General features: G+C 42.7%; 1 protein-coding gene across 1 annotated transcript; it reads right to left on the bottom strand.

Annotated features, from left to right (window-relative positions):
- Positions 1-31,725: 31,725 nt before the first annotated feature.
- wnt9a (wingless-type MMTV integration site family, member 9A) lies at positions 31,726-57,547 on the bottom strand. Its single transcript, XM_029705255.1, has 4 exons — positions 57,320-57,547; positions 38,774-39,033; positions 38,204-38,466; positions 31,726-35,881 (listed from the first exon to the last, which is right to left on the bottom strand). The coding sequence occupies exons 1-4, from the start codon at positions 57,520-57,522 to the stop codon at positions 35,393-35,395; spliced, it is 1,215 nt and encodes a 404-aa protein (XP_029561115.1). The 5' UTR covers positions 57,523-57,547; the 3' UTR covers positions 31,726-35,392.
- Positions 57,548-72,089: the final 14,542 nt, after the last annotated feature.

Below are 72,089 nucleotides of genomic sequence, written 5' to 3'. Positions count from 1 at the left end.
GTCGCCTCTTCACTGTTGACATTGAGACTGGTGTTTAGTGGGTACTATTTAATGAAGATGCCAGTTGAGGACTTGTGAGGCATCTGTTTCTCAAACTAGACACTCTAATGTACTTGTCCTCTTGCTCAGTTGTGCACCGGGGCCTCCCACTCCTCTTTCTATTCTGGTTAGAGCCAGTTTGTTCTGTTCAGAGCCAGTTTGCGCTGTTCTGTGAAGGGAGTAGTACACAGCGTTGAACGATATCTTCAGTTTCTTGGCAATTTCTTGCACACCATGTCTACACTGTATTTCTGATCAATTTGATGTTATTTTAATGGACAAAAAAATAGCTTTTCTTTCAAAAACAAGGACATTTCTAAGGGACCCCAAACTTTTGAACGGTAGTGTACATATGAACAGAAAGCTGAAGTCTCTACCTATCCATAGATGTAAATATATCCCCTGTATGATTCCCAGGTCATCCACTAGATAGCAGTAGGTGATCACATGATGTCTCTTTGCCACTTGGATCCAGTTGCGTCTGGTTTGGATAGTGAGTCACTGTGCCAAAGTGGGAGAACGGATTTTCAAACCTGACCTGATCTTAAAACGACCCTAGCAATCCAGTCTTTCAAGTTATCAAGTTTGTTTTTTTGAAATAAAACTAAATAAACAATCCAACAATTACTGTACTATAGAGGGATCTCTCTTTGGGGATGTTTCATTGCTTATTGTGTTTTCTAAAACCGAATTTGACAGATTGACCTGTATTGTATTGTTAGGATATTTTTTTATTGGAATCAATTAAGAAATATTTAATTTCTTTACAGATGTCTATAGTCTAAGCAAATAACCTCACAGTTCCGGGTATATACAGTATTCGCCTGATTATAACCAGGTAAAGTATTTGTTCCACTCCAAAGGAAGCGGACTGTAAAACACACAGACCGTTGTGCAGTGACCCTTCATACAGTAGCCTATTCTCTCTAACTCTTTCCTTTGCCCTGAAGTTGGACTGGGTCATTAATTTTACTAGTTCCTTATGGCTTAATACATCCTTTGATGTTTTCCAACACACTGCACTTAACAGTCCCCTTGTACTTCTGGTCACTTGTGTGTGTTGAAGTGACAAAAAAATAACCCATGTACCGTGCAGTTATCCATACACCATGCAGAGAAAAGTTATAAAAGCAAAGTGTCCGAAGCTCTTGGCCCTCTGCCATCATATACTGCTGAGATAAGGTCCCCGTTTGATGATGTCATCGGAAAGAGGCCAGCTCTGGGAGGTCAGTGTACTCTTGACCCGGGCAACACATGCAAGCACACCTACTGAATATAATGGGTCAATTGACATAGGTTCAGGTCTGTGGAATGAAAAATATTCCTTCCTTGTTCCTTTCATTCAGTCCTTTCACATATGACAGCACCCGGAATGTATCATATACCTCACTGGTTCCAAATATTTTCTAATAAATAACCTGATAAAAATCATATTGATAACATTGCATGAAATCTCATTGAATAATATCACATCATGATTCAAGGGGAATCTCCTAGCTTGATACATGGGTACAATAAATCTCTGTTGCAGCAATACTCAGTTTGTCATGAAATACACTATATATACAAAAGTATGTGGACACCCCTTCAAATTAGTGGATTTGGCTATTTCAACCACAACTGTTGCTGACAGATGCATAAAATCGAGCACACACCTACAGTGGGGGAAAAAAGTATTTGATCCCCTGCTGATTTTGTATGTTTGCTCACTGACAAAGAAAGGATCAGTCTATAATTTTAATGGTAGGTTTATTTAAACAGTGAGAGACAGAATAACAACAAAAATATCCAGAAAAACGCATGTCAGAAATGTTATAAATTGATTTGCATTTTAATGAGGGAAATAAGTATTTGACCCCCTCTCAATCAGAAATATTTCTGGCTCCCAGGTGTCTTTTATACAGGTAACGAGCTGAGATTAGGAGCACACTGTTAAAGGGAGTGCTCCTAACCGCAGTTTGTTACCTGTAAAAAAGACACCTGTCCACAGAAGCAATCAATCAATCAGATTCCAAACTCTCCACCATGGCCAAGACCAAAGAGCTCTCCAAGGATGTCAGGGACAAGATTGTAGACCTACACAAGGCTGGAATGGGCTACAAGACCATCGCCAAGCAGCTTGATGAGAAGGTGACAACATTTGGTGCGATTATTCGCAAATGGAAGAAACACAAAAGAACTGTCAATATCCCTCGGCCTGGGGCTCCATGCAAGATCTCACCTCATGGAGTTGCAATGATCGTGAAAACGGTGAGGAATCAACCCAGAACTACACGGGAGGATCTTGTCAATGATCTCAAGGGAGCTGGGACCATAGTCACCAATAAAACAAAGTTGGTAACACACTACGCCATGAAGGACTGAAATCCTGCAGCGCCCGCAAGGTCCCCCTGCTCAAGAATACATATACATGCCCGTCTGAAGTTTTCCAATGAACATCGGAATGACTCAGAGGACAACTGGTGAAAGTGTTGTGGTCAGATGAGACCAAAATGGAGCTCTTTGACATCAACTCAACTCGCCGTGTTTGGAGGAGGAGGAATGCTGCCTATGACCCCAAGAACACCATCTCCACCGTCAAACATGGAGGTGGAAACATTATGCTTTGGGGGTGTTTTTCTGCTAAGGGGACAGGACAACTTCACCGCATCATTTGACGGGGCCATGTACTGTCAAATCTTGGGTGAGAACCTCCTTCCCTCAGCCAGGGCATTGATAATGGGTCGTGGATGGGTATTCCAGCATGACAATGACCCAAAACACACAGCCAAGGCAACAAAGGAGTGGCTCAAGAAGAAGCACATTAAGGTCCTGGAGTGGCCTAGCCAGTCTCCAGACCTTAATCCCATAGAAAATCTGTGGAGGGAGCTGAAGGTTCGAGTTGCCAAACGTCAGCCTCGAAACCTTAATGACTTGGAGAAGATCTGCAAAGAGGAGTGGGACAAAATCCCTCCTGAGATGTGTGCAAACCTGGTGGCCAACTACAAGAATCGTCTGACCTCTGTGATTGCCAACAAGGGTTTTGCCACCAAGTACTAAGTCATGTTTTGCATAAGGGTCAAATACTTATTTCCCTCATTAAAATGCAAATCCTTTTATAACATATTAGACATGCTTTTTTCTGGATTTTTTTGTTGTTATTCTGTCTCTCACTGTTCAAATAAACCTACCATTAAAATTATAGACTGATCATTTCTTTGTCAGTGGGCAAACGTACAAAATCAGCAGGGGATCAAATACCACTGTATGCAATCTCCATTGACAAACAAGCTCAGTGACTTTCAATGTGGGACCGTCATAGGATGCCACCTTTCCAACAAGTCAATTCGTCCAATTTCTGCCCTGCTGGAGCTGTCATGGTCAACTGTAAGTGGAAATGACTAGTAGTAATAACAACTCAGCCGCGAAGTGGTAGGCCACACAAGCTCACAGAATGAGAACTTGTTCTCAACTAGCCTACCTGGTTAAATAAAGGTGAAATAAAAAAATAAAACAAAATAAAATAGGCTGATAAACTGTCTTGTTTCTTATTGACCAACTGACAGAGGTGCTCTAGTTCCTTATCGCTTACAGGTAAGAGGCCTTCAAACCATTCACCCAGCATCCCAAAGGGATCCTAAAAAAAACAAACCACAGTGTTTGACCTTTTCAAGAGACTCTTGTACCAACAGGCTCCCCTTGCAACTCATATCAGCTTCCATTGAAGTCCAAACAAAGGCTCAGTAATAGAATCCAAATAAAATACAAGCTCTGAGTAGGAGCCCTGCCGCTAGAGCCAAGGTACCAAGACATTGTGGGACGTGTGAATGCTGCAATGATGCAGAATCAGCCATCCAGAATTAACATTTTGTCATCAGACAGAGCCAATACAATATATCAATTCAATTGGTGTTCTCATTCTTCATCCTCGCACAGTATTTATACATAGAAGCCACAGTACACTGAGAGAGAAGCAAAGTTGTCCTTTTTGGATATTATAATTGATCACTTCTCAGATATTCTCAGTTGTATCCTAGTTGTGTTTTTAAACTCTCTGCCTTGGCGACAGTGTCACGAGTATGGCGATTTCTTTTGAAATTGGGTCTGGTATTTTTGGAGATCGTCATATTAGACTAGAGAGGGACGCTTTCTTTCTTTCTTAGGAAGTTCGGAAAGTCTGGGAAGATCTGTAATAATTGATTTGAGGAGCCAAGGAGCCAAAGGTTTCTGGCTGAGCGTGAGTCTACTGGTCTATTGGGTGAATGAGAGATCCAGCACCAGGTTCTTGTGGCGAGACATTGGAGATGTTGCGATGAAGGGCTAGGCTAAGCTCTTCGGGTGAAGGGCAGCGATCCCTGTGGTTGGGCTCCGAAGGAACAATTACTGGAAGAGTTAAAAAGGGTTCATGATGAGCATTAGGCTAGAAGTTGAAACAGAGATGTTTGTTTTTCCAAAATACTGTAGTCTGTTTTAGATGTTGAGACATTTTTGTGAATCTCAATCAAAAGGTGGGATGCAGAAAGAGAAAGAATGCCTGTGGTTGAATCTTTGATCCGTTGTTTCAAGGTGCAGACCCAAACCAAAACATCCAAAATAAGGGAAACAATTCAATTATGAAATGATCCTAAAGGGTTTTGTTTCCGGCCAAAAATTAAACAAGAGCAACGTTTTGGGGAAGGCATGATAATAGGGTTGTCAAAACATAATCCTGGAAATATTTCACCATCGCTGATTTTTTTTTACAAAGAAGATGAAATATGCGGTAAATTAATGGGTGAGAGTGTTTACTTAAATTGTGGTGTCATCTATCAACCCCCCCCCCCCCCCCCCCCCCCCCCCATCAACCCTATGTCCAGACATCTTCCACATGTGTAGTGGAACACAGCATTCAAATGAATTGGTTTCTGTGATTCCATCTCCAACGTTAGTAGGGCTGTTATCCCAGTAATCCCTGCACTGAATCTTCTATCTCGGGCAAAATTCTTAGCACAAACCAGCCTGAAGAGCCAATGACGAGCTGGTCACACAAGTATTATGTTTTATGTTTCCCCATTACTGTCTACTGTTTCACATCGAGGTTAGGACCATCAAGCAAACTGCAGCTTACAAAAGAATGGGCCCATTGATTCCCTGAGGAATAATTTTAGTGAAGGGAGAATTTAGCACAGGCCAGTTAAGAGAGAACTAGCTTCTTCTCCAGTTCTGTGATCCATGAATGGGGCGCCTCAGTCTTAGTCAGAGGGGAGAAAGGGGACCCTAGACTGGCACAGATTCATTCCCGTCACCTCAGTGTGTGGGAGTGATGAGGTCATGTTTAAAACGATGTTTGTTTGTTTCATTCCAGAGCATAACATGGATATGTCGGCTGCCTCCTACCTGGAATTCGGTACAACATAATTAATCAGTGTCTGTTTTCAGATATGCCAACGTAAGATAAGCAATACCTATGAGATAAATACAGTAGTTGTTCATTTCAAAAAGTTATTGGGTTGTTCCACCTCAAAAGGCACAAGAACGAGGACTTCAACACCCACCATTTCAGTTCTGAAATCGTTTCTGTTGTTAGATTAGCATTCCTGCAACATTATTTTGTTGAAATTTAATGTAATCTCTGAGAAATTAACCTAATTGATTGCACACAAATTAGCCATTTTAATTTATAGGATTCATATAATATAGAAGAAATATAGTTCCTAACATTCCATTTGGACCAAACCTTTTTCTAACAAGGAGTTAGACTTGAGGAATCCAAAGAAATGGGGAAAAGCCACCCAGGGATCCACCACATCCCACGTCAATCCCACCCCAACAATGAGTATACACTGAGTATACCAAACAGTAGGAACAACTTCCTAATATTGAGTTGCACCCCCCCCTCAGAACAGCCTCAATTCGTCGGGGCATGGACTCTACAAGGTGCTGAAAGCCACAGGAATGCTGGCCCATGTTGACTCCAATGCTTCCCACAGTTGTGTCAAGCTGGCTGGATGTCCTTTGGGTGGTGGACCATTCTTGATACATACGAGAAACTGTTGAACGTGAAAAACCCAGCAGTGTTGCAGTTCTTGACACAAACCGATGTGCCTACTACCACAATCCATGTCTCAGTTGTCTCCAGGCTTAAAAATCCTTCTCTAACCTGTCACCTTCCCTTTGTATTGTTTCTTCATCATTTTTTCTCAGTGAATTTGATGGTTTTTTCCCCCCAATTCAGAGAAATTAGTTGTTGAAGCTGTTGGTTTTATGTCCCATTGTACATCCTAATATTACCAGGTTCTGACCATTAGACTGTAATGTTCCCGCTATTAGGTGACCCCCCCCCCCCTATTTTTAAAGGGATATTTCACCTAAATTACTAAATTACATTACCGTTCAAAAGTTTGATTTTTTGTTTTTGAAAGAAAAGCAATTTTTTGGTCCATTAAAATAACATAAAATTGATCGGAAATACAGTGTAGACATTGTTAATGTTGTAAATGACTATTGTAGCTGGAAACGGCAAATTATTTTATAGAATATCTACAAACAGTAGGCGTATAAAGGCTAATTGATCATTGAAAATTATTTTGCAATTATATTAGCACAGCTGAAAACTGTTGTTCTGATTAAAGAAGCAATACAACTGGCCTTCTTTAGACTAGTTGAGTATCTGGAGCATCAGCATTTGTGGGTTCAATTACTGGCTTCAAAATGGCCAGAAACAAAGAACTTTCTTCTGAAACTCTTCTAGTTGCGCCATTTTTCTTTGCAAATGCACAACATCAAAATCATAAGTGCACTTCTAAATCTATACATTGCATGACCTTTATATGCAATATGCATACTTTTAAAAAACAGTGACATATCATAGGCTTACCATTTAAACAGCTGCAGATTAGTGGCTGTAATACAGTACAAGGTTGTTAGCAGTCAGATAGGTCATGTTCATTGGAGTACGCACTCAGCACTCTAAAACAACACTGTAACACTCCTGTCGTCCATCACCTGGTCGTGAGCTGTGCAGCACGTTGTACTGTGGTGAACTGTCGACACCTGACTAGAGGAAATATGTGCTCTCTGTGTGCTCAGCCTCTTAGTCAGCCAGTAGAAATATCGTACTACGTTTTTGAAATCCCCCCTTCACTTGAAACATCTTGGATTTCAGAGATCTTTTCAGGTAGAATTTTTTCTCCATCTAATGGTGATGAAAGTAAGACCAATGTAACCTGTTACCAGGTAAATATGCCTTCAGAAAGTACCAGGTAAATACTGAAACTGTATGTTGAATATCTAGACATATTAAAGTACAGGCCTACTCTACTGTATTCAGAGTTCATAGAGTGCATAGATCCAGAATGAAAAAAAAGCCAGTCCTCCAACAGTCTTTGTTACATCGCGGCATCACTTCATTCCACATAAAAACAAACTTGACAAAATGGCTGCACCAGGCCTCATTTGTCAGCCAGATCATTTGACTAGTTTTGTGTGGAGTTGACCCAAATCATGACCTGCTGTCATTGTGATCAGAGAATGCAAGGTGCACCCAGCTAACTCCCCTGGCCCCGGTCCTAGCCGGTTACAGCCAGAAGAATGGAGTGCACAGAGAGAGAAGGCACTGACAGCTGTGGAATAGTGATGAGTAAAATGAATACATGGGAACACACAGCGAGGGAGACAGTTGCTCAACCTGTCGACAGAGTCTTCATAATTCAATAAGTCAAGGTGGAGGACCATTCCTGTGTCACTGCAGCACATCCATAAATACATGTATATGTCAGGCTTGTGAGGGGGTTTTTCATGGTATTCTCGCCTGTCTCTCTCAACAGGTCTGCTAACGTAATTGAAAACATTGTGAAGGAAAACAAGAACCACTGACACAAGGAATGTCTCTTTGTCCTGGTCTGCTATGTGTGTGTTTGCTCTCCTGTTTTAACACGTCGCCAGAATCTCCCAATCCGTCTACGGGTCAACTCGTTTGACAATGCACCCCTTGTTCCTAACAGTCTCTCCAAATGAAATTATCTATCACTATGTGTGTGTTTGATACAGATGATGACAATGTTTGAATGTTTTGCATCGCTATGGAAAATACTCTTTGGTGGCATGATTTAACAATATATATTTGTAAGACATGGCAATGACTGCTTGGTTTTTTCCTCAGTCAATTTGTCTTTTTGACATGTTGTTTAGTCCAACATAGTTTAGTTAACCTTGATTACAGTCTGGCAAAATTGTCTAATACCTTACCATTCAGATCTTAATCTTCTTATCCAAGTAAACGTGTGATAATAAAGATAAAGTACATTGACTAAATCGGTAACAATCATGTTCAACTCCATTGCATTGATCAGGTAGCGGAGATGAGGAGGAGTATCCATGGAGTTGGTTTTATAGTGAAACAAACCTACCGCAGACCACCGTTCCAATTTCCTCTTCAGACTGATCTTCAAATTCCCTCTTTTTGTCAAAGAAAAGCAGCATTTCAACTTTCCCACCATCTCTTCTCAATATCTCCCCCCCAGTCCTCATTGTGACTTAAGTCTCACTTGGAACCAGGCCAGTGTGTTAACTCCTGCAAAATCAATGGATTAACGAATTTCACCCCCCTGATCTTAAAGGGCCAACCTCAGCCAACAAATGACCAAATTCACACAAAATGGAGCTCCGCCCCCTCGCTCCATGTCCTTCTAGAATAGATCCCCCTCCTTTATGAGAGGTTCCCATTGAAATCCAGCAAGCCACACTTGTTGAGTTCTTGGTGACAGATATTTAAGTGCCTCTTGGTTAAACAAGACCCCCCTATCCACTGGGATTCAATTTGGTTGGCAAACACTGGCCTTCCCGACAAAACCAGCCAGTGTGGGAATTCGCACTAAGGCAAACTATCTAGCATTTCTGGTTGGGATTACAGCAGTAGCTAGTGCTATAGGGTTGTAGTGCATTCCTCAAACTCACTCACATATCTATCACGTTTCATTATGTCATTTACTATTGGCATGTCTTAAGGTGTTAAAATACAATGGAAAAGAAAAGAAAAAACTATTGGGGATGGACCTTTATTTGCACAACAACATAATTAACTATAACACTGCTGGTTGCCAATGAATAAGACAACATTTAATTCAGTAAATTGAAAGTGTGTTTGAATTGGCATCATGGACTTTGACATTGACTCAAATGAGTACAAATGTGACAGTGCTCCGTGAGGTTCTCTATTAATGTAGCTCACTAAGTAGACTGTTTGAATTGCACAGCTGGTGAGACAGAGGGTGTCTGCCCACTGCCTTTCATCCCAGTCACTAAATCCCTGTTCTGCTGCAGCTCTACAAGGGAAAAGGTTTCCTTTATACAGCAGTAGTGTTTAATATTGTTTACTACTGTTGATAGACTACCAGAAAGATTCTGAGAGTCATCGAGAGAGTGAGACAGATAGCGAGGGTGAGAGAGAGGGAGGAAGAGAAAAAGAAAGAGAGAGAGAATGTGAGAGGCAGAGGGAGAGAGAAAGCAAGTAAGAGGCACTGCACACTCACAGGTTGAGCAGAGAATATTTGTGTTAGAATATCTGATTTTACGGGCTACTGCAATCCCTACCTTACTTAAGCTAGTGCTGGTTATGACCCATGAGGTCAGCGTTTCTGTTGACTCTGAGCCATAGTGTCTGGTACTGTGTGTGTGTGGACTCCTTGAACCATGTGCAGCTGTGCAAGGCTCTGAGCTGGAGGGCCTCGGGTGCTCACAGCACACACCATGCTGTCACACTGTTTGTCATTCCACATGTCAGTCAATTCAAGCTCTGCCCAGCCAACATGAACACATTTCGGTAAGAGGTGGAAAGCCAGAGTTCTTCCTGTTAACGTCACTGTTTCCCATGTTTTAAAGCTTTCCCATGCTTCCCATCAGGACCTTGTAAGTTGTTCCGCTTTGTAGAAATCAATGACTTCCCAATAGTTACTTTTCAGTGAGAACATGTATTCGATGTTTAATCGGCTGCAAAGGGAACTTGCTATTATGGTCATTTGGACTGTATCAGAATCAACACATTCATCTGGGTGATTTCTCTGCCTACATGGGCTGATATTTCTCTACCACCAGGGTTGTCCATGGATGGGCTTTAGTGTGCCCATGCCCAGCCTCATGGTGTGTTGTGCCCAATCCTGCCCATCCCATCTCATCCCATGGTGGCATCACCCATCCCATCTCCCATCACACATTCCCGGGGTGGGCCAGAGGCGCCTGGTCTAGCCACAGTGCCATGTGGCCTAATCACGTAAGCACAAAGCCTAATCCTTGGGACAGCTGGATAATCTTTACTGGACAAAGTTTATCAGGATCTGCTATGGACTGCAGACTTCAGCCTCACCGTCCCCATCGCCATCCATCTCAACACCCTGATTGATCAGACTTTCCAACAGGCTACAGGCAGGGCATACACCTCTATATAGAAACAACCTAATAATGGTCCCATAGTCAATGATCTTGCAGAGAGACAATTCCATGTTTACTAATTGGCTAAATTCTAAAGTGGGTATAGAATTTCACCAATGTTTTTAATTTGATTTTGTGTAGATGTTTGCGGTAAATTGTGTCATACAGTATTAATGTTTACCATGTTGAACCTTACCATGCCCTTTGTTGTTCTTACATACAGCCGGTTGAGTTATTACATACAACCGAAACTAACTTTTGGATATCAGAGCGGCAGTAACTCACCAGCATTACGAACAGGAATATGACTTTCCCGAGTTGGATTCTTTGTTCGCACCCCCCAGGGCAATTTAATTTATCCCAGAGGCTGTTCCAACACACCACCGGTGGAGAAGAGGTATTCGGAGTGGACTTCTAGTCCGACTTAGCATGCAGGCACACCACCCACCGCTTCAGAGTATATTATTTGTTAATGTTCAGTCTCTGGACAATAAAGTAGATGAGCTCAGGGCGAGGATTTCCTTCCAGAGAGTCATCAGGGACTATAACATACTCTGTTTCACAGAATCATGGCTCTCTCTGGATATAATGTACCCATCCATACAGCTAGCTGGGTTCTCAGTACACCGCACAGACAGGAGTAAAGAACTCTCCGGGAAGAAGAAGGGCAGTGGTGTATGTTTCATGATTAACCACTCGTGGTGTGATTGTGATAACGTACAGAAACACAAGTCCTTTTGTTCACCTGACCTAGAATACCTCAGAATCATATGCTGACCGTATTACCTCCCAAGATATTTATCCTTCAGTGATAGTCACAGCCGTGTATATTCCCCCACAAGCCGAATCCACGACGGCCCTCAAGGAACTACACTGGACTTTATGCAAACTGGAAACCTGTCACGTCCTGACCATATTAAGATGTTATTTTCTATGGTAGAGTAGGTCAGGGCGTGACAGGTTTTTTGTGTGTTTTTCTATGTTTTGTATATCTATATTTAGGTTCTAGTTTTCTATTTCTATGTTGTTTTGGGGGGGATGATCTCCAATTAGAGGCAGCTGGTCCTCGTTGACTCTAATTGGAGATCATACTTAAGTAGGGTTTTTTCCACCTGTGTTTGTGGGTAGTTGTCTTCTGTTTAGTTTATGTACCTGACAGAACTGTGCGCTATCGTTTTCTCTTTGTTATTTTTTCTTTAGTGTTCTGAGTTAAAATAAATATTCATCATGAACAATCAACATGCTGCGCTTTGGTCCCCTCTCTGCGACAGCCGTTACAAAACCACATATCCTAAGGCCGCATTTATTGTAGCTGGGGATTTTAACAAAGCAAATTTGAGGAAAACGCTACCGAAGTTCTATCAACACATTGACTGTAGCACTTGCGCTGGGAAAACACTCGACCACTGCTATTTTCTCTTCCGGGGATACCTACAAGGCCCTACCTGCCCAGAACATGATTCCATTTTGCTCCTCCCTTCCCATAGGCAGAAACTCAAACATGAAGTACCCATGCTAAGATCTATTCAAAGCTGGTTTGACCAATCGGAATCCATGCTTCAAGATTGTTTTAATCACGTGGCCTGGGATATGTTATGGGTAGGCTTGGATAATAACATTGGTGTATACATGGTCAGGAAGTGTATAGGGGATGTTGTTCCCACTGTGACCATTAAAACCTACCCAAACCATAATCCGTGGATAGATGGCAGCATTCGTGCTAAACTGAAAGCGCATTTAACCATGGCAAGGTGACTGGGAGTATGGTCGAATATAAACAGTGTTGTTATTCCCTCTGTAAGGCAATCAAACAGGCAAAACATCAGTACAGAGACAAAGTGGTATCGCAATTCAATGGCTCAGACAAGAGACGTATGTGGCAGGGCCGACAGACAATCACAGATTACAAAGGGAAAACCAGCCACGTTGTGGACACCGACGTCTTGCTCCCAGACAAGCTAAACACCTTCTTTCACCCACTTTGAGGAAAAAGTGGCATCAACGTGGCCCGCTCCCAAGGACTGTGAGCTCTCGTTCTAGCCAACGTGAGTAAGACATTTAAGTGTGTTAACCCTCGCAAGGCTGCCAGCCCAAATGGCATCCCTAGAGCATGCGCAGACCAGCTGGCTGGAGTGGTTCCAGACATATTCAATCTCTCCCTAGCCCAGTCTGCTGTCCCCTCTTGCTTCAAGATGTCCATAATTTCCTGTTTCCAAAAAAGAAAAGGTAACTATAGCCCCGTAGCACTCACTTCTGTCATCATGAAGTGCTTTGAGAGGCTAGTTAAGGATCACCTCTACCTTACCTGACACCCTAGACCCACTTCAATTTGCTTACTGCACCAATAGATCCACAGACGATGCAATCGTCATGCACACTGTCCTATCCCATCTGGACAAGAGGAATACCTATGTAAGAATGCTGTTAATTGACAATAGCTCAGCCTTCAACACCATAGTACCCTCCAAGCTCATCATCAAGCTCAGGGCCCTGGTTCTGAATTCTGCCCTGTGCAACTGGGTCCAGGACTTCCTGACAGGCCGCCCCCAGGTGGTGAAGGTAGGAAACAACACCTCCACTTCACTGATCCTCAAAACAGAGGCCCCACAAGGGTGCGTACTTCTCCTGTACTCCCTGCACAATTGAGAGCATCCTGTCGGGCTGTATCACCGCCAGCTTCGGCAACTGCACCGCCCGCAACCGCAGGGCTCTCCAGAGGCTGGTGGGTCTGCCCAACAGATCACAGGGGGCACACTGCCTGCCCTCCAGGACACCTACAGCACCTGATCTTCATGGACATCAACCACCCGAGCCACGGCCTGTTCACCCCGCTATCATCCAGAAGGCGAGGTCAATACAAGTGCATCAATTCTGGGGACGAGAGACTGAAAAATAGCTTCTATCTCAAGGACATCAGACTGTTAAATAGCCATCACAAGCCGGATACCACCCGGTTACTCAACCTTGCATCTTAGAGGCTGCTGCCCTATATAAACTCAGCAAAAAAAGAAACGTTCCTTTTTCAGGACCCTGTCTCTCAAAGACAGTTTGGAAAAATCCAAATAACTTCACAGATCTTCATTGTAAAGGGTTTATGCTTGTTCAATGAACCATAAACAATTAATGAACATGGCAGACCACGTGTAAGAACAGGATCGGTACATCCGAACATCACACCTGCGGGACAGGTACAGGATGGCAACAACAACTGCCCGAGTTACACAACGAACGCCCAATCCCTCTATCAGTGCTCAGACTGTCCGCATTAGGCTGAGAGAGGCTGGACTGAGGGCTTGTTGGCCTGTTGTAAGGCAAGTCCTAACCAGACATCACCGGCAACAACGTCGCCTATGGGCACAAACCCACCGTCGCTGGACCAGACAGGACTGGCAAAAAAGTGCTCTCCATTGACGAGTCGCGGTTTTGTTGGATTTGCGTTTATCGTCGAAGGAATGACCGTTACATCGAGGCCTGTACTCTGGACAGGGATCGATTTGGAGGTGGAGGATCCATCATGGTCTGGGGCGGTGTGTCACAGCATCATCGGACTGAGCTTGTTGTCATTGCAGGCAATCTCAATGCTGTGCGTTACAGGGAAGACATCCTCCTCCCTCATGTGGTGCCCTTCCTGCAGGCTCATCCTGACATGACTCTCCAGCATGACAATGCCACCAGCCATACTGCTCGTTCTGTGCGTGATTTCCTGCAAGACAGGAATGTCAGTGTTCTGCCATGGCCTGCGAAGAGCCCGGATCTCAATCCCATTGAGCACGTCTGGGACCTGTTGGATCAGTGGCTGAGGACTAGGGCCATTCCCCCCAGAAATGTCTGGGAACTTGCAGGTGCCTTGGTGGAAGAGTGGGGTAACATCTCACTGCAACAACTGGCAAATCTGGTGCAGTCGATGACTAGGAAATGCACTGCAGTACTTAATGCAGCTGGTGGCCACACCAGATACTGACTGTTACTTTTGATTTTGACCCCCCCTTTGTTCAGGGACACATTATTCAATTTCTGTTAGTCACATGTCTGTGGAACTTTTTCAGTTTATGTCTCAGTTGTTGAATCTTGTTATGTTCATACAAATATTTACACATGTTACGTTTGCTGAAAATAAACGCAGTTGACAGTGAAAGGACGTTTCTTTTTTTGCTCAGTTTAAATAGACATGGATTCACTGGTCACTTTAATAATGTTTACATACTGCTTTATTCATTTAATATGTATGTACTGTATTCTATTCTACTGTATTTTAGTCAATGCCACTCCGACATTGCTCAACCTAATTTTTATATATTTCTTAATTCCATTATTTTATTTTAGATTTGTGTGTATTGTTGTGAATTGTTAGATATTACTATACTGTTAGAGCTAGGAACACAAGCATTTCGCTACACCCGCAATAACATCTGCTAAATATGTGTGTGACCAATAACATTTGATTTGATTTGATGTACCTAGTTTGTTGAAGCCTGCCATTTCATTTAAAGTAGACTACCTGTGGATTTTGTGAGAAAGCACAGCCTCTCCTCTCGTCCAACTGGTCAATATTTCATGCCTCCCTGATGCAAATAACATGTGGAAGTCCCCCCCACCGGTTTTGTTATAGTCCTTGTTTTTCAATACTTAGCCCAGATACTTCTACACTGTAGGTCCATTCACGTCCTCTGAAGAGGTCATTGTACAACTATTGAGTGATGAAGTCAATAGGAAGTGTGTATCCCATATGTCCTTCAACTTTCACATATGATATGCGTTTCTTTCCTGGTTGGATATCTATGGGGATGAATCGTTTTTATTCGGACTCGTCTCTGCTAGAGCATTTAGAGCATCCAACCCCTCAGAGAACATGATGAATAATGGAGAAATAGAAGGAATTTCCTCTCAGAATAAAATGTTGCTAACCCTGCATCTCTCCTGGCAAGTGCACCAATTCCCCCGATGCAATCACGAGAGCATCAGCTCTGCCAAGCGTAAAAGGCTTCTACACAGATCTATGTTTATCCAATCCCCCTAGAAACCCTGCTATGGGATCTCCAGGGCTTTTCTCACTCCCTAAGTATGTAAGCCAATGAAAGAAACACATTCTCCATTATTATTTATAGATGTATTTATTTTGAGGATATTTTTCCTGAAGGAACATTTTCAAAAGAAAGTGAAAAACAGCCCCAGACCATTATTCCTCCTCCACCAAACTTTACAGTTGGCACTATGCATTGGGTTGGGGTAGGTAGCGCTCCCCTGGCATCCGCCAAACCCAGATTGGTCCGTTGGACTGCCAGATGGTGAAGCATTATTCATCACTCCAGAGAGTGTTTCCACTGCTCCAGAGTCCAATGGCGGCGAGCTTTACACCACTCCAGCCGACCTTTGGCATTGCACATGGTAATCTTAGTCTTGTATGCGGCTGCTTGGCCATGGAAACCCATTTCATGAAGCTCCCAATGAACAGTTCTTGTGCTGACGTTGCTTCCAGAGGCAGTTTGGAACTCGGTAGGGAATGTTGCAACCGATGACAGAAGATTTTTATGTGCCGCGCACTTCAGCACTCTGCGGTCCTGTTCTGTGAGCTCTTGCGGCCTGCTACTTCTCAGCTGAGCCATTTTTGCTCCTAGACGTTTCCACTTCACAATAACAGCACTTACAGTTGACCGGGCAGCTCTAGCAGGGCAGAAATTTGATGAACTGACTTGTTGGAAAGGTTGCATGCTATGACTGTGCCACGTTGAAAGCCACTGAGCTCTTCAGTAAGGCCATTTTACTGCCAATGCTTCTCTATGGACATTGCATGGCTGTGTGCTCGGTTTTATACACCTGTCAGAAACGGGTGTGGCTGAAATAAAAACGCCACACCATGGGGCTGGGCGTGGGCACGCCACACCATGGGGCCGGGCGTGGCCACGCCACACCATGGGGCCGGGCGTGGCCACGCCACACCATGGGGCTGGTTTCCACATACTTTTGTAAACAGTGCAATTTGAAAGTATTCAGACCCCACATTTTGTTACGTTATAGCCTTATTCTGAAATGTATTAAATCGTTTTTTTCGTCATCAATTTACACACAATCCCCCATAATGACAAAGCAAAATCATTTTTTTTATTGTTTGCAAATGTATCTAAATTCCAAAAATAAAATATCATATTTACATAAGTATTGAGACCATTTACTTAGTACTTTGTTGAAGCACCATTGGCAGCGATTATAGCCTTGAGTCTTCTTGGGTATGAAGCTATAAACTTGGCACACCTGTATTTTTTTTCCCCTCCCATTCTTCTCTGCAGATCCTTTCAAGCTCTGTCAGGTTGGATGGAGAGCTTCGCTGCACAGCTATTTTCAGGTCTCCTTGCTTTGGCTGGGCCACTCAGGAACATTCGGAGACTTGTCCCAAAGCCATTCCTGCATTGTCTTGGTTGTGTGCTTAGGGTTGTTGTCCTGTTGTAAGGTGAACCTTCACCCCAGTCTGAGGACCTGAGCGTTCTGGAGCAGGTTTTCATCTCTCTGTACTTTGCTCCGTTCATCTTTGCCTCAAGCCTGACTAGTCTCCCAGCCCCTGCTGCTGAAATACAACCCCACAGTAAGATGCTGCCAACACCATGCTTCACCATAGGGATGGTGCCAGGTTTCCTCTAGACGGGACGCTTGGCATTAAGGCCAAAGAGTTTAATCTTGGGTTCATCAGACCAGAGAATCTTGTTTCTCATGGTCTGAGACGCTTTAGGTGCCTTTTGGCAAACTCCAAGTGGGCTGTCATGTGCCTTTAACTGAGGAGTGGCTTCTGTCTGGCCACTCTTTCATAAAAGCCTGATTGGTTGAGTGGCACAGAGATGGTTGTCCTCTGGAAGGTTCTCCCATCTCCACAGAGGAACTCTGGAGCTCTGTCAGAGTGACCATTGGCTTCTTGGTCATCTCCCTGACCAAGGCCCTTCTCCTGAGATTGCTCAGTTTGGCCAGGCAGCCAGCTCTAGGAAGAGTCTTGGTGGTTCCAAACTTCTTCCATTTAAGAATGATGGAGGCCACTGTGTTCCTGAGGACCTTCAATGCTGCAGACATTTTTTGGTACACTTTGCGAGATCTGTCCCTTGACACAATCCTGTATGGACAATTCCTTTGACTTCATGGCTTGGATTTTGCTCTGACATGCACTGTCAACTGTGGGACCTTATATAGACAGGTGTGTGCCTTTGCAAATCATGCGCAATCAAATGAATTCACCACAGGTGGACTCCATTCAATGATAATCAATGGAATCAGGATGCACCTGAGCTCAATATCAAGTCTCATAGCAAAGGGTCTGAATACTTATGTAAATAAGGTATTTCTATTTTTAGTTTTTTATACATTTGCAAACATTTCTAAAAAACTGTTTTCGCTTTGTCATTATTGCGTGTAGATTGCGTATTGTGTGTAGATTGATGAGGACAATTTGTAATTTCAATCAATTTTAGAATAAGGCTGCACCGTAACAAAATTAGGAAAAAGTCAAGGGGTCTGAAAACTTTCCGAATGCACTGTATATAGTATATGACTAGTAAGGCTAAAATCCACCCATTATTAATCATACATATGTGTTTACTAACTATTGATTCTCATTCTCATTCTCATGGTGTCAAATGCATTGAGTGACATAAGTCAGTAGTAACTCCAAATTGTTGATCGTTCACCACTTTGCTAAGACACCTAACTGACTCGAAGATTCCACTACTATCACATAGCAGACCAGCATTTGAGCTAAAACAAAGTGATCCTTGTCTTCACAGCAAATACCTTAGCACAACTCACAACCAGATGCGAACAGGTGTAGGATATTACTTTGAGCCAGCAACAGGAAATGTAAATTATTATGTGAATTATAATGAATGGACATTTTCTTGTGGAGGATGATACATTTCTCATTAGGGCAAATCTAGTCCTGCGTTGCCATACCTCCAAAATCTCATCGTTGTCACGACTCCCTTGGGGACCTGGAGAATTTTGTATTGCAGAAACGGTTTGAATGGTCCTCCTGGCTCCCAGCAGCAGGATTTTGATTGGATTTCAAGAACCTTCCCCCCACACGCCCGTAGAAGCGATGCTGTGTGTTATATGCATCACTGTTTTCTGTCCGGGTAGTTGTTGACTATGCTAGTTGTGGCCGACAGTCTGCAATTTATATGTTATAAAGCGCTCTTGAGACAAACACTTTTTTCATTGTCTCCATTCGTCCACATAGCTGCTGGTTGCGCTTTGCTACCCCCAAAAATATTGTGAAGATTGCCCATTATTTTCTTTTTGTAAGGACCCAAACAATGGAGGCAGTGGCAGAACCTATTCAAGTAAGTAAATACATTTTTAAAATGTAAAAACAATCATGTATTATTAGCTAGCTTGCTAGCTAGCTGGCTACATTAGGCCACATTGTAGGCTAACTCAACTGAGCTGCTAGCTAGATATCTAGCTAACTTTACACACTGTTTAGCTAAGTGAATTAAATGTCATCAGCTAGCTAATGTTCTATTAGCTAGCTATCTTGATGTAATCATTTTAAATTAAAAACACAGTCTCCAAATGCATTTGTAGATAACAGCCATGGAAGGGGGTGAAATTGCAGCTCCAGCTGTCAGTAAAGGGAGCATGTAGGCTACTGGATAGGGCAAGTCATTTTGTGGGAGGACATTATGAAAAGATTATCCAGTTCCTGTCCCTACAGGGGAGAACTTTTTGAGTATAATGAAGCCGTTTTCTTTGTGATGTTTTCTGTCCTCTGATAATCAAAGCTGTGAAAGCCTGTTTGCAGATGAAGAGAGAGGCCCCAAGAGCCTAAGGGATTATCCTATATGTCATGGGTTATATGGGTAGGCCCATATGGGTGCTTGACTGCAGTTGTTAGGTCAGCTAGCTAATGTTAATTGTATCTGTGTAGTGATATTATTCATATCTCAGAGCCATTTGCTTTGCTAGTTATAGCCTAATGTTAGCTAGTTAGCAGATTCATGCAGGGTAGTAACGTCATGAGTTGGGATTATGGTTCATTATTTACCTAGCTAGCTACATTTCTTAACAAAAGACTCCACTATGTAAGTAACCATTTCAATAGAATGTCACTGCGACAACTGTTGATAGACACCCCTCTTCCCCAGACTTCCCATTTTAGGGAAGCCTGGTTCCCGACGAGGATAGGTCAAATCAATCTGACATTTTAAAGTGGAAATGTACTTTTAAACCTTGAATACCCTACAAAATCGCATGTCCTGCTTTGCAGGAAAATTCCCACCAACAAAAGAGTGATCAAATTAAGATCCTACATCTGTATTTTTCCTCCACCTGGTGCATTTTATTTTGCTCCTGTTTTGAGAGATGCTGAGCTCACATGTTTTTCCAGGCAAGAGGAACAAGTGGGAACCTTGACAGGTACTTAACAACAATCAAAAACAGTTGTAAACAGGGGACGTTATTGGGCAGGGTGCAGGAAGTGAGCGAGCTAAGGCACATACAGTACTGCCGAGCCTACAGACCACTCCTATCACACTTTCCAGACAGGAACCAACTTTTTCCCATAGAGCTAAAAAAGACGAATAAAAAAATCTAAATTCATAAATCTGTGCGTTCCATAGACCTGTATGAGCTAAGGTGTTTTTACAGGGTAGGGCATTGCCCGTTTCGTCCTGAGCTTGTCCTTGGACAACAAACCTTTTGCCTTGATACTGTTTGAATGGTTGAAGCATTTGGATGAAAGGTCTGAAATCGTATGCACTGTTGAGCTTTTGTGTAACTGGTGTTTGATAAAACTCTCTCTGCATCTCTCATGTAATTGTTACATTTCTGTCACTGGCCAGTCTTGACAGTCCCTTCTAGGTTGCATTCTAGTTCACCAAGCAGCAGTAACTCACTTAGTAGTAGCTAAGTGGTAGCTACTTCTCTGGCCTGCACCTCCTGGGCCTCAACACTGCATTCAATTACAAAGGAATTAACTACACCACAATCAACACTCCTTAGCAAAACCTCTACGAATACAGTGCCTTCAGAAAGTATTCATACCCTTTGACTTATTCAACATTGTGTGGTGTTACAGCCTGAATACAAAATGGATTAAATATATTTCCTTCTCACCCATCTTTCTCACCCATTTCTTTCTCACACAATACCCCATAATTATTATTTTTGTTTTGCAAATTTAATCTGAATAATCCTTCCACATTTTTGCAAGTAGCAAAAGGTTTAGTGTGCAAAAAAGATTCACAGCTCCCTGAAACAACTGCTGGTTGACTCACAGGTGGTAACTGAGAGAACCCCTAGAGCTAAAAGTCTGATGGCACCAGCGCCCATATCGGCTATATCAACCATATCGGTGGACATACCGGTATGTCAGATTAGCTCAATTAGCTCAATCGCCAATTTCACAGCCTCTGAGTATTACAGAAACACAATATTTTGAATGAATAACAGACAAATGGCTTTGGATGAAATTGATAAAAATATCTGTTCAAAATATGAAAAACATACAAAAACGTCTAATCATTCTCAATTTGGGGTCATAAATTACCCCTGTTGGCACTTTTAGGGTTAAAGATTTTATGTCATTTTGTTATCTCATAGCCTTATTCACTAAGCTTGACCGCCTCAAACCTATCCTATTGTGTGCCTCAGCAGACCAGAAGGATGAGAATGAGAGAGATTGGTGGGGGGGGGGGGTATTTGAGGCGTGTATTAGATAATTTTTTACTCTTTTTTAGTTGGTCTGTGCTCTAGCTGCACCCACTTCCTCTATGGTAACAGCTGTCAAAACCTTGCTGGATTACAGCACACCACAGAGCTACGGCTCATATTAGAGCCTGGCACTGGGCAGGAAGTAAGGAGGGGTCTGGGCCATGCAGGGAATATTCAGGACACGCTGTTCCTCAGGGCAAGGCGAGTAGGACCCTGGGGAGTTATATCTAAGACCAGGACCCTGTAACTGTAGTGTCTGGTTGATTCAACTACACGTGTTGAGGATACCACAGGGCTTTTCCAGTGATGTTTTAGGTATTAGAACAGATACACTCCCTGTAATTGGGTTTTGTTTTTCACAATCTGATGGGAGGTTATTTTTCACAGACTCAGATTCAGGGACTCAAGTCTCTATCTTTTAGATGAAGTCAGGGCTTCCAGGCTTGGGCGCATAGAGCAATGAGAAGCTTCGCCTCATGAAGGTTGTTGAGAAACAAAATTCTTTACACATCTGGTAGGGGAATTGGGCTTGTTGAAATAATAGGAGTTCAACAAGGAGATTGTATCAGTTTTGGCAAACGTGTCCTGTTCTCTGTAAACCAAAACAGACTGAAATGTTTGTAGTGATATCTCATATTAATGAGTTACAAAATAATTGTGCTTGACTTTCTGGTAAACGGACACCATGACAGATTGAAATGTATACTGTACGATGACAGAAGACAATCATAGGGCTTTATAATCAATTTAAAATGCTACCCTTGGGCATCGGAGGAAGACATTTGAAATGTCATAGCAAATAGTGGGTGAGTCTCCATGCTGTATATGGTAATCCAACAGGAGTCGGTATCAGATTCTAATAAACACTTAACTCGGCATGACTTAACTCAGTTCGCAGACATGACCTTCCTTGTGTGTGACATCACTCCACAACACCGGATGTACAGCTCTTTTCCAACTGAAAGTGTCTCTAATGTTCATGTGTACTTTAATTTGATGACAAAGGTGGGTACCTCTCCCTCTCTGTAGCTTCACTACTCTCAGCACCTCATCTTTATTATTTTGCACAAGGGTTTACCCCCTTTGTATGAAAATGCATTGAAAGTAAAGCAGCAGCGTTGCTTTATTCACCGCAAACAGTGATCAGTGATCAGATACACCTACTGTATTTCGGTACCACTACATCACTGATTGATCCCCGTTTAACATGCATCTTTAACCTCATCCTAGAATGTTCTGAAATACCCAAGTTGTGGAAGTCAGCATTTGTCCTACCTCTTTAGAAAGGAGGTGATCCTACTCTACTGAATAACTATCGGCCCATATGTCTATTCTGGCAAAGGTATTGGAGTCCCTAGTCATAAGCAGCTTAAGGTCTACCTCCAGGAAAACAATATTTTGAGTGGTATGTCAAATCAAATCAAATCAAATGTCACATACACATGGTTAGCAGATGTTAATGCTAGTGTAGCGAAATGCTTGTGACTCTAGTTCCGGCCGTGCAGTAATATCTAACAAGTAATCTAACAATTTCACAACTACCTTATACACACAAGTGTAAACCGAATGAATAAGAATATGTACATATAAATATATGGATGAGCGATGGCTGTGCGGCATAGGCAAGATGCTGTAGATGGTATAGAGTACAGTATACATATAAGATTAGTAATGTAGGGTATGTAAACATTATATAAAGTGGCATTGTTTAAAGTGACTAGTGATACATTTATTACATCCAATTTTTTATTATTAAGTGGCTAGAGATTTGAGTCAGTATGTTGGCAGCAGCCACTCAATGTTAGTGATGGCTGTTTAACAGTCTGATGGCCTTGAGATAGAAGCTGTTTTTCAGTCTCTCGGTCCCAGCTTTGATGCACCTGTACTGACCTCGCCTTCTGAATGGTAGCAGGGTGAACAGGCAGTGGCTCGGGTGGTTGTTATCCCTGATGATATTTTTGGCCTTCCTGTGACATCGGGTGGTGTAGGTGTCCTGGAGGGCAGGTAGTTTGCCCCCGGTGCAAACTTGGTGATTGAGTTGGAGGCGTGCATGGCCACGCAGTCATGTGTGAACAGGGGGTACAGGAGAGGGCTGAGAATGCACCCTTGTGGGGCCCCAGTGTTGAGGATCAGCAGGGTGGAGATGTTGTTTCCTACCCTCACCGCCTGGGGGTGGCCCGTCAGAAAGTCCAGGACCCAGTTGCACAGGGCAGGGTCAAGACCCAGGGTCTCGAGCTTAATGATGAGTTTGGAGGGTACTATGGTGTTAAATGCTGAGCTGTAGTCGATGAACAGCATTCTTACATAGGTATTCCTCTTGTCCAGATGGGTCAGGGCAGTGTGCAGTGTGATTGCGATTGCGTTGTCTGTGGACCAATTGGGGCGGTAAGCAAATTGGAGTGGGTCTAGGGTATCAGGTAGGGTGGAAGTGATATGATCCTTGACTAGTCTCTCAAAGCACTTCACGATGACAGAAGTGAGTGCTGTGGGGCGATAGTCGTTTAGCTCAGTTACCTTAGCTTTCTTGGGAAGCATGTGGGAACAGCATGTGAACAGCATCTTGAAGCATGTGGAAACAGCAGACTGGGATAGGGATTGTTTGAATATGTCCGTAAACACACCAGCCAGCTGGTCTGCGCATGCTCTGAGGATGCGGCTAGGGATGCCGTCTGGGCCGGCAGCCTTGTGAGGGTTAACACGTTTAAATGTTTTACTCACGTTGGCTGCAGTGAAGGAGAGCCCGCAGATTTTGGTAGCGGGCCGTGTTAGTGCCACTGTTTTGTCCTCAAAGTGAGCAAAGAAGTTGTTTAGTTTGTCTGGGAGCAAGATGTCGGTATCCGCGACGGGGCTGGGTTTCTTTTTGTAATCCATGATTGACTGTAGACCCTGCCACATACGTCTCGTGTCTGAGCCGTTGAATTGCGACTCTACTTTGTCTCTATACTGACACTTAGCTTGTTTGATTGCCTTGCGGAGGGAATAGCTACACTGTTTGTATTCGGTCATGTTTCCAGTCACCTTGCCATGACTAAAAGCAGTGGTTCGCACTTTAAATTTTGTGCGAATGCTGCCATCAATCCACGGTTTCTGGTTGGGGAAGATTTTAATAGTCACCGTGGGTACAACATCACCGATGCATTTGCTAATAAAGTCGCTCACCAAATCAGCGCATACATCAATGTTGTTGTCTGAGGCTATCTGGAACATATCCCAGTCCACGTGATCGAAGCAATCTTAAAGTGTGGAATCAGTTGGTCGGACCAGCATTGAACAGACCTGAGCACGGGCATTTCCTGTTTTAGTTTCTGTCTATAGGCTGGGAGCAACAAAATGGAGTCATCGTCAGATTTGCCGAAAGGAGGGCGAGAGAGGGCTTTGTATACATCGCGGAAGTTAGAGTAACAATGATCCAGAATTTTAACAGCCCGGGTCACGCATTCGATATGCTGATAACATTTAGGGAGCTTTGTTTTCAGATTAGCTTTGTTAAAATCCCCAGCTACAATAAATGCAGCCTCAGGATATGTGGTTTCCAGTTTACATAGAGTCCAATGAAGTTCTTTCAGGGCCGTCGAGGTGTCTGCTTGGGGTGGGGGGATATACACGGCTGTGATTATAATCAAAGAGAATTCTCTTGGTAGATAATGCGGTCGGCATTTGATTGTAAGGAGTTTTAGGTCAGGTGAACAAAAGGACTTGAGTTCCTGTATGTTGTTATGATCACACCACGACTTGTTAATCATAAGGCATACACCCCCTTCTTCTTCTTACCAGAGAGATGTTTGTTTCTGTCAGTGCGACGCATGAAGAAACCGGGTGGCTGTACCGACTCTGATAACGTATCCTGAGTGAGCCATGTTTCCATGAAACAGAGAATGTTACAATCTCAGATGTCTCTCTGGAAGGCAACCCTTGCTCGAATATCGTCTACCTTGTTGTCAAAAGACTGGACATTGGCGAGTAGTATACTCAAGAGCGGTGAGCGATGTGCCCGTCTACGGAGCCTGACCAGAAGACCGCTCTGTCTGCCCCTTCTGCGGCGCTGTTGTTTTGGGTCGCCTACTGGGATCGAATCCATTGTCCTGGGTGGTTATGAAGAAACTGGGTGGCTGTACCGACTCTGATAACGTATCCTGAGTGAGCCATGTTTCCATGAAACAGAGAATGTTACAATCTCAGATGTCTCTCTGGAAGGCAACCCTTGCTCGAATATCATCTACCTTGTTGTCAAAAGACTGGACATTGGCGAGTAGTATACTCAAGAGCGGTGAGCGATGTGCCCGTCTACGGAGCCTGACCAGAAGACCGCTCTGTCTGCACCTTCTGCTGCGCTGTTGTTTTGGGTCGCCTACTGGGATCGAATCCATTGTCCTGGGGGGTTATCCAAACAAAGTATCTGCTTCGGGAAAGTTATATTCCTGGTCGTAATGTTGGTAAGTTGATGTTGCTCTTATATCCAATAGTTCTTCCCGGCTGTATGTAATAAGACTTAAGATTTCCTAGGGTAACAGTGTGAGAAATAATACATTAAAAAAACAAAATACTGCATAGTTTCCTGAGAACGCAAAGCGAGGCGACCATCTCTGTCGGGGCCATGTTGAAATCCATGGCGCCGACATAGATGTAATCAGGTTTGAAGGTTATGAATGATACCCACTGGGCAAAAACTGCTTGAATAAATGTTGTTTCCAAGTCATTTCAACCAAAACAATGTTATGTGATGAAGTTGAATCAACGTGAAAAACTACACTGAACAAAAAATATAAACTCAAAATATAAAGTGGTGGTCCAATGTTTCATGAGCTGAAATAAAAGATCCCAGAAATGTTCCATACTCACAAAAACATTTATTTCAAATGTTGTGCATAAATTTGTTTACATCCCTGTTAGTGTGCATTTTATCCTTTGTCAAGATAATCAATCCACCTGAGAAATGTGGTATTTCAAGAAGCTGAATAAACAGCATGATCATTACACAGGTTCACCTTATGCTAGGGACAATAAAAGGCCACTCTAAAATGTGCAGTTTTGTCACACAACACAATGCCACAGATGTCTGTTTTGAGGTTTGAAACGGCGTGCAATTGAATGTCTACCAGAGCTGTTGCCCGAGAATTGAATGTTAATTTCTCTACCATAAGCCACTTCCAATGAGAATTTGGCAGTACGTCCAACCGGCCTCACAACCGCAGACCATGTGTAACCACTAGAGGTCGACCGATTAATCGGAATGACCGATTAATTAGGGACGGTATTTTTGGCCACCGATTTGCCTATTTTTTTTCTTTAAATGTTGTACTTTTTTTATATATATAATATTTTTTAACTAGGCAAGTCAGTTAAGAACACATTCTTATTTTCAATGGCGGCCTAGGAACGGTGGGTTAACTGCCTTGTTCAGGGGCAGAACGACAGATTTTTACCATGTCAGCTTGGGGATTCAATCTTGCAACCTTACGGTTAACTAGTCCAACGCTCTAACCACCTGCTTTACATTGCATTCCACGAGGAGCCTGCCTGTTACGCGAATGCAGTAAGAAGCCAAGGTAAGTTGCTAGCTGGCATTAAACTTATCCTATAAAAAACAATCAATCAATCATAATCACTAGTTAACTACACATGGTTGATGATATTACTAGTTCATCTAGCCTGTCCTGCGTTGCATATAATCGATGCGGTGCACATTCACGAAAAAGGACTGTCGTTGCTCCAACGTGTACCTAACCATAAACATCAATGTCTTTCTTAAAATCAATACACAAGTATATATTTTTCAACCTGCATATATAGTTATTATTGCCTGCAAACATGAATTTCTTTTAACTAGGGAAAATGTGTCACCTCTGCAACAGAGTCAGGGTATATGCAGCAGTTTGGGCCGCCTGGCTCGTTGCAAACTGTGTGAATACTATTTCTTCCTAACAAAGACAGCCAACTTCGCCAAACGGGGGATGATTTAACAAAAGCGCACGACTGTACCTAACCATAAACATCAATGCCTTTCTTAAAATCCATACACAGAAGTATATATTTTTAAACCTGCATATTTAGCTAAAAGATATCCAGGTTAGCAGGCAATATTAACCAGGTGAAATTGTGTCAGTTCTCTTACGTTCATTGCACGCAGAGTCAGGGTATATGCAACAGTTTGGGCCGCCTAGCTCGTTGCGAACTAATTTGCCAGAATTGTACGTAATTATGACATAACATTGAAGGTTGTGCAATGTAACAGGGATATTTAGACTTAGGGATGCCACCCGTTAGATAAAATACGAAACGGTTCCGTATTTCACAAAAAAAAGAAACGTTTTGTTTTCGAGATGATAGTTTCTGGATTCGACCATATTAATGACCTAAGGCTCGTATTTCTGTGTGTTTATTATATTATAATTAAGTCTATGATTTGATATCTGATAGAGCAGTCTGACTGAGCGGTGGTAGGCACCAGCAGGCTCGTAAGCATTCATTCAAACAGCACTTTTGTGCGTTTTGCCAGCAGCCCTTCGCAATTCTTAAAGCATCGCACTGTTTATGACTTCACGCCTATCAACTCCCAAGATTAGGCTGGTGTAACCGATGTGAAATGGCTAGCTAGTTAGCCGGGTGTGCGCTAATAGCGTTTCAAACGTCACTCGCTCTGAGACTTGGAGTAGTTGTTCCCCTTGCTCTGCATGGGTAACGCTGCTTCGAGGGTGGCTGTTGTTGATGTGATCCTGTTTTGAGCCCAGGTAGGAGCGAGGAGAGGGACGGAAGCTATACTGTTACACTGGCAATACTAAAGTGCCTATAAGAACATCCAATAGTCAAAGGTATATGAAATACAAATCGTATAGAGAGAAATAGTCCTATAATTCCTATAATAACTACAACCTAAAACTTCTTACTTGGGAATATTGAAGACTCATGTTAAAAGGAACCACCAGCTTTCATATGTTCTCATGTTCTGAGCAAGGAACTTAAACGTAAACTTTTTTACATGGCACATATTGCACTTTTACTTTCTACTCCAACACTTTGTTTTTGCATTATTTAAACCAAATTGAACATGTTTCATTATTTATTTGAGGCTAAATTGATAGTATTTATGTATTATATTAAGTTAAAATAAGTGTTCATTCAGTATTGTTGTAATTGTCATTATTACAAATAAATAAAAAAATCAGCCGATTAATCGGTAGTGGCTTTTTTTGGCCCGCCAATAATCGGTATCGGTATTGGCGTTGAAAAAGCATAATCGGTCGACCTCTAGTAACCACGCCAGCCTAAGACCTCCAGATCCGTCTTCTTCACCTGAGGGATCTGTTTGTAATAAAGCCCTTTTGTGGGGAAAAACTCATTCTGATTGGCTGGGCCTAGCTCTCCAGTGGGTGGGCCTGGCTCCCTGCCCAGTCAAATCCATAGATTAGGGCCTAATAAATGTAAGGAGATTTCTTATTTTTTTCACCTAACTTTTAACGTAAATCCAATTACAGGGTGACATTTTTAGGTTGATATTTCATTGAATTCACGTTAGTTGACAACTCAACCAAATATAAATCAAACCTAGCCATTGAACTGAAGTCTGTGCCCGGTGGGGTATTCACTGTGCCCTGGATAAGAAGCTGCATTGTATATCTGTATTTATAGAGGCATTTGGCATGTGGACCATACTGTCTTGGTGCAGAGATTGGACTGTATTGGGATTACTGGTCATGTTCTGGAGTGGTTTGTGAACTACCTGTCAAATCGAACCCAGTGTGTTAAGCAGATGGTTGTATGTCGGACACTGTAGAGTTGTGCTCGGTGTGCCTCAAGGATCTATTGTAGGTCCCCTGTTGTTTATTATCTAGATCAACAACATTGGGAGACATATGGAGACAGATGATGTAGTATTATTTGACCCTGCTGGTCATCTATGAACATTTGAACTTCTTGAAGAACAATCTGGCCTTAATTTCCATGTACTCTTATACTCTCCTATACTCTCTTATACTCTTGGGGTTTATTACCGGTACAAACTTGTTTTTCCTTTGCCGCCAGAAAATAGTTGATTCGTTGTACTTTTCTCTCGGGTGGACATCACTAGCAACATGCAGGCTCTGACACTGGTACATTCTTATTTATTAGGCCATTTTATGAAAGCGGCCATTTTATTTATCCTCTCTTCTAGCTCAAAATGAAAACACATACAAGCTCAAACCTCAATATTGTTTTATGCTGACAGTCCCGAAAATTAGAACCGAGCATGGAAAAAGTTTCTTTCCTTACTCAGCCCCCAGGGTGCTGGAATTCTCTCCAAGACAATCTAAAGCCACAGGACCTGGTGTCCCTGGAGGAGTTCAAAGGACAATTAGATGAACAGGTTGTTTAGACATGTAGTTGTCTCTAGTTATCACCTGGTGTTACTAGTTTGCGTTGCCTTATGTAAGGAAGCATGCTGTTTTACTTGACACACACCATACACATGCCCAGTGGTGGAAAAAGTACCAAATTGTCATACTTGAGTAAAAGTAAACATACCTCAAAAGAAAATGACTCAAGTACAGTTGAAGTCGGAAGACCATATATATTGAAGCAACATCTTAAGACATCAGTCAGGAAGTTAAAGCTTGGTCGCAAATGGGTCTTCCAAATGGACAATGACCCCAAGCATACTTCCAAAGTTGTGGCAAAATGGCTTAAGGACAACAAAGTCAAGGTATTGGAGTGGCCAACACAAAACCCAGACCTCAATGCTATAGAAAATTTGTGGGCAGAACTGAAAAAGTGTGTGCGAGCAAGGAGGCCTACAAACCTGACTCAGTTACACCAGCTCTGTCAGGAAGAATGTGCCAAAATTCACCCAACATATTGTGGGAAGCTTGTGGAAGGCTACCTGAAACGTTTGACCCAAGTTAAACAATTTAAATGCAATGCTACCAGGTACTAATTGACTGTATGTAAACTTCTCATCCACTGGGAATGTGATGAAAGAAATCTAAGCTGAAATAAATCATTCTCTCTAGTATTATTCTGACATTTCACATTGTTAAAATAAAGTGGTGATCCTAACTGACCTAAGACAGGGAATTTTTACTAGGATTAAATGTCAGGAATTGTGAAAAACTGAGTTCAAATGTATTTGACTAAGGTGTATGTAAACTTCCGACTTCAACTGTAAAAGTGAAAGTCACCTAGTAAAATACTGATTGAGTAAAAGTCTAAAAGTATTTGGTTTTAAACACATATAAGTATCAAAAGTAAATGTAATCGCTAAAATATACTTAAGTATCAAAAGTAAAAGTAAAACAAAATATTTTCAAATTCCTTATATTATTAAGCAAAACAGACAGCACGATTTTATTGTTTATTTATTTATTTACAGATAGCCAGGGGCACACTGTCACGTCCTGACCATAGAGAGCTCGTATTTTTCTATGGTAGAGTAGGTCAGGGCGTGACTGGGGGGTTTTGTCTAGTTTATTTATTTCTATGTTTGGTTCTAGTTTCTTTTTTCTATGTTGGGGTTTTTGTCTAGTTAAAATGTTCTATGTTGTGTTCTAGGTTCCTTTTTCTATGTTGGGTTTTTTGTCTAGTTTACATTTTCTATGTTGTGTTCTAGGTTCTTTTTTTAGGTTGGGGTTTTCGTATGATTCCCATTTAGAGGCAGCTGGTCATCGTTGTCTCTAATTGGGGATCATATTTAAGTTGTTGTTTTTCCCACTAGTGTTTGTGGGAGATTATTTTGAGTTTATGCATGTAGCCCCTCTTCTTCACGGTTTGTTGTTTATAGTTTATAGTTTATTGTCTGTCTTGCATAGTTTCACATAGAAATAAAGATGTGGAACGATACGCACGCTGTGCCTTGGTCTCTTTCATACGACATCCATGGCACACACTTCAACACTCAGACATAATTTACAAACAAAAATATGAGTTTAGTGAGCCTGCCAGATCGGAGGCAGTAAGGATGACCAGGGATGTTCTCTTGATAAGTATGTGAATTAGACAATGTTCCTGTCTTGCTAAGCATTCAAAATGTAACAAGTACTTTTGGGTGTCAGGGAAAATGCAAGGAGTAAAAAGTACATTATTTTCTTTAGGAATATAGTGGAGTAAAAGTAAAAAATATAAATAGTAAAGTACAGATACCCCCAAAAAGTACTTAAGTAGTACTTTAAAGTATTTTTACTTAAGTACTTTATACCATTGCACATGCCGACACACACACACACACACACACACACACACACACACACACACACACACACACACACACACACACACACACACACACACACACACACACACACACACACACACATCCACTGTTTGGTTGCTGTTGTATTTGTGCTGTTGCCAGTGTCTTCTGTCTGTGTTGTCTGTTTTGTCTTACATTGTTTTTTATCCCAGCCCCCGTCCCCACAGGAAGCCTTTTGCCAGGCCGTCATTGTAAATAAGAATTTGTTCTTAATTGACTTGCCTGGTTAAATAAAATAAAACAAATACATACAAAAAGTTGCTTTGAGTTATGGGGAGAAAGAAATATGGATTAATAGTGTTGTAGAACATTTACTGTTTGCTTACTTAGACTCGGACCAAGCTCCAATTAGCAATAGCTAAATAACCACTGGGTATGAATGAGACCAAACATTAAAATAATTTAAAAATTAATTTATTATTTCAGATTTTCTTGCCTTTGTTTTTACAAAGATGTTAAATAACTTAAATACATTCTTACCAGTCATTCGTGATCTGTTTATACCTACAAGCTATACACATGAGGTAGAGGAAAATCATTTACGTTCCCATAAGACATGAATAAGTGAACATGGACAAAGCTTTGTTGGTATAGTATTATCACAAAGGGTAATACATGTGTGTTTTGTTATTAGCAAGCACAGCACAAATCCTAACAAAAATGTACATGGTGATTGTGACTCTCTAAAATATCATTTGTTGTGATCCTTTCCAAGACCATCAGAGTATACCAAAGGTTGAATGAGTTCGCACCAATAGTACTTTGTGTTTGGTCAGTGTGTTTATCTGTGCAGATGGCTATGTTACTGGGTACAGACAGAACCCATATACCCCTCACCAACCGCTCAAACAAATGGGTTATGCTACAAATCGGGATGCTACAAAAATACTTGTGTAGTATCGTGCAATGTCAATTACATAAAACAGCTGATTATGATCCATTTAATAGCCTTTAGAGTTGCCTTTCAATGTGTTGTACTGTATATAAAACAGTTGAAAAAGGGAAGAGAATTGTTGAGTTACTAAATTTGTTAGGATTTGTTTTGTGCTTAGGAACGGCAAATGTTATAGTTATCTTTAAGAACAATAATGCTGACTTTACAGTATTCACTGTCTCTTGAAGCCTCCACCGCAAAGAAGCCAAAACCCCATACAAGCCTCAAGAAAATAAACTGAGTAAAAAATACAAGTAAATAAAATCAGTTTTGACTTAATGTTATTTACATTGAACACATACTCATAATATATTTTAAAATAATTTATCTTTCTTTTATTTTCATTTTTCCTACAAAATAGATTTTTATACATGATCCTCTGACAACTACGTAGTGCAGAGCTATGAGTTCAAAAATAGAATATGAAGGACTAAGACAATGACATTGAAGAACAACCATTGTATCATGCCGTCCTTTGTCTTGAAAAACGTAGAATATAAAACATACAAAATACATGCAATGTGCATACTGTATTCCTCTCTCCATGACTCTGTTGACCATTTGTATCCATTCAATAAATGACCACTGTAGAGAACCACAGTCTTGGGCAGGGGAGTGTGGAAGCTGTGGGAAGCAGGCATTTATGCTCAGGCTTTCAGCATAGCCATTATGGTTTCCATGTAGCGTGCAAAGTTCTATGTATATATTTTGACCATTCTATATTTGGCATGTCTCCTCATTTTCAAAATGTTTGGAATTCAGCTCTAGAGGATGAACCAACCAACCTTCGTTAGGCTAGACTCCCTTCTGAGAGCATGCTGCTTTTTCTGGATGAAGCATGGTGGGTCAAATCAGATATAAACCCTGTGAGCATCACTGGTTTAAAACTGTAGGCGAACTGTAGTCTATTTAACATAGTCGGTGGCCAAAGCTATTTTCGAGGGTATTGGCATGCTATTTACTAATGTTGGTACTCGTTTGGCACTTGTTTTTCACTTACTGATGATCACTTACAATCAAAAGTTTACAGCAGCAATGTACTCCATATTCATGGTTTAGCCTTATATTTTATATTTTACTACTTGCCTTCCCTGCATCAAATGTCTTGGTCCTAACCTCCTTATTGCTACCAACTTCCTCTTTAATTGCCTGTGAGATTTTACCATGTGCCTCATTCTTGTCTCTATACCACAGGAGAATAAACCACTGCTTTTTACAATAAACAAAAACATCTGCACTGTATATATTCATAAATACAAGGTCTTTAAATACTTTAAAGGGAAATGATAAAGGGCTTCTGTGGCTTCAGTGCGTGAATGGGGCTATCTTACAATGTTGGGTTCCTCACTCAGTAGTTCATTCTCACCCACTTAAAACAAGGCAAAGACTGTATACCTAAAGGGAATCTAAAGATGACTTTGCATTTCACGAGTTATTGTAGCTGTTTACAGGGTTGGCTCTGCCTTTGCCACCAGTCATTTTAAACTTCAAACATCCAATATTAAATGTTAGTCATACACATCTTACTGTACAACATAATGGTAACCTGCCTTAAAGAACATTACTGTCAAAACAACACAAAAGGAGATTGTACCTTTCCAGTCATGGAGTTCTGTTAGCTATGCTCCAAACAATGGATAGACAATGCATAGGCTACAGCTAGAGAATACATTTGCTTTGTTGTCGCCAACACATTTTGTCACCATAATACACCTTAAGCTTCAGCAGGACTATCTCTAAAAGACCGTATTTGCCTCAGGGTGTTAATTTTGAAGCCATTTTGCAGACATGTCAAGATGGATTTTAGTTTCCATAGCATCATACTGTTCATTTTCAACCTCAACCATTTATCCTTGTCAATCAAATGGTGCACTCTAGAGAGAGGAAGGAAGGATATGAGAGTGTATGTATAGAAATAGGGGTTACATTTCTCCTGTACCCCATAGTTTGCTGTTTTCTTTACTTTATAGTAGTATTACTAGCAAGATTGGCTATTCCTTTTTAAACAGAGTGCTAACTAAGTACCAAGAAGCAAGGTGACATAGTTGGGTTGCTATTACTTAGAGCATTAATCAGCTGATTGGAAGATGCATTCTCTACTGGTCAGGTGGTCGGTCTCCTGTTGTCACGGTGACAGTAATAGACACTAGACTCAGAAAAGCAAGGCCATTCTCTCATTGAACTTTCGATTACATGCAGGTTATCAGTTTTTCTTTTTACTCTTTCCAAATAAGTATAGTGGTTTCAGTTATTCCCTGAACATTAGTTGAGTTCGCCCAAGAGTAGCCTAAAATTACTGGCAAAAAAAAATGACATTTCTGTACATGTATTCACCAACAATTTCACTCTAGTGTAAAAGAATCAAAGACAAATGAGCGTATTTTCTCTCCTCGGGAAGGAGTAGTCCCAAAGGGTCCATAAATGATCCACAGAGAGACACAAAGGACACACGTGCTGCTTTCCAAAGGGCCTTGTCAAAACAAATTATAAAGCAAAAGAGAGCGAGAACACACAAACAACAATACATTTGTGTAGTTAGTGGTTTGTTTAAACATATTCAGAGAAGTGGCAAGTGTATATAATATCATTATAATACAATTTAATTTATTTACATACATATGCATACACACATTGGTGTGTGAGTGTAAATATGTGTGCGTATAATAAATCTTACACCCTGTGTTCTTAACAGTTTCAGAATATGGTTGCCATGATTGCCATATGAGTTGTCATTTGACTCCCCTGCACCCTCACTCGCCGCCAACACACACATTTCTACATTGGGCAAGGCCCAAAAGCCAGTCTTTTACCATTACGGTCATTCTATTGGATCCTCATTAACAGCAAGTTAGCCGGAGACAGCTGCCAAGTGCTGCGTTTTCTCACTGACACATCTGACTGGATGTTGAATAGGCAAGGTAGCCTTTATCCAAGGCTCTAACTCTGCAACCAGAAAGCATGAGACACGTGTTGACCCGGTTGTCAGACAAGGCCAATCTCCTGCTGCAACCCCAACCCCAATTGGCTGGGGCCACAGGGCATTAGAACCAAATGCACACAACAGAAAATCCCTCAAAGTGCTTATAAAGGTCCTCCAACTCCATTGTCTTGCTCTCTCCTCTAAGACTGGGCTACCCTTTACAGGTGTAGACCTCCTCTCTCTGTGTGCACTGCTTGCATTCGACGTAGCAGCACCAGCGCACCTGACACTGGCATGGCCGGGTCACAACGCGGCTCTGGGTATTGTGGCCCCTGCCGCAGCAGATGGCGTCGCAGTTCTTGTCCTTGTAGCACTTTCTGGCCGAGGTGCCTGGCGAGTACTTGCTGGGCCGGCAGAAGCTAGGCGAGTCCTCGATGTGGAGCAGGTCCATGGTGCGTGGGATTGGGTCATTGCTGGGGCCTGGTGGGGGCTGCTGCTGCTGGGCCCGGGCCTGAGAGATTTCCCCCTCCCCCGTGGCCTCGTTGGTGGAGCTGCCCACCTTCAGAGAGGTCTCGTAGCGCTGTTTCAGCTGCTTGCCAATCTCATGGAAAGGCGAGAGCTGTCTCCAGCATGTCTGGACGGTGCAGGAGCCTGAAACGCCATGGCATTTGCAGGTAGTCTCTACCCCGGCTTTGATCACCTGGTGGTGGGAGAGGAGAGGAACATACAGACAGTCAGCCACCACAGGGGATCAAAGGCACAGCCTGAGAACTGCATAATATCAACTTTGACCGACTTTATACTTTGTATAGTAAGCAAGGTTTTAAAGAAGAAGAAAACTACCTAGACACTCCCCTGTAATTTCTGCAGCACAATGGGTCTTTGTAATACGTCCTAATATCATAATTAATAACCTCCAATATGAAGACTTTACTCATATCATACACGGGACATCAATGTATTAAAATATGATGAGCACCGAGGCCATAATGATATTTTCTGCTGATACTCCCACCATAGAGTTAGATTATCTAGAGGCTCTACTTATTGGTGATAAACTGTCATTAACATAATAACAATTTACATGACAACATTGTCAGACTGACGTCACTTCCCGACCAAAGACCAAAACATGTGGTACACTATAAGCAATCATTTAAAAGAGAATCTTTGTGGGTGGGAGTGACGATACATACTGTTATGATAATGTTGGGTAATCGAGTTTGATTAAAGTCATCATGGTTATTACTAGTAGTAAGTGGAGGACATAGCTGAGGTACTTTTTCTGAAGAAAAGATCCCTTGAATTCCACAGCCATGGGAAAGAAGGAGACAGGATACCCAGACCCTGGCCCCTGTTATTGGGTTGTTTTAAGGTATGTGGGAGACAGGTCCATCTCTTTCACCAGGCCAACTTCATAATACTGCAGTTAGACCAGCACGTGGAAAGCTAAACAAATCTATTTTACGTCAAATATGTTGAGGCCTGAAGATTTCTCAAAATGCATATAATGGGATCTATTCAACAGATGGCATGGAATATGGACTCAGTTCAACTTGAGAGACCACTTCTGACCGTTAATGTTCGACAAACTAACATTATCAGGGGTGAAAGGGTTGTTGCTTGGTCAAATACAGCACAACAGTATATAGTACACGTTGCGACATTGCTTGAACTCTCTGTGGCAGGCAATGGTTCACTTGTGTACAGCTCAGTCAGCATCAACTGACCACAACATAAAAAAGTTGTGTGAAAATCCACAATGCATATTCTCCAAAGGAGGCTTGGACTGGACAGACAGTTTCTCTCCGGTTCTGTTCTCACACACTGGGAAACAGCTTGGGGGATAAGAAAGACGTGGTGCATATTCGCCACACTTGCAGTTCAGTTCAGGAACATTTGAGATGTCAGCTTTAAACTGTTCTAGGGATGCATAGCCTAGCACATTCCAAGGTTTGTGCTCCATATGGGACGTGGTACACCTCACTACATGTGCAAATAAGAAAAAACCTGAACGAAAACAGCGTTGTAAATCTTTTATCACAAATCAAATATCCTGAGAGAATGGATTTGGAGAGCTAAGTTGAAGAGGAAGAGCACACCATGGGTCTTCGGGGAGAGCTTTCTGTCTGCTAACAATTGGGGAAGTGTGCTTCTGCTATAATTTATATTCATACTAAAATGAAAATGGCCACAATATGAGAAAATCTGAGTAAAGCTAGCTGATGCCAGGACCTTGACTTTGCTTTGGCTTGACAATTTAAGACCATTCTCTCTTCTTTTTGATTTTACTATTAAAATCACATCCAAGCTGAAAAACCAAATCCTCATTCCCTCACCAAAAACAATTGTCTACTCTCGCCAAGGCACAAACGAAGGCTATTATCTCTCTAATTTGAGAGGGAGAACCAAAGGTTGATAAACGAGAGGTCTCTTATTTGACTGAATTTAGCAGTCAATTTAAGTGATTTAGGCTGGCCTTTTATCTTCCTATTAAGTGGGTGCTTTAGAATCTATAGTATATGTTTAATAACCACAGCATGTGGGTAAACGATTCTCTGTCGACCACTGGAATGTAGTCATAAGAACTCTTTCATTGTTATTCCTCTCGTGGTCACATTAAATTCCTATCTGGTCATTTTCACTGGTTCTGGTCATTTTGATGTGTCTTTAGACTGATGTCAACTTAGAGAACAATAATTTAACAACCCAACATTATATATGTAGAGATGTGTATGTAGGAGAATATATTCACCTAGAATACGACCATAGAACTCAACTATCTCAAGAGAGGGCAACGCATTCAGTAGCCCTACAAGGCCTAGATATATCAAACTCCACTATCAATCAATCAATAACTAAATCATTCAATCAATCTGTCAATCAGTCAATCAACCATCAAATATTCATATAGTCCTTTTTACAGCAACAGTTGTGACGAGTTGTGAGTTGTGGTCCCATCACACGAATCAACAATATCAAATGCACTGCATCAATCAACACGGCTCCACTCTACACTCACCTTCATGCCCACGTTAGTGTTGTGCATGTCCACGCGGGCACGCAGGTCCTTGTTGGAGCGTTTGCCCAGGAAGTCCTTGACAAACTTGTTGCTGTACTTCAGGTTGTCTCCACAGCCGCCCCACTGCCAGGCCTTGCGGTTCTCCAGGTCTGGTGCTTCATCACAGGTGCAACGCTCCATCCGCCCGGCGCTACACGCCTTGGCCATGGCGTGAGTCAAGCCTGCTGAGGAGACGGCATACAGGAAGGCTGTCTCCTTAAAACCTGGAGAGAGATGTGGAGCAAGAGGAAGAATCAGATATCAGTTATAAGCTACCAGTGTCTGGACGCTCAAAATAAGCCATTGAAAGTTGACATCACATTAAAAAATAACCTACAACACTCTACTGTACTATCTACTATGGCTATTCAATGTTATACCATTCAATGATGGCAGCAGAAATTGCAAAAATGTCTCTCCCCCTCCACCCATGAACATCAGAAATGAGTTATCTGCATGCTGAAAAAGTCTAACTCAGAACATATTACATGTATACTGATATATGAAGTTGAGAAGCTTTTCTTTCCCTACCTCTCTTTAAAATGTTGGCTCTGTAGCGGCCCTCTAAAGAGCAGTTCCACCTCTCGAAGCGGAACTGGTACTGACACTCCAGGGCGCTCATGCTGATGGCCTCCATGAGGGTCTCGGCCACGCCCGGGTCTCGTCGACACATCCGCCTCTGCTTTTTCTCCAGTTTGAGCCGGTCGCACAGCTTGTAGTGGGCCCTGCCCACGTTCTCCTCGGGTTGGGAGCTCAGCGGTAGGATGGACAGGGGTTCATTACCTGTCAGTCTGGGGAGACAGAGAGAGATACCCATTAGATACTGCCAGTGCTGTGCTCCTACTAGCAACGCTTTGACCCAAGGGCCTTCCTCAAGATTATTCCAGGCATTACCTGTCAATCTGGGGGACGAGAGGGAGATGTTGTACTGTAACACACCATTAGGAGGGTTCGGAGAATGAAAAATCAACTATGGAACACTCAGTCAGTACTGTGGACTGGAAATGTCAAGAAAATAGTATGCTAAGTCCCAGATATAGAAGGCTGACCTTTATGGTCTAAGTCAGAGCTGGTTAATGTTCGAGGGAATTCGGCTGCCATTTTTTGAAGGTTGCATTTGAGTACAATGGTTAATGTTCTGGGGAATGCAACGTTTTCTGGAGATTGAGATCAACATTCACCATGTCTGTGTATATAGCACATTCTCAGCAGCTGAAGGTACGCTCTGTGCTGATTTCTCTTTTTCAGGGTAGCTACCAATAAGGTCGCTAGTCATAACATTGCTGGCTAGCTAGCTAGATTGATACAGAGTGATTAAAGGACATGATATGACAGATTTAAAACAATGGTCCCACACAGTCAATTTGACCATCACACCACAGGCATGCTAAACAGTAGCCAACCAATGGAGACCTATCATATCCCAGGGACTAATGACTGTCACTCACAGCAACCAGCGGTGTATAGATTTAAACATGATCACACAGCAGGCTTTACAGCCTCATTATAGAATCCTCATACAAACTTCCAGTATTCATGACCCTAAAGCTGCAATTCATTTGAAATATAATGAGGCTTAGCTTAGTTTCTAAACACGGTATAGGAGAACATGTGGTAGAGTTGCACTCCTTTCGTCAGTTTATTTAAAGGAAGCGTATATAAAACACACAAGCTAGCCCGGGGTCTGCCGCATAGCTGGCAAAACCCTCCCTGACTGACCAGCGTTCTGAGGTTGTGACGGATAGGCAAAGCAGAGCATTACTTTCACAAACAGACGCAGGGGACATGACTGTCAGTCTGTGACCATGTTGGTCACACCATCTGACAGGATTGGCAGGGTAGATGTTCATTATGTGCAATTTCAGGGCCACTTTTACACCGTTAAAGTGAAAGAGAAAAATAAATGGATTTACAGAAGAATTCACAAACAGACTCCTACAACGGACCCAGGCACATAATATGCCATTACTGAAAGAGTTTAATGCCTTTACAATGTCAATGTTTCCCTGCTAATATTGACACCTGCTATATTTGACAAGAATCTGGGGTTGTCCTGACAACAGCCATCAACAAGGGATAAACATATTAGATTTACTCTGGAGGTGACAAGGAGAGGTTGTTTTTCTTCTTGTCTCCTCAATATAACTTCAGTGCTCTGCTCAGTGCCATACGGTGACCTGTCTCTAGCCTCTGCCATCAAAATGTTGGCATTTAGCAATGGGCCTTGAGTGAACTTCCCTTCCATCAATCTCAATAAAACAGCAGAGGTTAATTTGATCTAATGGGTTTAGCATGTCACCAGACAGAAAGCTGAGGAGAGGATCCTATTTTAGTTACCTTGTCATGTTCAAGTGAATCTGGTGTGTCAGATTTGGATGACACAGTTCTGATATCATTCACAAAACAATGAACCGATTGCACCATGCACAATGAGAGTCCTATGCAGACATCACCAGTCACATGGGCAGAACAGGAAACAATAGCTAGTCTAATGAGTAACTATGACAAGTGAACCGTACAGTAACTCTTCAGTGAGGAAAGATTCAGTCCTGGTCTGTAAGAGTAGGACACAAGCTAATGAGAGCGAGAGTGAGCAAGACACTGCCAGCCAGCCAGCCAGTCAGCCACTATTAGCATTTAGCTAGTGTGTTCCTGATGCCAATGAACCAGAAACCTATTCAATTCAATTTCCAGCCCATGAGTCATTTGGGTACAACTATTAACCAAAGTCACGGCCATAGAGATTCCTTCCAGATGTCCCAGGCATAGACCGTGTTGCAGCGAATGTGAACACTGATTGATTCACAGTCTGTATCTCTTAGAGAGTTACTGGGTACTTCTGCCATCTGTGTACTTCTCTGTGTACTCCTTCAGTCAATGGTGCTACGTGGTCACTTTATGACCTCATTTGTCTTCTGTCACCATTCAGAGCCTAACGGCCTCAATGAAGAAGTCACAGAGGTCATGTTTCACACAGAGAGAGAAATCTTTCAAAACTGAAAATAACTGATTGTGAAGTGTTTCCCCTGGAGTCTAAAACCATGACAAATATGGCCACATAGTCATACTACATACCAATAACCTATTATGTTAAGCCTATGTTAGCTTTCGTTATTAGCATGTTATTACACATTTTCTATGGAATACTATACAGTGCTTTCATAACCTACTATGTACATGGCATGCCCCATATGAAGAACATGATCTCAACAGTCTAGTGGGGTAAAGGGCAGGTTTTGCGATTTGTGTATTCAGATCAGGTCAAATAGCTCCTATCTCTTTTTTTTCAAAACATGTTTGCCTTTCCTAACTTGTCTGACAACTATGAATTTTTCTAATGGAAACCTTACAAGCTGTGTCTTGACAGAAATTGTTCTCCTTTAGGGAGTAAAAGAGCTTAGTAGGATAGTCTGGCCTGACTGTGCCTCATTATGTAGTGTACGTATAGAGATACTCCAAACATACAAATGCTATCTTTATTCATCTGAATTGTTATTCATTCTGATATTATGTCTATCCACTACTGTACGTCTACAACACAGTGAGGAGAAAATAAATAACTCAAGAGCAAAATGTACCTGTTGATAAATGGGAACATTGACAACATTTCCACAACACTTCTGCAGTGGGCTGTGGCTCAATATTTGAATGATGGCAACACCATTTAGAGTACCTGCTTAATTAATTTCTACATACCATCAGGAGAGCCAAGAGAATGTAAACTCCAGCCATCACTCAACAAGCCCGATGATATACAGTTGAAGTCGGAATTTTACATACACTTTTGTTGGAGTCATTAAAATTAGTTTTCAACCACTCCACAAATTTATTGTTAACAAACTATGGTTTTGGCAAGTCGGTTAGGACATCTACTGTGTGCATGACACAAGTAATTTTTCCAACAATTGTTTACAGACAGATTATTTCACTTATAATTCATTGTATCACAATTCCAGGGGGTCAGAAGTGTACATACACTAAGTTGACTGTGCCTTTAAACAGCTTGGAAAATTCCAGAAAATGATGTCATGGCTTTAGAAGCTTCTGATAGGCTAATTGACATAATTTGAGTCAATTGGAGGTGTACCTGTGGATTTATTTCAAGGCCTACCTTCAAACTCAGTGCTTCTGCTTGACATCATGGGAAAATCAAAAGAAATCAACCAATACCTCAGAAAAAAATTGTGGACCTCCACAAGTCTGGTTCATCCTTGGGAGCAATTTCCAAACACTTGAAGGTACCACGTTCATCTGTACAAACAATAGTACACAAGTATAAACACCATGGGACCACGCAGCCATCATACCGCTCAGGAAGGAGACGCGTTCTGTCTCCTAGAGATGAACGTACTTTGGTGCGAAAAGTGCATATCAATCCCAGAACAACAGCAAAGGACCTTGTGAAGATGCTGGAGGAAACAGGTACAAAAGTATCTGTATCCACAGTAAAACGAGTCCTATGTCAACATAACCTAAAAGGCCGCTCAGCAAAGAAGAAGCCACTGCTCCAAAACAGAAGAGAGAAAATTTGGAGAAAGGACAAATGGGAGAGTTGTTGAGTTGGTGGAGGACGCACAAGTTTTTCCCAAAGGAACGTGACGTCAGTTTGGTGCCACCTGAATCAGCTCCCCGTACTCGCCCTGAGAAGTGTGTGGAAGTTCCGGAACAAGTGATACTGGCTATACACACCAGGTCTCCAGTACGTCTCAACAGCCCAGTACGCCCTTTGCCTGCTCCTCGCATTCGCCCTGAAATGCGTGTCACCAATCTGGTGCCACCTGTCCCGGCTCCATGCACTAGGCCTCCAGCGACAGTCCCCAGTACGGAGCGTCCAGCGACGGTCCCCAGTCCGGAGCCTCCAGCGACGGTCCCCAGTCCGGAGCCTCCAGCGACGCTCCCCAGTCCGGAGCCTCCAGCGACGCTCCCCAGTACGGAGCCTCCTGAGACGGCCTGCAGCCCAGAATCTTCAGTGGCGGCCTGCAGCCCAGAACCTCCAGCGATGATCTACAGTCCAGTTCCTTCGACGATGATCCACAGTCCGGTGGTACTAAAGCTGAGGGATCAGCGGGTGGAGCAGGGGTTACGCCCCGAACCGGAGCCCCCTCCTCTGCTGCAGGATAAGTTTATGTGGACTGCACGAGAGCCGCCATAAACAGGTGTTACCCACCCTACCATCCCTTTTTTGTTTTTGTTTTTTAGGAGCATTCGGAGTCTGCACCTTTGGGGGGGGGGGTACTGTCATGTCCTGACCATAGTAAGATGTTATTTTCTATGGTAGAGTAGGTCAGGGCGTGACGGGGGTGTTTTGTGGTTTTCTATGTTTTCTATATCTATGTTTAGTTCTAGTTTTCTATTTCTGTGTTGTTTTTTGGGGGGATGATCCCAATTAGAGGCAGCTGGTCCTCGTTGTCTCTAATTGGAGATCACACTTAAGGGTTTTTTTTCCCCACCTGTGTTGTGGGCAGTTGTATTCTGTTTAGTCTTCAGTACCTGACAGAACTGTGAGCTGATCGTTTTCGCTTTTGTTATTTTCTTTAGTGTTCTGTGTTAAAATGAAAAGTCATTATGAGCACTCAACACGCTGTGCTTTGGTCCCCTCGCTACGACAGTCATTACAGGAGGCAAGAGACAACACTGATCCTTTGGGGTACTGCTCTGCCTGCCTAGCTGTGACTGACTTCCACACGAAGGCATATTTTTATCCAGTTACCAAGAAGGCTGGGGGTCAAAGTGCGGATAGGAGGAGAGATTTGAGAAAATGGAGAAACAATCCAGGTCTCGCGAGAAGAAGCTACTGTGACTCGTCTTGTGCATGTTTCCGCTCTGTGGCAGACCAGTGTACATTCAAATGCTATCACAGATGTGCTTTAATTCCAGTTCCCCCCTTTTCTAAAGGATTTCTGATATCTACAGGAGGAGCTGAGAGGAAGCTATCGATATTAGGTTTTAAAACACTGATGGAAAGGATCATTTTACTTCTTAGAGCTATCCTCAACATGCACTATGGTGGTCATGTCACTTTGAATTGTGTTGCTGCATGTTGCCTAACAAACACATTTGAAGAGGTGTTAGACAAAGAAGGAAACCAAAAACCGTACAGGCAAACTAGCTAAAGATCAGTTTAAAGATCACTTTACCTCCATAATGTGACCTATAGGAAACCCAATGTCACACACTCACTCAGACGATGCTGAGTTCTGCAGAGCCCAGTGTCACACACTGCAGAGTGAACTCTTAGGAACAAAGGATGGAGTTGAAAAGGAGAATATTGTGCACATTCAGTAGCACTCCAGAAACTGATCTTGCGAGATCTTTGGTCTGAAAGTCATTTTTCTGTTTCTAGGAACACAGGAGTTCACAGGTTCTGAGTAGGAATAATGGAAAGCGCTGCCCAACAACAATATCTCAATATCTATGGTCCTGAAACATAACAAACAAACAAAACTACAGGGTGTACATCGTAACAATGCAAGGTATATGTTAACAAGGAGGTATAGTTTGCAGTGTAGCGAGCTACTGCTGCTAGGTTTAGGTCTTACACATTAGAATGTAAGAGCATGTAGACCTGTGTTTTTCTATCATGAACTGTTTTCAGAGACTGTTTCTGTTTGAGGTGTTGGCACAGCAACACACATGGAACATAACACCAACAGAAAAATAATAAAGTTCACTATTATCCTACGTGAGGTGGGATTCTTACTGCTGTTTGCTCAGCTTTGCTTTTTCCTAACACTCACTCATTCACTCACTCATACACTCCTCACTCACACACAGACATCGTCGACCGAGGCTTCAAACAAGGCTAATCTCACTCGTTACCTTGCCTTCTTCCTCCCTGCCTGTGCCTTTCACTGGGTAGACTAACGGTGGAGTTTGTTTAGGCCTTTCTCTCCACCTGTCAACACTCCCCATTGCCCGTGACATTTACTTTATATACATTTTCCAATGCACAGGATGGCTGAGTGAAAACGACTCATTACGCAGTGTGTGTGTGTGTGCGTGTGCGCGTGTATGTGTGTGTATGTGTGTGTAGCCACACAGCCATGGATCCCTGGAGGAAATAATTTATTCAGACTAAACTTTGCCGTCATCACCCTTCTGGCTTCGTGTCAGAGTACCTACCACGACCCTGTGGACTGCTGCTGCACTGGTTTATAATATGGCTGTTCATGTCACTCTTCATCTGGGGTTTATGAAGGGTTTATGAAGGGTTATTAAGGGTTACATATGAAGGGGTAGTACAGGAACATTTAACATAATCAAATATTGGCAGCTTGATAATAACCTTGATTTCACATAACCCTTGGTCTAATATTGATCATCTTAATGAGTATGTGATGAGTATGCAATGACTCATTCATTACAAACATATGCAAACATGCCGAGATGCTGGCGAATCATTCACACTTCATAACATCAGTATGTCAGAAAGGCAGCTTAGTACAAAATCTGCAGTCAAAGGGGACTAATAAAAACACATGTTGTGACACAGAGAGCTGCAGTGCAACTAACTGACTGCTCTGTAACAAATTTGCTCTTGCTGTTGTGAACTACTTCATGAGTAAGTGATGAACGTAAGACAACAACCATAACTATTGATTTTTAGACCTCCAGATTGTTCATTAACAGTGTCTTCCCCGTAGCTCAGTTGGTAGAGCATGGTGTTTGCAACACCAGGGTTGTGGGTTCGATTCCCACGGGGGGCCAAGTACGAAGGAAAAAAAATGTATGAAATGAAAATGAAATGTATGCATTCACTACTGTAAGTCGCTCTGGATAAGAGCGTCTGCTAAAATGTTAATGTAAATGTAAAATGTGTCAGGCTATGTTGGCTTTGATTGACATCTAGTGATGCTGAGTGAGAAAAACGATAACTGACCCCCCTACTCCAATCAGATCCATGCTTTTCCAGACTGCAAACCATTGGTGGTTTTTAGAGTTCCAATGGGCATTTGGGACATTACATATTACACTTGGCTGTAATATGAAGCTACAGTATTACAATCCCCATTGTCTTTCGCCAATGGCTATTCTGATTGCACACACTGGTGGACTTACCATTAAACAGAAGAGACCTCAGGCCTCACATCATTAAGGGGCCTTGTTAGCTGGTCATAATAAAACAATATATATTTACATTTTTATTAATAATTTCTATGCTTGAGAACCTCAATACTCGGATCAAGGCATAATAAATAAATAATAAAAAAATCCCCATCAAAATCTGAATGTTTTGTACCAAAGCTGACATGTCAGACAGTAGAATAAACACATGTGGGAGTTAGTTTTATGAAGAGCACAATAGTACAAATAACTGGGGCATATACTGTATGTTAAATAAAGCATACCCAGCCAACTTGACACAACTGTGGAAGCATTGGAGTCAACATGGGCCAGCATCCCTGTGGAACGCTTTCAACACCTTGTAGAGTCCATGCCCCCAACATATTGAGGCTGTTCTGCAGGGGGGGAGGGCGCAACTTAATATTGGGAAGGTGTTATTAATGTATGGTATAGTCAGTGTATATCAAACAGAGGCTACTGAAGCTTAGACAAATGTGCAGCTAGTGTGTACCCTTTCACCATCTCCATCCCACTTGACCAACAGGTGTGGGTGTGCATGTGTGACTGTACATACTTGCATGTCTGCATTTGTGTGTGTTTGTGTGTGTCACGCACCTGCACATGCATGTGCGCAGCATTTGTGTGTCTGTGTGTGTGTGTTTCTACCTAAAGTCAACACCTTTAAGAGTCAAGAGTCAACCCTGGCTGAACCCTCCTGAACAGAAAAGCAAGAAACTAAAGTTTCTCCATCAGTCTCAACTTGAAACTAAAGTTTCTCAATCAGTCTACACTTGAAACTTCAGTTTCTCCATCAGTCTCAACTTGAAACTTCAGTTTCTCATTCAGTCTCAACTTGAAACTTCAGTTTCTCATTCAGTCTCAACTTGAAACTAAAGTTTCTCAATCAGTCTCAACTTGAAACTTCAGTTTCTTATTCAGTCTCAACTTGAAACTAAAGTTTCTCAATCAGTCTCAACTTGAAACTTCAGTTTCTCATTCAGTCTCAACTTGCTGGTTTTGTGGTCTGGTGTATCTAAGGTCAACTCCCTCTCCCCTCTCTCCCTCCCTGTCTCTCCTCTCTCCCTCCCTGTCTCCCCTCTTTCCCTCTCTGTCTCCCCTCTCTCCCTCCTTGTCTTCCCTCTTTCCCTCCCTGTCTTCCCTCTCTCTCCCTGTCTCCCCTCTCTCCTTCCCTGTCTCCCCTCTCTCCCTCACTACCCCCCTTACCCTCCTTTCTCCCCCTCCTCTTCCCCCCTTTCCCGCTGCCTCTCGCTCTGCTTTCCCTCTCCTATCCCTCCCTCCCCCCCTCACGGGGCTGCTCTCCCCGTTCCTCTCGCCCCCCTCACCCCTACCTACCCCCACAGGCCAATTTACTCTAAACGAATGCCAATCCCTCCAGCTGCTGGCTCAAAACAAAGCCTGTTCCCAGAGAAAACAAACCACCCAGCTGTCTTACGAAAGGTAACCCAAAACAATGGCATCCAACCAGACAGACAGCCAGACAGACAGCCAGACAGACATGTGAAAAGTGAGCAAGGCAAGCAGACAGAACCAGGTCCCATATTAAAAAAGCAGCCCCCTGTCCATATAATCCTATATCAGCACTAAGACCTCTAAGACTCTTTGTAAATACAAGCCCTAGGGTAGTTTACCTTATCCCCTGTCTGTTAGGGACAAACTACCATGCTCACCTCAGAAAAGTATAAATGTGATCTAACCCTATGGTAGCCAGGCTATTGTAAAGATAACAGGGGGAATTTTTTAAGAACATCTGGGCTGGGTGTGACCTCTGGAGGGCCCAAGCCATCGTCCCACCTGGTGTCTCATGGGCCAGGCCCTGCCAGAGGTAGTAGGGATGTCAGTGTGGTATTCTCCCTCTGGCCTGGCCTGAATCCAAGGCTGCTGCCTAGGCTATGTACTACTACTGACTGAACTGAAGCTCGAGTGAAAGAGAGAAAAAACAACATTCCAACTGTGGTATCCAAGTTATTGAAAATGTTTAGGTCCACATTTGATCTGCACAGGTGGAGATGACCTACGCATGGTTCATAACAACTTTACCAAGTCCACCAATGAACATTACTTTGTAATTGTTGTCATCATACTTTGCATCATAATGCCCAAGTTGAGTCACAGTTCTGACATGTCCCATTTGGGAAAGTGACTAGAGGGACAGAGATGACATCATGCTTGGTCACATCCTGCATAGGTCAGCTGTTGAAGATAGGGGACTTCATCCCCTCCATCCCCTCCATCCCTCCCTCACCCCCCTCTATGACTTAGTGAACAAGACTTTGTAGTGTTAACAGCCTAGGCATCATATCCTCCCCATTCGGGAAGGTTCATTTTTCAAACGATAATGACTTACTAAAATGTAAAGTTATATTGGTCTGTTCTGGCACAGAGAGGTTCTGTTATGTGTCCAGTAACTGTACAGTATCAATCTCAGGCCTTAAGAAGCAATAGCCATATAACTCCTCTCTCAACCAATGGCTGATCTTAGCTTTACCTCCCCAATAACCTTTTACTCTTTCCCCCATATCTGGCATAAATTCCAAGTGAAATGGAAACAGTGTCATTAAGGCTGTCAAAAGGAGGACATGCATCTCTATTCTCAACAGGGCGTAGCTCTGCTCTGGCCTTCCTGTCGCCCATAGCCCTACTGTACAGCAGTCAGGACACACCCCTACCAGAGTCATTATCAACCTAAACTATAGTCTTTAGTCTTATTTCCCAAATCTTTTATTCCAAATGCTACCCTGATCTGAACTATTGGCTCTGTAGCCGTGGAGCAGTCTGTACTGTATGCATACAGTACGGGGTTGGTTGGGGAATGATACCATGGAGCTTGGTAAGAGGTTTAACTGCAATGTGAGAACTCAAGGCTCCTAGGGTCAGCGGCTCAGTTGTAGTCACTGTGTGACTGGCACAGATTGGGCGCGCCACAACAGTGTCCACATGACTCCCCTGTTCTAGCAAACGCCATGGCACAGAGCAGCGCAGAGCACCCCTGTACCAGCACACTGACTGACCGACGCACCAAACACGTTCAGCCACGGCACACATTCATACACACCCACCACATTCACACACCATTCACACACCATTCACACACACACGCTCACACGAGAATCAGACCACCACTATTTGGTAAGAAAGAAAGTGAACCAGTGTATTTTAAAAGTGTACTTTTGATAATACTCTGTACAATGGTTAATTGGTTATGCAGATTATAGATTTGTAACACACACATTTACTTATTTACTCTTACTGTACAGTGAGCATTTCACTTCCAAGGGGTATCCAAGCATGTAAAGTCAAACCACTATCAGAAAAACAGTAGCTGTTTTCAACCATGCATCAGCAACTGAAAGACTGGCTATGTTTAGTCATTATTAACGGTTATTTACAGTTTCTACTGAGAGATTGCAAGGTTTCCTTTCTTCTCTCTCGATCAGGGAATTCAAATAGAACTACTGAAAAGCCAGCATTAGCTAAATGCAATACTCAAGCTGTAAAGCCAGTAAGGGTGGTACAGTATATTGTTTGCACTGCAGTCTGAAGTAGAAACATTAATGAATCAAGTTGATAAACTACCTTCCTGTAGCTACACACTGGTTATAACATCAAGGTACTAACTCTTAGTTACAACTGGAAAAGATGTAATTTTGGCTCACTTTACATTAAGTACATCCACCTGGATTCAATCTAGTCATAATGAGATTCGTATGGTGTTCCATATGGGTAAGAATCATCATACACTGAGACTTTATTACCCAATAAAATATTCATTTACTTAATGATTCTGACCTCAACTCTAGATTCTACATGTAGATTCATTTCTCAAGGACTTGTATTTGAATTCCAGCTATGGATCATAGACAACATGGGGTAATGTGCTGCTTTGTGCTACCTGCCTGTATGGCAAGACTGCATGTAACTGCATACGACCTATTTGAACCCATCACGACCTGAAAATGAGGTAAGAAGAGTAGAACAGATGACTTCGAAGCCAGAATCCAAAGCAAGCATTCGTCAATCTGGTTCATCGTGGCTGGAGACAAGGGCCACACACACACACACACACACACACAGACACACATACACACAGGCGTTCTCCCACAGACTTGGGTAAAAGAGGAAATTGGCCTGTGGTTATGGACGGAAAACATATGACATGGCAATCCTGCTAATTAACGTCAGATCATCAATCCCAGACCACTAAAAGCATCATGATTCTATATTGGTTTTCCTGTTTTGCAAATTACCCTTGTCCCGAGCCCCATCTGTAAAGAACATCATGTGTCTAACTCTGTATACCTTCTCTTACCAATGAGAATTATTTTCCGTTCCATATCTGCGGACTACCCAGCCATGAAGTACACAGCTGACTGGTAAAGGCTGGATAGGAGCAGGAGCCACTCCCTCCTTTTAAAAGACAATATTTCTTAACTGTGGTCGTCTCGGCATGCTGACGATACCAGAACCTTAAGCCTTTCGGATGTGAGTGGGCCATCACATATTTTAAAGACCTTCCCAAATGCAATAACGCCATGTAATCTTCAACATATACAGTATAACCATATCATTATACTGTAGTGTGTATCCAGATTATCCACTACCCAGGCCACTGCAGACATCATCGACTAAAACCTTCACAACAAAGGTGTGTGTGAGTATGTAAACCTCCAAATGATTCAACTCAAAAAAATAACTAATCTCACTCCAACAGGCAACATTTGGTAGAGGGACCATTTCCATGACAGACCGCCTTAACCTGCTATTCAAGGAGAAATTAAGTGGAATTAATTCTTATTTCTACAGAACAATACAGCAAGGCCCTGCTGTGAGTGGGCTGAGTTGAATGACATTGGACATGCAAGTGGATACAAGTCAGCATTTTGTACTTTACATTTATTTTGACCACAACTAATTTGTACTTACGCAGTGTCCGGTGCCTTTAGATTTGGCTGTTTTCACATCTCATTTCCAACTCTCCTAAGGTTACACAAAGGGGTTAAAAGGTGCTGAAAGAGACCCATCCTGGGCTCCAGAAAGATGCTGCTCCCCCCTGTGGTGGCTATGGGCATAGCACTCCTTTCACTAGATGCTTCGTGGGAGGACATAGACCTAACTCTACACAGTGCAAACTCTAACTCATAAGACAAGCTTGAAAGAATACTGTGCCAAACATACCAGGATGGACAAAAACACAAAGATAACAAAGCTCTCTCTCTCTCTCGTTCTGTATTCATAAAGGGCATACGGGTGTTTAATCTAAGCCTCCAGCAGGTTTGTGTGGTGTGATCTCACCACTAGCCAGACTCCATGTGATCACAGCTAACCCCAAGCAGCCAGCGCTGAGAGAGAATCCTATCTTCTTGGCTCACAGTAAAGTGATACCCTTTGAGGTGTGGCTGCAGCCACAGGATATCCTCTGAAGTTGGGAAATCCCTCTATCCCAGGCAGGGAACGCTTCCCACCCTGCCTGCGCCCTGCCTGTGAGCTAGCCTAGTGTCAGGGCTAATCAGTGCTTAAGGCTTCAGTAATGAGAAGCCCGCCACCACTGTCTGCCAGCCTAGCCCCACGCCAACGCCAGCCCTGAGCCCACAGTCACGCTTAATGACTGGTAATCACCCTGCATCTTACACAAACCACTGGGATACCAGCAGCAGCACGCACATGAGGGGAGCAGGGGGAAGTGTTTACATGGAGACTGGCTGTTGAGCAGCCTATAACCTCTTGTTTCATCTCCATACAACACTGAAAACACACCAACTGGAGTTTGAACCTGGTCTTCCGCCCACCACAACCGTGTTAGCCCGCTAAGCTAAAGCCTAAACATTAACGCTGGAGACTGTGGAGAAGCAGCACAGTGAGTATATTGAAGGCTACAAATAAATCTGCTTTGTTACGTTGTTTTAGGCATATTGCGACTTCCTCTTAATAAAATGGCTGAAAACAATGACCTTTGGGAGCTGGAACTGAGGGCAGGGCACATAAGGCTGTCGAAGCAATAAACAACCCTATTAACACTCATTGTGATGTCTTAGTGCAGGGGTTCCCAACCTTTTTTCCTCAGGGCCCCCTTTTTCACATTTAAAAAATGTCACCCATACACACTATATTAAATACAACACCAGTTTAATTTTGTTAGTTTGAGGAACTTAGGAAAATTGTTGTTTTGAAGATAATTTCCTGCAATTCTACATATATACAGTAGTTTAACAATACTTTAGGTAGGCTATTTCATGATAATGATCATAATCATTTAGGGCTCCCGAGTAGCGCAGCGGTCTAAGGCACTGCATCTCAGTGCTAGAGACATCACTACAGACCCTGGTTTGATTCCAGGCTGTATCACAACCGCCCGTGATTGGGAGTCCCATAGGGAGGCGGACAATTGACCCAGCGCGTCCGGGTTAGGGTTTGGCCGGAGTAGGCCGTCATTGTAAATAAGATGTTTTTCTTAACGGCCTCGCCTAGTTAAATAAAGGTTAAATAAATAAAAAAATAGATAGATAATCATAATAATCATGGATAAGGAAAATAAAGTTGACACCAAATGTTAATCCGCTACCAAAGATGTTTTATGATGATAATTTATATGAACCCTCAATTTAATTGTACATATTATCTTTTACAGAAAGTGTTAGATCAATTGATAGCGACAGTCACACATTGTATAAGATTACTTCCCAAGAAAATAACAATTTCTTCTACTCCTCGACTTTAGAAGGTCGTAGATCAGCTTCTGAATGCCATAGAGATAAATCAAAGATATTCCCATGTGCATCAGAGTCATGTCTTCCTCTGGCATTTTACATTTTAGCCTAAAGCATTATGGATTAATGCATCGTTTTATATTTGTATAAACAATTGTGAATTGTACAAATAATTACATTTAAAAAATACACTTAACCCTCAAATCAAAGAAAGTCCCCCCCCACCCCACGAAATGTTGGGAACCCTTGCCTTAGTGATTGGTAATTCACCATACGTAGCGTAGCTGTGGGTATGATTCCTGTATATGCCGCAGCATGTAAACTAAATAAAAACAAATGTCTGTTTGAGTCAGTTTAGGGCTTGCATTGAATGCAGTTTACAAGACCACAAAATGCCTTTCTATGGGCCAAAAGTAGCATTTAAATGAATGAAGTTAGCTTTTTTAACAGCATTCTGCTGAAACTCCTCAAGGTGAACTCTTCAGCTGGGGTCAACTAAGTGAACAATCTCACTCCCTTCACTTCTCGAAAATACCACCAAACAAAGAATATTCCATCAAGGTACAGTATTGTCTAAGCATGAGAATGAAACTGCAGCTAACTTCCCCAATGGTAAGCCTAATGATACTGGGCTGTGAGGGAGAAGCAGCACCTGCCACAACAGGCTCAACAGGGGAAAGTAAATGAGTGCTCACATTCTTGTGGTAAAGGATGACAATTTGAGTGGGTGCTTGACCATGCTAGGAATCCCACCCCACCTTCTGCCGCTGCAGACTACGGCAACAGAGACGGTGTGTTTACTTTACACTTACGCTCCACCGCACTCGGGAAATTGGGTATGCAACATCAACCATCTATTTTGAGTAAATCAGTACCCAGGAAGTGGGCCGGAGGATGTGCTGTCCTCGTGCTCATGGCAGATATTTATTTGAATAAGTGTGTGTTAGTATGTATACTCACTAGCAGTTCTGGGGGGGGGGGGGGCAGTGCCCCTGTGACAACAATTTTGGCCCCCCTAAATGTGGAGTATGAAATAATTGTTACATAACTAATGTTTGCTATAGTTCTTTTTTTACATCCGTTATTAGACAGTGGCAATGCGGAACATGGTCTTTTGCCTGCTAATGCCTGCAATGCAGTGAAGAAAACGATATGACAACAATAACGTCTAATGTAACTGGCCCCTCTAACAGTACAACTGGCCCCAGCTTGGCCCCCCCAGTTGAAATGGTCTTGAACCGCCACTGTGTATACTCCACTCAATGTCAGACAGCCCAGGTATGTGTGTGTGTGTGTGTGTGTGTGTGTGTGTGTGTGTGTGTGTGTGTGTGTGTGTGTGTGTGTGTGTGTGTGTGTGTGTGTGTGTGAGTGTGTGTGTGTGTGTGTGTGTGTGTCTGTCTGTCTGTCTGTCTGTCTGTCTGTCTGTCTGTCTGTCTGTCTGTCTGTCTGTCTGTCTGTCATTCATGCCCAAATCAAAGCAAATTCATGGGTAACCAGGCAGTGTCAGTGGTGTCCTGTTTCTGGGTAGTCGGTTTGGCTTTGGAGCAGTATCAGAAACATTTTCTGTGTATCTATGTCACCTATGTCATCTGTTTGTCTCATGTTCTCTGGTTTAAAGGGATAAATTATTCACTAACACTCATCTCATTCATAGTATCATCGCATCCTCATACCAAATGACCCTTTGCGCTTCAATCTTATTACATGGAACTGGTTAGTTATTGAGGGCCAATGGTAATGTTGTTGGATGGTTATGATCTACCACTATGTCTCTATACATCAAAAGCTCACTTGATACACATGTGACTTTTAGCGATGTGGTTTCTATACAACTGGGCTGCTGAACAACTCTCATATGTATCATTTTCAAGACAGCATAACAGTCCAGACTGAACTAGCATAGATCTAAACTCTACAGTAAGAACACTAAGTAATGACAGTTACCCTAATATTAAGGGTTACTTATGTTTATTATCTGTAATAACATGTCAGATTTATGGTGATAGTAACTTCCTCTAACAACATACTGTACCGGTCAGGGGACATAACCTTTTCAGGAGTGACATATTAGACCTAAATGGACACTCCTATCATATCACACAACCTCTGGCAATGCAAACCACGATCGTGATCCAAAAAGTAATTCTTTCCAAACAGCGCTATTCCTTCCTTCCACCCTAGTCCGCTTTGTCCGGTCCTTCCTAATTTATTGGTTTCCTTATATGAGATCTGAGAGAAGGTTAGACACAAATCAGCGGCCCCTGAGGCCTAACAAACCAGTTTACAGCTTCATAATGTCCAAGGGGTCCTGGAGGGCCCTTCCCATCCCTGCGTCCCCCCACTGGTTCACAGCTAAACAATGCCCTTATCTAATATAGATGGCAGGTAGCCTAGTGGTTAGAGCATTGGGGCAGTAAACAAAATGTTGCTGGTTCGAATACCCAAGATGCAGAACCTGTTGATGTGCTCTTGAGCAAGGCACTAGACCCTCATTTATTTCAGAGGTGCCGTACTATCACTGACCCTATAAAATAACACATTTCACTGCACCTATCTTCTGTATATGACAATTTTATATTTATTTGATACCCCTGGAACTATACTGCTGGTGTTATCACTCACTCTAATCACTCTACAATTTGTTAAATAAAGGTTATAAAGCCCAGTTAAATAAAGGTTCAATTAAAATACAGTTTAACCAGCCATAATATTTCAGTGCTGCCATGAGTCCACATTTGTTTGTGTGAATGACTCAAATCAACTTCATGAGAACTATTGTTTGCAACACAAAGTGGTGGTGATTACTTCTGTCATCAACAATCTATTGTCTGTATATTTTATACAGAATGTGATTGGAATGATATGGTGTTCATGATAGAATAAATTATCCCTAAAAATAATATTAGATTATGACTGAACTCTCATAGTTGCTGCGAGGTTGCAGGTGCCACTGAGAATAGATTAGTGATATATAAACCACCAACTGGGAAGGAACTTTCTGTTTTAACATATCCAAGCTACAACATGCCTGCTGTAGGCTACTTGTAACCTTCACACAAGAAATTTGAAGGTGATATTGCTTCTTTTTTTTTAGCTATCTATAGGTTAATGGTCTTCCAAGGAAGTCTGAATCCTAATGAATGAAATTCAGCAGAAAAGACAAAGGCTGCCGGTAGCCTCGATATATTGAGGTGGTCATAGTAGGCTACACCGAAAAACGAAGGCGTTCCCTGGGAATAACTTGTTTAATTGTTCATTAAATTAAAAAATACTGTCCTTGATATGATAGTGTCTCATAAGATTGGGAAACGAACTGTAAATTCTGGACACATTCTTTCAAACTGTTTCTAAACTTAGTGGGAGCGCGAAACATATGCCAGAAATGTCTCTATATCGATGTTTATGCTAGACGGGGAATTTTCTATGCAAGCTGAACAGACGTTTCAGACACCGGTTAAGTGAGCTGCATTGCTTTATTGTAACCAGCTGTAGCGACTGAAGCCTTCACTCACGTTTTGCCCCATGTCTGTTTTCAGAGCCGACTTCAACAAAATAATCACAATACTCTGCTACTTTTCATTGAAATATGCTTGATAGGCCTATCAATGGCTTAGCGTAGGATACCTGTCAGAAGACTAATCGCTTTTGGGATCACCTTTCTGTTGAACAACACTTACATAAGGGTTTTGTCAGATCCATGTGAATATGTGTTAGGCAAATGCATGCTGTGTGTCTAAACCTGCCCAGAGACAGCTGATATTGGTTATTTTACTGTTGATAACCCCAACTCCTACTCCCCCTAAAAATAGATATGCTACAGCATATTACCCCACAAAAAACTTTCGGTAGCTTGAGCTATTACACCGGTCTGTAAACCCACTGCAATGCCGACTAATTAATCTCACGTCTACCTGCTCTCACCACCCGTAGTGACAGCCTACCCCGCTACACAAGTGTCTCTGACAGTTCTGTGCAACAATGTTGCAGATACTTGCAACAAATCACAATATAGCTACAAGGACACCATGCAGCAAGTAGCCTAACCTATTCATTTGCACCACGTTTGATATTACTAGAGGACACATCAACAGTGATGAATGTGAGTGCCATTCTTATTAATGTATGCCATATTTACGCGATACGAAAGTTGAAACAATTGAATGAACCGTATGCTAATATAAGTAAAGCAATTTATCCGCTCTATCAAAGTTGCTCTAAGAGCGCATGATATCTCGTAATAAACTCTAATCAATGACAGTGTCATGAACATGTGGATGGATACAGTGCCTACCCGAAATAAGCTGTTGTCGGTCCGGGCAAGTTGAAAAGGTACACTATAACTGTGAACGATAACCATCCCAGGAGTAGGTGTCCATCCAGCATTTTGCTGCGGCTCCAGGGCAGATCATTTCGTTTCTCCTGAGTTGCTGTGTAAAATCCCTTGTTGTACGTTCGGCACTTCTTATAGAGAGAGGACATTTGCGCTCCTCCCATTAGCGGAGAGCAAATCTGAGTGAGGGAGAGGGAGTGGATGTGTGTGTGTGTGTGTGTGTGTGTGAGAGAGAGAGAGAGAGAGAGAGAGAGTGTGAGAGAGAGAGAAAGAGAGTTTGCATTGTGAACCTGTTTGTTACAGATTATAAATATAAATTACTTTCAATATTTTAAGTATCACTGATGTTGTCAAATTCGCACGCAAACACGCGCGCGCACACACCACACACAGCCTAACTTGGCAGATTGATCATATAGAGCTGTTAAAAGTTTTTGTTATAAGCCAAAAATATGATTATTATGGATTAATTTGTCAAGAACATGTTTTGATATATATATATTTTTTTATATATATATACATATTATATACATATCAAAAAAATAAAGGGAACACTTAAACAACACAATGTAACTCCAAGTCAATCACACTTCTGTGAAATCAAACTGTCCACTTAGGAAGCAACACTGATTGACAATACATTTGACATGCTGTTGTGCAAATGGAATAGACAACAGGTGGAAATTATAGGCAATTAGCAAGACACCCCCAATAAAGGAGTGGTTCTGCAGGTGGTAAGCACAGACCACTTCTCAGTTCCTATGCTTCCTGGCTGATGTTTTGGTCACTTTTGAATGCTGGCGGTGCTTTCACTCTAGTGGTAGCATGAGACGGAGTCTACAACCCACACAAGTGGCTCAGGTAGTGCAGCTCATCCAGGATGGCACATCAATGCGAGCTGTGGCAAGAAGGTTTGCTGTGTCTGTCAGCGTAGTGTCCAGAGCATGGAGGCGCTACCAGGAGACAGGCCAGTACATCAGGAGACGTGGAGGAGGCCATAGGAGGGCATCAACCCAGCAGCAGGACCGCTACCTCCGCCTTTGTGCAAGGAGGAGCAGGAGGAGCACTGCCAGAGCCCTGCAAAATGACCTCCAGCAGGCCACAAATGTGCATGTGTCTGCTCAAACGGTCAGAAACAGACTCCATGAGGGTGGTATGAGGGCCCGACGTCCACAGGTGGGGGTTGTGCTTACAGCCCAACACCGTGCAGGACGTTTGGCATTTGCCAGAGAACACCAAGATTGGCAAATTAGTCACTGGCACCCTGTGCTCTTCACAGATGAAAGCAGGTTCACACTGAGCACATGTGACAGACGTGACAGAGTCTGGAGACGCCGTGGAGAACGTTTTGCTGCCTGCAACATCCTCCAGCATGACCGGTTTGGCAGTGGGTCAGTCATGGTGTGGGGTGGCATTTCTTTGGGGGGCCGCACAGCCCTCCATGTGCTCGCCAGAGGTAGCCTGACTGCCATTAGGTACCGAGATGAGAACCTCAGACCCCTTGTGAGACCATATGCTGGTGCGGTTGGCCCTGGGTTCCTCCTAATGCAAGACAATGCTCGACCTCATGTGGCTGGAGTGTGTCGGCAGTTCCTGCAAGAGGAAGGCATTGATGCTATGGACTGGCCCGCCCGTTCCCCAGACCTGAATCCAATTGAGCACATCTGGTACATCATGTCTCGCTCCATCCACCAACGCCACATTGCACCACAGACTGTCCAGGAGTTGGCGGAAGCTTTAGTCCAGGTCTGGGAGGAGATCCCTCAGGAGACCATCCGCCACCTCATCAGGAGCATGCCCAGGCATTGTAGGGAGGTCATACAGGCACGTGGAGGCCACACACACTACTGAGCCTCATTTTGACTTGTTTTAATGACATTACATCAAAGTTGGATCAGCCTGTAGTGTGGTTTTCCACTTTAATTTTGAGTGTGACTCCAAATCCAGACCTCCATGGCTTGATAAATTGGATTTCCATTGATTATTTTTGTGTGATTTTGTTGTCAGCACATTCAACTATGTAAAGAAAAAAGTATTTAATGAGATTATTTCATTCATTCAGATCTAGGATGTGTTATTTTAGTGTTCCCTTTATTTTTTTGAGCAGTGTATATATATAATTGTAGAATAATAGTGAAGACATCAAAACTATGAAATAACACATTTTACATTTACATCATTTAGCAGACGCTCTTATCCAGAGCAACTTACAGTAGTGAATGCATACATTTCATACATTTTTTCTCCGTACTGGTCCCCCATGGGAATCGAACCCCAGGTGAAGCCAGTTGAGAGAATGCCAAGAGTGTGCAAAGCTGTCATCAAGGCAAAGCGTGGCTACTTTGAAGAATCTAAAATCTAAAATAAATGTTGATTTGTTTAACACTTTTATGGTTACTACATGATTCCATATGTGTTATTTCATAGTTTTGATGTCTTCACTATTATTCTACAATGTAGAAAATAGTAAAAATAAAGAAAAAACATTGAATGATTAGTGTCTAAACTTTTGACTGGTGTTTTAGGCTAGTGAAGTCAACAACACCTGATTGACATTTATGAGCTACCTTTCTTTGTTGGTAAGTATCCAGCAGTAGCTGTGCACCATGCTAACTGAGGTCAGCTTAGCAGAGGTGTCAGCCTGCTACAGTATGTCCCCTTTGTTTACTGCCAATTGGTCAATGACATGACAATTCATTTCTGGAATGTTAGCCTTTAGGGGTTAGTAGGGGTTGTGCAGTAGTTGCATGTAACCTACACTACTAAAAATAGTGCATTAAAACAAAAAAGTTTGTGCAGTACTTATTTTTCACTAAATAATCTCTTGTATTTCTACAATACAGTATCCTGTGTTTGCAGTGACTAAATTGGCTCTATGCTCATACAAAAACGTTCTGGCGCTGAGAAAATCTGTCAAGAAGACATATGGACAAAAATAATTGTGTATGTTTTGTATATTGTCTACACGGAGACAAACACTATTTCGATTAGCTGCAGAAGAAGCCTGCAGCTGGCCTGGGTATGTACAGTGAAAACATCATATATCCCAGACAGTCTAACTATTATTAATTATTTTTGGTTAAACTATTTTTGGTTAAACTAAGTTAAAGATCAGTGTATGTGCCTATCCTTTGTGGTATATCATTTTCTGTGTTTATTTGAACTAAGTAAGAACATAGGTTAATTTATAGTTAACAACTGCATGTGCAAAGCATATTTCTTGAGGCTAATATTTCGCAAGAGCTGAAGATGGAACCTTTTAATTAGTAAGCACAAATTTATACTCAAAGCCATAAATCAATAGGATTTTGGCAAGTATGGTTAGGAAAAGATTGTCTATGCTTGTTCTGATCCTCCTATTCTGATCTACAGTATTCGGTTCCATAATAGAGACTGGCCATAAATTAAACATATAATCAATACATTTCATGATTTTCAGACACATTAAGATCATTTCTGTGTTCATTTAGTTCATTTATGGATCAAGGAGTAAAAAATAGATATGGATCTGGACTTGGGAAGGATCCAGCTTTCTTAACATACCCTACACCTGGGGAGAACTAATGCCAGATCCAGGGATGAAGTCTATTCATCCCCAAAATTAAACAATATATCCCCATTCATCACAAAGATCATAGCAACATCAACACAAGTGCCAGGAACAGCCACGCTTCTGCCAAGTTTCTGTTTACCGAATGGCCAGTTCTGCAAGCTCACAAATAGTGGATAAGAATGACTGATGAAAGGAATTACCAAAGATCAGCATCATGCTGAAGAACGTTCCACCTCACCCATGTGATATAGAGGCCTACTGTATGTCGTTGTGCTTCATAAATCATTGTGTAGTTAGTTACTGTTACTGAAGGGTTGCCAATGTCATAGAGATCATTTGTGTTGTGTTCACCTGAGTAATGGCATAGATTACTGTGAGGCTCAAGGCAGTGGTGTAGTAGTGCCTGGAGAAGTGGTTATACTCTAATTTAGCAAAATAAATCCCAAACGGCCCCGCCTGTCCAAGGATTAACAGGGCCCTGTGTGAAAAATTCAATGAGAAACAGTGACATACCTTAAATGATGAATCCCATATTGGTCTTTCACAGTCAGGCCAACCCAAGCTGTACTGTACAAGTAGGCTAATAGTAGGCCTACTACTGAAACAGATAAATTAGGATGTCATCTGAGTTAGAAATTTACAGGTTTCTGTTTTTTTGTTTTTTTTAAACAGGTTTTCGCTCTCAGAGCAGCCTGGTCTCATAGACTAACATAGTAAACGTAAATCCGGAACACTGAAATGAGAATGATATGTTACGTTAGGTATGGTTACATAAGACAGAAGGTTATCTAAGGCAAAAGCAAAAATAGGGTGTATGGTCGGGGTGGATGGGTGGGCGTAAAACTAGAATGTCTAGGAACTCAAAGGTTGTGTGTTCGAATGTCATCATGCAAAACTTTAGCTAATTAGCAACTTTGCAACTACTTACTACTTTTTAGCTACTGTGTAACTACTTAGCATGTTAGCTAACCCTTCCCATAACCATTTAACCTGCCCAGTACATCACTGGGGCCACGCTTCCTGCCATCCAGGACCTATTTACAAGGTGGTGTCAGAGGAAGGCACCAAAAGTTGTCAAAGACTCCAGTCACCAAAGTCATAGACTTTTCTCTCTGCTACCGCATGGCATGCGGTACCGAAGCGCTAAGTCTTTGTCTAAAAGACTCCTTAACAGCTTCTACCCACAAGCCATAAGACTGCTGAACAATTAATCAAATGGCCACCCGTCTTTACTATATATTTTTAATTGCGTTGTTGGTTAAGGGCTTGTAAGTAAGCATTGAATTCGGCACATGTGATAAATGAAATTTGATTTGATTTGATACATGGTAAAGTACTGTGGGCTTTTTACAATGAATAACAACATTATTCCTGAATATTGAAAGAATCTCAATACAGGTGTCCACTTGTATCCCATTTCAGAGAAAGGCTTTTTACAGGGTTACAGTTACACTTGTCAGTCAGTTCAGTTCTGACACTGTTGTCAGTTAATCTAGGCTTGAGTAAGAGAGAGATTCCTGGCCTGCTTCTTAATAACACCTGGTTTAAAGGAGATAAGCTGGAGGGTTTGTCAGCTTCATGACAAGAATGGACACTAATCCTGGTAGTCAATACCCACTGGTCCTGCATGTCTGGTGAGTGGGGTAATTGATTCCCACACCCTGCTTGACTTAAACGCTCTCCCTCAATTCTCATTACACCAGGCTGAGAAACCAGGAAAACAGTCTTTCACCGGTGTGTGTGTGTGTGTGTGTGTGTGTGTGTGTGTGTGTGTGTGTGTGTGTGTGTGTGTGTGTGTGTGTGTGTGTGTAAAGAGAGAGAGATAGAAAGAGAGCGTGGTATATATTCTCTGTATATATTCTCGCTATTGTTATTTTACTGCTGCTCTTAATTTCTTGTTACCTTTATTTCTTATTCTTATCCATATTTTTTTAACTGCATTGTTGGTTAGGGGCTCGTACGTTACCATTTCACTGTAAGTATTCGGCGTATGTGACTAATACAATTTGATTTGATTAGATTGGAAGACAGAAGTGTTTAGTCGTAAAGAGACCGTGAGGGCTGAACTAGAGGCCGGTCACACGTAGGTGGTAGTTGAAATTAGTTTTGTAACCTAGTCTAATCTCTGAGGTCTGTCAGGAGTTTTCCCTCAAACTTGTTGCTAGGACCCTACCCTACCCTACCCTAACCTACCCTACCCTACCCTACCCTACCCTACCCTACCCTAACCTACCCTAACCTACCCTAACCTACCCTACCCTACCCTAACCTACCCTAACCTACCCTACCCTACCCTAACCTACCCGACCTTACTCCGCTCTTCTTTTCCTCTCCTGACTTTATTCTCTCTCTCTCTCTCTCTCTCTCTCTCTCTCTCTCTCTCTCTCTCTCTCTCAATAAAGGGGCTTTATTGGCATGGGAAACACATGTTTACATTGCCAAAGCAAGTGAAGTAGATAATATAAAAAAGTGAAATAAACAATAAAAATGAACAGTAAACATTACACTCAAAGAAGTTCCAAAAGAATAAAGACATTACACATGTCATATTATGTACCTATACAGTGTTGTAACGATGTGCAAATGGTTAACGTACAAAAGGGAAAATAAATAAACATAAATATGGGTTGTATTTACAATGGTGTTTGTTCTTCACTGGTTGCCCTTTTATTGTGGCAACGGGTCACAAATCTTGCTGCTGTGTTGGCACACTGTGGTATTTCACACAGTAGATATGTGAGTTTATCAAAATCAGGTTTGTTTTCGAATTCTTTGTGGATCTGTGTAATCTGAGGGAAATATGTGTCTCTAATATGGTCATACATTTGGCAGGAGGTTAGGAAGTGCAGCTCAGTTTCCACCTCATTTTGTGGGCAGTGTCTTCTATTGAGAGCCAGGTCTGCCTACGGCTTCCTTTCTCAATACCAATGCTATGCTCACTGAGTCTGTACATAGTCAAAGCTTTCCTTAAGTTTGGGTCAGTCACAGTGGTCAGGTATTCTGCCACTGTGTACTCTCTGTTTAGGGCCAAATAGCATTCTAGCTTGCTCTGTTTTTTTGTTAATTCTTTCCAATGTGTAAAGTAATTATCTTTTTGTTTTCTCATGATTTGGTTGGGTCTAATTGTGTTGCTGTCCTGGGGCTCTGTGGGGTCTGTTTGTGTTTCACACACCTTTGATATGGGAAGCTGGATTTGATGCTTGAAACCTTTCATACATTTGTTATGCTTTTTGCATTTGGGAATGAGAATAATATTTTGTGTCGAGATATAAAATATCACGTTAAAGGTATACGTAACTAAATGTCGGTGTAGCCTTGTCACGTCCTGACCATATACTTAGGTATTTTTGTATTATATTTGGTCAGGACGTGGCAGAGTTATGTTTGGTTTTGGTATAGTGGGGTTGTGAGTGTTGTGTTAGGTTCTAGGTTAGGTTTTCTATGTGTAGGTGTATGTCTATGTTTGGTTAATTGGGGTTGGGACTCTCAGTTGAAGGCAGGTGTTGTCTATCTGCCTTTGATTGAGAGTCCCATATAGTGGGGTGTGTTTGTGTTTGGTATTTGTGGGTAATTGTATTTTGCACTGTGTTTCGTTTCGCCTGTGAAACTGTCACCTTTCGCCTTTGCGTGTTTATTTTGTTTTGTCGTTTCCATCTATAATAAATATGATGTGGAACAGTCAACCTGCTGCGTATTGGTCATGAAGTGATTTCGACATATCTTCCGATGAGGGAGAATACGAGGAACGTGACAGAATTACCCACCAACAACGGACCAAGCAGCAGAGGAAGGAGCAGCACAAGGAGAGGCACCAGGAGAAAAGCTATCTGGAGTCATGGACTTGGGAGGAAATCCTGGATGGGAAAGGACCATGGGCTCAAGCTGGGGATTATCGCCGCCTGCAGTGGGAGATCGAGGCGGCGAGAGCTGAGAGGCGCTGGTATGAGGAGAGGGAGCGCAACGGACACGGGAGGCAGCCCCACAATTTTTTTGGGGGGGGGCACACGGGGAGATTGGCGGAGTCAGGTGGTAGACCTAAGCTAACTCCCCGTGCTTACCGGAAGCAGCGTGGTACTGGTAAGACACCGTGTTATGCTGTGGAGCGCACGGTGTCCCCAGTGCGCGTTCAAAGCTCGGTGCGCTACATACCAGCCCCCCGCAAGTGCTATGCGAGTGCAGGCATCGAGCCAGGGCGGATGGTGCCAGCTCAGCGCGTCTGGTCTCCAGTGCGCCTCCTCGCTCCAGGTTATCCTGCGCCGGCGTTGCGCACTGTGTCTCCAGAGCGCTGGGAGGGTCCAGTTCGCCCAATGCCTGCTCTCCGCCCGTGCCGGGCCAAAGTGGGCATTCAGCCTGGAGTGTGGGTAAAGAGTGTCCGTACCAGAACTCCAGTGCTCCCCCACAGCCCGGTTTATCCTGTGCCTCCTCCTCGGACCAGGCCTCCAGTGGGTCTCCCCATCCTGGTCCATCCTGTGCCACCTCCCAGGACCAGGCCTCCAGTGGGTCTCCCCATCCTGGTCCGTCCTGTGCCACCTCCCAGGACTAGGCCTCCGGTGGGTCTCGCCAGTCAACAGTCGTCAGAGCTGCCCGCCAGTCAACAGTCGTCAGAGCTGCCCGCCAGTCAACAGTCATCAGAGCTGCCCGCCAGTCAACAGTCGTCAGAGCTGCCCGCCAGTCAACAGTCGCCAGAGAGGTCAGACTGCGCTGAACTGCCGGAGTGGCCAGACTGCGCTGAACTGCCGGAGTGGCCAGACTGCGCTGAACTGCCGGAGTGGCCAGACTGCCCTGAACTGCCGGAGTGGCCAGACTGCCCTGAACTGCCAGAGTGGCCAGACTGCCCTGAACTGCCAGAGTGGCCAGACTGCCCTGAACTGCCAGAGTGGCCAGGGACGCCCGCCAGCCCGGTGAGTCCTGTGCCTACGCCTAGGGCCAGGCCTCTGTCATGTCTCCCCAGCCTGGTGAGTCCTGTGCCTGTGCCCAGGGCCAGGCATCCATCATGTCTCCCCAGCCTGGTGAATCCTGGGTCAGGGCCGTCGGAGTATCCGACACCGGTGTACGGCCCAGAGGATCCGACACCGGGGTGCGACCCAGAGGATCCGACACCGGGGTGCGGCCCAGAGGATCCGACACCGGGGTGCGGCCCAGAGGATCCGACAACAGCTTGCGACCCGGGACTGAGGGGAGCTGCCTGTGACCCAGAACCGGGTGAGTCTGGTCACAATTCTAAAGTAAAGTTGATTAACTATGACTGTGATGATTCTGCCTACAACCCAGAACCGAAGGAGTCTGCTTACAGCCTGGGACCGAAGGAGTCGGCCCACGAACGAGAACCAAAGAAGTCTGCCTACTGTCCTAAGCCCAACAGGTCTGTCTACGGTCTGTTGGACAGTAGGCCAGAACCGGAGCCACCTCCAATATAGGTGGGTTGGGGAGGGGGGGTGTAGCACTGTGCCGTCGTTGACGGCAGCCACACTCCCTTCCCTCCCTTTAGTTAGGGGGTTAATTGTGTGTTGTTTTTTTCTGTTGGTTTGGTGCATTCAGTGTATGCACCTTTAGGGGGGGGGTAATGTCACGTCCTGACCATATACTTAGGTATTTTTGTATTATATTTGGTCAGGACGTGGCAGAGTTATGTTTGGTTATGGTATAGTGGGGTTGTGAGTGTTGGGTTAGGTTCTAGATTAGGTTTTCTATGTGTAGGTGTATGTCTATGTTTGGTTAATTGGGGTTGGGACTCTCAGTTGAAGGCAGGTGTTGTCTATCTGCCTTTGATTGAGAGTCCCATATAGTGGGGTGTGTTTGTTTGGTATTTGTGGGTAATTGTATTTTGCACTGTGTTTCGTTTCGCCTGTGAAACTGTCACCTTTCGCCTTTGCGTGTTTATTTTGTTTTGTCGTTTCCATCTATAATAAATATGATGTGGAACAGTCAACCTGCTGCGTATTGGTCATCAAGTGATTTCGACATATCTTCCGATGAGGGAGAATACGAGGAACGTGACAAGCCTTGCCTTTTCTTTTGGATAAGTCAACCTGGTCTCAACTCCTAGTGTGTCTATAATACCCAGACATGATTGGAGTTAGCCTACAGTACATTTTTTTACAATTACAATCAGTTTCTTCAGGGAATTGTGGTTAGGAGCACTTCTGATCACAGAGTAGACTCTTCAAATTAGCTGGAATGTGCTGTAGGGGGATGATGGAGTTCTAGGTATTTCCTTCAGCACAGGCTAAAGCTAAACCCAATGGCCAATGTATGTCTGCAGCCAGATAGACTATGGACAACAAACTGTGCAAAATGTTATGTTACCATGCACCTCTACACAGTGATGTAAAGTACTTAAGAAAAAATACTTTAAAGTACTACTTAAGTAGTTTTTCTGTACTTTACTGTTTATATTTTTGACCACTCTACTTATACTTCACTACATTCCTAAGCAAAATAATGTACTTTTTACTCCATACAGTTTCCCTGACACCCAAAAGTACTTGTTACATTTTGAATGCTTAGCAGGACAGGAAAATTGTCCAATTCACACACTTATCAGGAGAACATTACCGGTCAACCCTACTGTCTCTGATCTGGCGGACTCACTAAACACACATGCTTCATTTGTAAATTATGTCTGAGTGTTGGAGTGTGCCCCTGGCTAGCAGTAAACCAAAAAATATAAACTTGTGCCATCTTGTTTGCTTAATATAAGGATTTTTGTGTTATTCATACTTTTCCTTTTGATACTTAAGTATATTTGAGCAATGACATTTAATTCTGATACTTAACTATATTTAAAACCAAGTACCAAGTATTTTACTAGGAGACTTTCACTTTTATTAGAGTCATTTTCTATTAAGGTGTCTTTACTTTTACTCAAGTATGACAATTGGGTACTTCTTCAATCACTGCCTCTATCAAGACCATTTGTATTTGTTTTATTTGTTAAGTAACTTAAAACTGAAAGGATGAGAAGAAACCCACAGTATCATCTTCCTGACTGAAACAGTGAGCACAGGAGACGCCACAGAAGTTCTAACAGGGTCCTAATCCTACTACAGTTCTTCCAGTCTCTTGCGTATTAGCCTTGCTATGACCTTGTCTTGATATCACATCCCTGGAGAAGGAATGCAAATCGTATCCGTCCAATCCGACTCTGCTACCACCACGACCAACCTCCTCTCTTGCTCTCACCACCCCTACTCTGCCCAGCTGGCCCACAGGATCTTTTCCATGCCCCAGACATCATTTGTGGCTTGGGTCTGGAGGCTGACGGTGCGTCTGCGCTCGCTGCTCTGCTGTTTAAGGCGTCGGGTTGGTCAGGTCGCATCATGTACACTGTGCAGTTCTCAGGACCAGCTAGCCAGTCACTCCTCCTTCGGAACCGGATAAGTAAATGTTGTTTTTGAAACGGCAATCTGTCAATTCATGGGTTGTTTTGATTGTGTCCCTGGGTACATTCTAAATGACATAACTCACCAACTCACCCAACACTGCTAAGCGAGGATAAGTGAGGTAACTAGGGGGAGAGAGGATATACCCTTATAAACGCTGTTCATTACAAGTTATTTAACCACATACCTGCAGACTTGATTGAATATCATAACAAATACAGTAATCAATGTAGGGGGGATTGATTTGTATTAGAGAAGCCAGGCATTTAGTTCCATTGTAAATGAGGGACATCACCAGGCAGGATCTCTCACAATGCAACTTTACCTCATCCTCTCAACTCCCTAATGGTGTGCTAATTCACAGTACAATTTTCTGACATGCATTACATAATGAATTGAAGTTCAAAAAGAAAATCTTAACTTAACAAATACTGGAATTAATTTAGCTCGCTGAGTATGCTGAGGTCTTTGTTGATATTTCTCAAAATGAGACAGTATAATCTGTACATAATGGCGGCAGGAAGCCTAGCGGTTAGAGCGTTGGGCCAGTAACCCGAGCCAACAAGGTGAAAAATGTGTCATGTGTCGATGTGCCCTTGAGCAAGGCACTTAACCCTAATTTGCTCCAGGGGTGCTGTACTACTATGGCTGACCTTGTAAAACAACAAATTTCACTGCACTGTGTAAATAATATATATAAAGAGATTTAAGGTAATACAGTAGGTGATATGGGCGGCAGCGTAGCCTGGTGGTTAGACCGTTGGACTAGTAACCCGAAAGGTTGCAAGTTCAAATCCCTAAGCTGACAAGGTACAAATCTGTCATTCTGCCCCTGAACAAGGCAGTTAACCCACTGTTCCTAGGCTGTCATTGAAAATAAGAATTTGTTCTTAACTGACTTGCCTAGTTAAGTAATATAAAAATATGGCAGCATAAAGTGAAGCTCTGCAGTCCCATAGAATACTTTACTGGAACTTAATCCCAAGACTTCATTTGTGGCATGCACATTTTTCTGTGAAATATTATGACATACTTGAGCCAAATTGTATGTGCATGTAGTGGCATGTCCATTCTCGAAAATCCCTGTTTAAAAGACACCTTGCCATGGAGACTTCACTAATGGAGTGCAATGTTGTTGAATGATCAGGTTATTGTTTTTTGTCATGAATCTTGTTCTGGAGGCAGCTCTGCAGAGTGGTCATGAAATCTGATTTTAAACCTAACCCTAACCTTAACCCTAACCTTAACCACACTGCTAACCCTAATACCTAATCCCAACCTTAAATTAAGACCAAAAAGCATATTTTATTTTCATACATTTTTACAATATAGGCAATTTTGACTTTACAGCTGGCCTGTCTAAGGTGAAATTGCTCAATTCTGCCTCCAGGACAAAACTCAACCTGTGTCTAATGCAGCAGTTTTTATCACAGTATCAAATCACTACTGTGATTGTTTTCAACTAAAATGGTCAAAAAGAAACAAAAATAGCTTCTTAGCAAAGAGACATTTCTCAAGCAAGAATTGTATTAAGACTGTCTGGGAGTGGTCTGAGTGGGAAGGGGACAACTGAAAACTAGCTGTTACTGGGAGAGATAATTAAAACTCTCTTTCTTATTGGTCTATTAACTAATTTACCACCTGGTGATGTCATCAGGCAGGCCAAAACTCCATCCCACCATAACAGGTTGAAATTCCAGATGGTCTTTTCAAACAGGTCTTACACAAAAAAGGCATATCATGATTTTCACAGTATTATTCCAACCTCTTTGTGTGCAAATATATATAAAACACAGGAAAATAACATTTTGGACTGCAAACGGCCTTGAAACTGAAAGTGCATGCCTTTTCATTTGGAAGCAGGGCAAAATATAAGAATTTGTTCTTAACTGACTTGCCTAGTTAAATAATGGTTAAAAAATAATAATAATAACAATAACAACATCTACATGTACATTACCAGATCCAGGGTTGGCCCTAGCCTTTTGGGGGCCCTAAGCAAGATTTGGTTGGGGGGACCCCCACTTCGCGGGCAGAACATTTTAGTAGCCCCCCTTTTGACAGCGGAGGGAAACATTGTAGTTTTAAGGTTTTCACGCGAGTTCCAAATAAATCATGCCCCAGCATGAGTTTTTTAATGCATGTGATGTCAGAATGCACTCACTGTTCCAAAACGTGATTGTTACGCAAGAGGACAGTTAACCCGCGCTGCCTTCAAACCAACACTCGCTGCCTGCTAATTATCTATAGGCTATGTTTCAACTTGTCAATTTCTTGTTAGGACCTGTGTGCAGTCTTATCAAAGTAAGTGCTTTATTTTATGTATGACATGTTGTTGTTTCTACTGTAGCATACAGTTTGTACAGAGCATTCAGAAAGTATTCAGACCCCTTGACCTTTTCCACATTTTATCACGTTACAACCTTATTCTAAAAAGGATGAAATAGTTTTTTCCCCTCATCAATCTACACACATTACCCCATAATGACAAAGCAAAAACAGGTTCTTAGAAATAAAAAACGGACATTTCTCATTCACATAAGTATTCAGACCCTTTACATTATTGAAGCACCTTTTGCATCGATTACAGCCTCGAGTCTTCTTCGGTATGACGCTACTAGCTTGGCACACCGGTATTTGGGTTTTTTCTCCCATTCTTCTGTGCAGTTCTTCTCTGTCAGGTTGGATGGGGAGCGTTGCTGCAAAGATATTTTCAGGTCTCTCCAGAGATGTTCGATCGGGTTCAAGTCCGGGCTCTGGCTGGGCCGCTCAAGGACATTCAGAGAATGGTCCCAAAGCCACTCCTGTGTTGTCTTCGCTGTGTGCTTAGGGTTGTTGTCGTGTTGGAAGGTGAACCGTCGCCCCAGTCTGAGGTCCTTAGCACTCTGGAGCAGGTTTTCATCAAGGATCTCTCTGTACTTTAATCCGTTCATATTTCCCTCGATCCTGACTAGTCTCCCAGTCCCTGCCGCTGAAAAACATCCCCACAGCATGATGCTGCCACCACCATGCTTGACCGTAGGGATGGTGCCAGGTTCCTCAAGACATGATGCTTGGCATTCAGGCCAAAGAGTTCAATCTTGGTTTCATCAGACAAGAGAATCTTGTTTATCATGGTCTGAGAGACCTTTAAATGCCTTTTGGCAAACTCCAAGCGGGCTGTCATGTGCCTTTTACTGAGGAGTGGCTTTTGTCCGGCCATTCTACCATAAAGGCCTGATTGGTGGAGTGCTGCAGAGATGGTTGTCCTTCTGGAAGGTTCTCCCATCTCCACAGAGGACCTTTGGAGCTCTGTCAGAGTGACCATCAGGTTCACATCCCTGACCAAGACCCTTCTCCCCTGATTGTTCAGTTTGGCTGGGCAGCCAGCTCTAGGAAGAGTCTTGGTGGTTCCAGAATGACGGAGGGCACTGTGTTCTTGGGGACCTTCAATACTGCAGACATTTTTTGGTACCCTTCCCCAGATCTGCGCCTCAACACAATCCTGTCTCGGAACTCAACGGACAATTCCTTCGACCTCATGGCTTGGTTTTTGCTTTGACATGCACTGTCAACTATGGGACCTTATATAGACAGGTGTGTGCCTTTCCAAATCATGTCCAATCAATTGAATTTACCACAGATGGACTCCAATCAAGTTGTTGCCCTTTAAAATAACATAAAATTGATCAGAAATACAGTGTAGACTTTGTTAATGTTGTAAATGACTATTGTAGCTGGAAACGGCAGATTTTTTATGGAATATCTACATAGGCGTACAGAGGCCCATTGCAGGACATTTATTTAAACTCTTTGA

This window comes from Salmo trutta, chromosome 21, assembly GCF_901001165.1.
Source record: "Salmo trutta chromosome 21, fSalTru1.1, whole genome shotgun sequence".
In the NCBI taxonomy this organism is placed as follows: Eukaryota; Metazoa; Chordata; class Actinopteri; order Salmoniformes; family Salmonidae; genus Salmo; species Salmo trutta.
This window is presented reverse-complemented; position numbering and strand designations above follow the sequence as displayed.

What these genes read in the sequence shown, in the direction of transcription:
- wnt9a (XM_029705255.1), bottom strand. Translation starts at nt 57,522, where the DNA reads ATGGGAGGAGCGCAAATGTCCTCTCTCTATAAGAAGTGCCGAACGTAC. An exon ending in CCGACAACAGCTTATTTCGG is followed by an intron (nt 39,034 to 57,319) that starts GTAGGCACTGTA and finishes CTGTCTCCCCAG; the next exon opens with ACTGACAGGTAATGAACCCC. An exon ending in AGCCAACATTTTAAAGAGAG is followed by an intron (nt 38,467 to 38,773) that starts GTAGGGAAAGAA and finishes ATCTCTCTCCAG; the next exon opens with GTTTTAAGGAGACAGCCTTC.